The sequence below is a fragment of the Haliotis asinina genome, chromosome 9, assembly GCF_037392515.1.
Source record: "Haliotis asinina isolate JCU_RB_2024 chromosome 9, JCU_Hal_asi_v2, whole genome shotgun sequence".
NCBI lineage: Eukaryota > Metazoa > Mollusca > Gastropoda > Lepetellida > Haliotidae > Haliotis > Haliotis asinina.
Window position 1 is genome coordinate 44,607,290 of NC_090288.1, and position 72,089 is coordinate 44,679,378.

Below are 72,089 nucleotides of genomic sequence, written 5' to 3' on the forward strand. Positions count from 1 at the left end.
CTGTTATAGTGTCTACTTCAGGACAGCCATGTCCAAATATTTCTACAGACCAAGAACTCTGCAATCTTGATCTTTATCGCTACCGCAGAGTACATTGTTTTGTCAGCTGCCTTGTTCCTCTTTGTCATTTCCTTTAATTACTGTATATGACATTTATTGGTTATCACCCTTGGCTGTGTGTGTCATCACATCAACTGTAGAAGGAAGTGCTGTTGTTTCTCTATCTGTCCATTGTTGAATCTTTGCCTGTCTATTGTTAAAAACTATATATATGTATGCCCACATCTATACTGTACGTGAGATGGGAGTGTGGAGACCGGCATTCCGACTGTCTTTGTAGAGCAGGATTACGCCGCTCGCAGGAAAGGCCCAGGGGTTGAGCTGGAAGTCCGTTCACCTCATTCATGTATACTTGTTTGTCATGTCTTGTGAAACCAACTAAAGAGGTTTGAACAACTAAACTATGCCTTCGTCTTCGTCAACGTAACGTTCATCAAAATCACGAGCTAATTCTACAGTCACCCTATGAGCAAATCCCCATCGACGTTATCCATGCGTTGACAGAACTATCAATGTGGTATGAAACTTTTACGGTCAGGAGTTACATGGTTATATCGCACACACCTATAAATAATGTCTAGACCAGACAAACAAGTGAAATAAAGCGTGAAGGTACAATGAACTAATAACCAGGTTTATCAATGCATAATCACCCAGTCCTCATTAATCGCTGGCATTAGAATTTTGTTTTGATTAGTCCAGTGTTCATGCGGAAACTATTTCACTACCTAAATTTGCGGTAACTGTGCATGGCATGGGGTGAAAGATCAGAAGCCGGAAACGCCTTCTCTTACATTGGAAGGGAAATATTTCTGTCAAGGGTGTGCTCTTCGTAATAAGAAATACAGAGATTCTCCGTCATAAGTATGGTGAAAGAACACTGAGCCAAAAATTAATCCTGTTTTATATTGCTTCTTACGTTTACATTTCCTGTCAGTTTTATTCACTTTATGTACAGAATAAATTTGCAGTATACTTCTCTGGTACACCTCCGATGAAGGGCAAGAAGTATATTGCAGCTGTCGTTTCAACACAGATGAAGATACGGCCAATGATTCCACACAACATGAACATCAATTCAGACATTCCTTACTCATCAAGATTATTATTAGTGCTAATTATTCATAGTGAATAACATTCTTTCGCCTATGAAATATAGCATACAAAATTGTTGAAAACGCCTTAAGTGAGTCTTCATTAGGCACACCGAGTATCAGTATATTGACTAGTATTTTATGTTTAACCTAACATATCTGAGCATGTCTCATATTGATAATATACTATGACACGTGTCTTCATTGCAAAGCTTAAAAGTAAAGGAGGTTAGATGGACGTGGATGTTGTATTCATGTCTGAATTACCTCACACAAACTGAACTACCTTGAATTGGTATATTATCAGTCGAGATTGGAAACTATGACCTCGTACATCCTATTGTAAAGACTACGCATATAAGTAAATTATCGTGAGAAGTAAAACATCCTAGTACGATATATGGAGAATGTACGGGTGTCCACTAACTAGTATGTATACGCTTATGCTAACTAAACCACTTTGACGGATATAGTATATGCCTACCCTGATAATCAACAGCCAGAGAAATAACGCCACGCATCGATGTTTTCCCCTTGTCTTCATCTTCAGTTGTGGTATCCCTTACACCCGTGCAGGAGGTATTGGATGAAGACCGGTATGCAAACACAGTATGCAACCCACTGGTTGTCCGGTGGTCGTAGTTGTCTTTTTAATCCACTGACACACAGTGAATTTAACGGTTTCGGCTTTTTATTCTAATTTTCTGTGTTGGGGAAATGCGTAGAAAATGAAAGTTGGAGCTGTATTCACCGCCTCTCCAGAGTCATGGATAGGGAAGTAGGGTATTTTTGTGTGTGGCGTCATGATCGAGATATGCTGTGCGAAAAAGTCGGAAATATTATGCTTTGCAATATACCTCGAAGAATATACGGCAATTTCTGATAATGAAGGTATAAGATATTTGAGGGGCAATCACCCAAACGTACTTTGTTGTTAACAGACTAAACGCTAAAAGACACGTTATGAAACGCATGTAACAGTATGGTGTATTCAGTTCTTGGAACGTGCTGACCGAGTGTTGCCATTGGAATGTTGCAGGTATGGACACATTGTTGTCCAAATGCAGCATGTTCCTCAATTTGTCATCCGCAAATTCTGGATACGATAGTCATAATGGCGATCTGAACGCACAAGGGCAACAACTACAATCGAACACATATTAGACAGAACGATGGCAATAACAAATCTGCTGCAAACTGCTACTCATATCAGGGACCGGTTGCAACAGTCAAATGGTGTAGGGCCGATTGCAATAGGCACACAGTGTAGGGCCGATTGCCACAGACAGATGGTGTAGGACTGGCGGCAACAGGTAAATTGTATAACGGTACATCCCCAGACGTGGTGAAATCGTCTGCAGAGAATAGCTTGCGTGCATGATACCCACATATAGTAACACTTCAAGCGGTATGCTTCTCCCGAGAGTAATGCGGTCTGATGTACGCTTCTTTGTAGCAGTGTCACCCGAGCCGGTAGTCTGATGTACGCTTCTTTGTAACAGTGTCACCCGAGCCGGTAAGTGAGGGAAACCACTGCTACAGAGAGGCGTACATCAGACCGTATTACCCGAGGAAGAAGCATACAACGTATTTAGCTTATCGCCATGTTAAATATCAATTGTTTTATTTTGAAAATCGCTAGCCACTCATATGGCATGTTGTGGAAGCACTTTTGTGTAGACAACTTGCACGTTTTATACTATGTAAGTTGTATGCTTCTCTCGAGGGTAATGTGGTGTGATGTATGCCTCTTTGTACCTGTGTTACCCGAGCCGGATGTCAAAACACAGGAAAGGGAGAAGTTTACAACGCATTTATCTCATCGCCATGTTATTTTATTTTGAAGATCGATAATCTCGCTACTAACCATGTACCATGTAAACAAAATGGCGTCTGCCTCTCGACGACAGTTTTAAAGTCCATGAAACATGCTAGTATTCTAAAAAGCTTAAAATTGCAAAAAAAATGGTTAATGATGTTTAAGATGAGTGTGCAGGCGATCCAATGTGTGAAATAGTTTAAATAAAGCAATGAAAGTCGGTGAAATAAATTTCTAGAGAACTGAAAAACAGTTAATCGAACGGTTTTCGAATTCCTGGCACTGTATGCGTCATATGACGTCATGCGATTGTTAGTGATACAGCTTCTCGGGTGTTCAGCGTGTTCAGCTTTAACCAGTGGGCCACCTCAAATGTTGCAACTATTCACAATAAACCTGGTATTTAAGGGAGGTCTGAAATAAAAACACAACAATTATCGATGTAAAATTCTAGTAAATTGTAATATAGAAGATAGAACTTTTCGTACAACATTGAATTTCAGTGACTTTGACAAACAGTATCCTTCCTTGATTGTTTGTGGTCAAACTCCAACCAGAGTGTGACGTCTTTGTTACCTTAAATGTGTGATGGTCTCATCAGTTAGCAGCTTGGAAAATCCTCTCTCAAAACATTTAAGTTTGTCACATATTCGACACATTCGTTCTTTAGCTTGTTTTCCATGACAGCATTTACGCTAAGACTCTTTCCTGTTTCTTGTAAGTGTTATTTTTAGATTATTCTAAAAAACTGTAATTCTGATTTATGTTTGATTTATCGACTACTCCTTCTCAGTGGTCGCTCATGAATACAGCGTGTCCCATACCTAATCGTTTTCAAAACGTTGACAAATGAAGTGATCAAAGTCTTGCAAATAACTTTACTGTGAACAAAAATAATCATTTGTTTATAGCTGATACGATATGTACATAAATAAACCTATTTACAGTTGGCATCGATATTCATGCAGATTCGTAAACATAAAAGAACACTAAATCGTAAATTGAAATGTCCGCTGACATGTCGCATTCGATCCGATAGACGAGAGGCTTCTCAAAATCATGAAGTGTCCATTTCATTTCGTAGCTGCTTTTTGTTGACATCATCGTCTTGTGCAACTGAAAGTCTATCTTTTCACAACCACAAGATGAACGTAGGGGTTTTCCGCTGAGATGTCCTCAACGTTATTGTCATCAACGACAGTGCCCTCTGTATCCTCTTCCTCACAACGATCGAACGGTTCATAGTTCCTGGTCAGATGATGTACAGAGGCATGTGGGAGCACGTCAAGAGGCAGGTCTGTATGTGACGTGACATGACGGCGAGCTTGGAGGTCCCATTGACGTGTGTTGTCATCCAGAAGCTCGTTGGCACCCTGTAGTCTTCCACTGTCAAGGGTCATATCTACAGATGCTCCGTTGATGTGTGATACGTCATAAAAATGAGTGTCAGGTGGTTCTGCGTCATCATGACGCGCGTTGTGATCCAGGGACACGCTGTCACCCTGACTACGCGCTGGCGGAAAGGTCATAGCTCCAGTACCAACATGGATGTGTGCTGCGTCATCACAGTGTGTTTCAGGTGGTGCCGCATCATCTTCGTCTTGGATGGAGAGACACCTGCTGCTGTCTGGAGGTACACTTACATCTTGGACATTTCCGGGTCTGTTATGGTTCCTGTTGCATGGCACAACCGCCACAACTGTCATGAGTCGATTTTCACTCTTGCCTCTTGAAATGCAAATTTTAAAGTATATCAGTTCTTCACGTGAATGCTCAAAACCCATTCTAATGTATTGCAACAAGCCAGTTAGTTATCAAGTTTTATTTATGTATAAGAAATGTTGATGGTTACATGAGTCACATATGTCCACAAGTAAGTGTCAATGGTTAGGGATAAAAATTACAAGCCCTTATTCTAAACAGTGAAAGTTCAGATGGTTGGGTCCTGATATGTGTCGACAGTACTAAGTCCGATTGCAGTAATAAGGCTCATACGAACGCTATGTCCTTCAGTCTTGCTGTTATTCTTTAACACCTATCTTCGTACAGTGAAGAATGACAATCAGCACGTTTGTCAGGAATACTTACGATCTTCTTTTCCGGATACAGAAAGCCACCAGAAGCAGCACAGTCATCAGGACAAGTCCTACAGGAGGTAGAATGGCCGACACATACTGGCTCGTATTCCAATCATTGTGTGGATTCTGAAACACACTCATATTGACCTGTTGTTATCTGAAAGACGACTTTTCAGGGGTATAAACTCTGTTACGTGAATGAGTGAGTTACAGTGTAACGTCACATCGGCAATATTGCAGCCATGTAGTGTCAGGAAGAGTTGTAGATGCACAATAAATACAAACAATTAAAGAACCAGTCATCGATGGACTGTGAACTAACTTGAGTATCACAGAAAGAGTTAAAACTACGTAGCATGTATGAAAGCAGAAAACTATTTATTCAGTGCCATGTAAAAATGGGCTACTGAACGCCAACGCCCGAAGGTTGACCACCACACTAAGGGCCATGGGAACTTATTGTGCTTCTGCTACCTGCATTTACCTTAGCTGGATTTACATCATCCCTTCAGCTGCTGGTGATTGTAGACAAATTTAACCAAAAATAAAATGACAATTTACAACGACTAAGGAAGTGGAAAATTAAATTTTACTTCAGATGTTTTGAGTTCAGTTATATATGTGACGATTCTGGAAATGGTTCTCCCAAGTAACCTTTACTAAATCACTGGATTGTGTCACCCAGAGCTGACATTTGCAGATCGCCATCTTATACTTGGAATATTCCCGAATGAACACAAATAATCAAATCGAATGTTTTCACATCTGGCACCAAAGTATACAGGTCAAATAGCTCAAGGGATGCAAGAAAGTGTAACTTATTTATTCTTTTGTGTTCAATAATTAAATGAAGGGTTACATAAACAGTTAATAAGACATTGGTAACAGTATGGGTGTCGTCACCTCCATGTTTTCCTTCTCTTCATCTTGGGGAGGGTACAACGTGAGAGGGAGATAGTCACTGATGACTTCAGCACTGTTGGATTCGAAGATCCTCTCTACTGAAACACTGTCTAGAAAGGACCCGTTGTCCAAAGCAAAATATAGTTGTATGTCCGTTGTTGTATAACTGAAAAGCAAAGGAAAGCCACACTTGGTAACGATTTGCACCTTAACTGCAGGATGGACACTTAAATATTTAAGTCACTGAAGAGTCCCATTTTATCGTGTTGGTATGCATCATTGTGCTTGTCACTTACATGCGTCCTTTCTGTATGTTTGTTGTTAACTTGACATCCACCCTTCCTGGAATTCCTCCGAGTTCGGTGATGAGTCTGTTCAAGCCATCAGCTAGGTCGCCTCTATTTGTATGATCAATCTCACCCAGGAGTGTTATGTTGATAATATCTGTGTACCAAAACATGAAACGTTAAGAATACATTCATAACAACTAAAAAGTGAAAACTAAACGTACGGATAAAATAACCATTTGCTGTGAAGTTACATGCCAGTTTGGCACATGAAATATGTTCATTAATGTTAATTAATCAATTAATATTATCATTATATTAATTAATCACTTCCATTCCAAGAATATGAAATACTCATCCATTGTTTTTTGTACGTGGCCTTCAGTAAGCAAACACCATGCTTAAATACATGTGCGATGAAGCAAGGTGTTGGTCATGTTAGCTCCGTTAGTGAAGACGGTCTTATTTGAAAATGAAATGATGACTTCAGCAATTACGGACTGATGTATTTACATTTATGCTTTCATATATGCTTCACATATTGTGCTGCCGAGAGAAAAGTTAAACCTCACCGTACGTCATTCAAAATATTTTGTTGAATGTTCAGTGATCTTTTGTGGCTACTAAGTGATTTCGAAATTTAGTTCTGTACTTACATATGCTAAGGTTTGAAAGATAATACAGATAGGTATATAGAAGATATACATGAATATGGGGAGAACATGATGCTATTCATTCTACTTACCAACACTTTGGCTGCACCTATCTCCTACCCAGGAAAACTCACAGTTGCACTTGAACCGAGTCGCTATCAAGAGGTCAGGTGTACAGTTCCCTTTATCACAGGGGGCGTTGTCGCAGAAATTAACCTTCTCTGCGCATGTCTTTCCAGTCCTCTCCACTGGGCACTCACACTCGTAATCTGTTTCGTTTCCGTTACACGTCCCTCCGTTCAAACATGGCTCCATCACACATTGGTTGGTAACAATTTCACACTGCGTTCCTGAACAATGTTTAATAATTACATGCCAAGTGGAAAAAGACCCATAATGAACATATATATTAAATTTTGTACACGATGTACTAGATACAGAGTTCTTTTCAGACGCCCCCCCCCACCCCCCACCCCAACCCCCTCTCATTACTGATATATACTGAAATAATTCGGGGAAATTAGGGTGCGTGTCATTGGGGTATCTTTTGCGACATTTAGTTAAAGGTGTTTTACACGCATATCCTTCCCCAGTCTATTTGCTGATGGAATTTCATGTGTGGCAGACATGATAATGCACAATATATTATGGCATATGGCCTGTCCTTTATTGTGAATGCGTCGGTGCAGTGACAACAGATACTGTCTACTTACCTTTGATCCCCTCCACACATGTGCACTCAAAACTTCCTCGTGTATTTGTGCAGGTGCCTCCATGTTCACACTTTTGGTCAGTTTCTGTGCATTCATCGATGTCCTGGGTGCAGTTGTCTCCCTTCCAACCTGCAGTTTTATCATTGTATTTTATAGAAATTCATGCAGTAAGTACCATTGTCTTATCTATTTTTCAAAGACAGACAATGTTCCTCATACGACATGCTGGTGCAAAATTAACTGGAAGATTCTACTTTCTGAGGTTTGCAAACCTAACAGGTTGGTACAATTATAGGTGAAGATGCACCAGGACTTGATTGTGTTCATTTCTGTCACTATCTGCAACATGTCTGCAATATTGCCGATGTGGCGTTCAATTTTAATTCACTCACTCACTCCTTTTTGTCACACAGCATTTCTGTGATAATGTCCATACAATAGGAGAACTTTTGAGAACATTTTCTTTTAAAAGGACAAGGTATGATAGAGGCCCTTATTGGCCCACAACATGTCATGATTATCAAAATTTTACAACACGATAATTTTAGCATAAACGGAGCTAAACTAATTGTTGAAGTTACCTCCAGTAGCATTTTTATGTTTTTAGTGTTGTTAGTTTTCCTCTTTTGAAGACCTCGAAGTTGACATATTTTACAATATCTTCTAGAAACCTACATTTTCTGATTTTCAGAGTGATAGAAAAGTGTGAGCAAAAGCGTGACCCATCTCAATTTTTTCACCATATATGAAGCGAGTAAAATAGAATGTACACCTAACAAATTGTGGTGGGTCACGCTTTTGCTCACATCAAAATCTTTAAAAAAGTACATTTTTTCAGTATATGAAATTGCCCCATACAACATCTCAAAAAATAAACATTGACATAAACTAACATCATTAAAAACAATCCATCACATTTACACATATGTGCCATGATACATTATATTTTGAACGGTTTTGTGCTCTAAAATACACATATCAAACATCGTTATTAAAATTTTCAATATCATAAGGCACTCGCAAGGCAGATTTATGAGAGGTAAACATTGGTGTTTGGTTGTTGGTCTCTGCTAGAAAAGTAAGAAGATGTCTGACGATTTTCAAAATATGATCAAGCAGTACTGTAAAGGTGAAAATCTTTGTTGTTATGTAAGAATTTGATCTGATTTTTCTATAATCTGTGTATCTAACACCTTATGTCACCTGTCACTGTCAAAATAACACTGTCATTCAACAGGATTGCCATGTATAAACATTTGCATTTTCCAAGAACTTATGTACCCTGATGTTTCCAATGACATATTAGATTTCATTTAACCACAATGATTACACTTAACTGTATGAGAAGGATGTTTTAGCTAGAATAAGAACATTGTATCAAGGTCTAGCAGGTGATGAACACAAGCAGACTCAAGTCATACATAGTTGTAAAGTGTAATATATAAGATTAAATTCACACAGGGAGGCAAAGGAATATGTAGCCTAATGGTTGCAATAGTGGACTGTAGGTTTCTCTTGTTATAGGACATGTAGGTTCAAATCCATGTAACTTTATTTCTTTTTTTCAATGTTTGTTTATCAAGCCTACAATGTTTAATTAAACTGTTTCACGTCAAATCTAAATATTGTAATTGTTTTCTTACGTTTGGTAATCTATGTTACAACACTGGTGAAACAAGCTTTAATTAACATCATGCAAATCTTTTCTTAAGACACTGACCATTCACCCTTTCAAGTCGGTCTAGTTGCCTTTGTTCCCAATATTTTAAATTCGTATTTTATACATTTTGATCTACTTTAGGTTTATACACTTTTGAATACTGCAGTTCTTGAGAGTGAATCAGATACTGAGATTGATGACTGTGTGAATGAAGAGTAATAATGGATGTTTTATATCTTTAAAGTGGATAAGTTGTGAATAATTACTCTGTGAAGTCTTTTCAATACTGACTTTAACATGTGCATGGTGTTAATATGAACCTGCACTGACAATGAAATTTCACCCGAAATGGGCCCCTTTGAGGTCAAAACCTGTGATTTTTAGTGCAACATGGTTGGCTATTGTAATAACATACGATGATTGAGATGTTAACTGTATATTTGCTAAAACTGGTTGTAAATGCTGACTTGTACCACTTACTAGTTAGAATGAAGCTGTGCCCAAAATGAAGCTTCACCCAAAACAGGCCCCTGTGATTCTTAGTGCAACATGATTGTTATCATGCTTACATGTTGTACAATGGACCCATGGATTACATTTGCAAAGATTGCTGTGAATAATGACTGAGTTTGGGGGACATAATTGGCAAGTAATTGAATTAACAATGTTTTGCAAACCTAATTGGGCCCCTTGAAGTTAAACCATTATGACTGACATTGACATGATTTTCAGCATGACTACCTGTCGTAAAACTGCTGTAATATGTATGTAAATAAAATAACAGTTGTAAATAAGCCATTATGACACACTGATATTGCAGACTTCTAGTTATTTTTCATGGGAACTGATAAAACCCATTTTGGGCCCCTCTGCAGAAAAATTACACCTCAGAACATATAAAATATAGCGTTTTTATGCAAAGCTAACTTGTCTCTAAACAAATAACATGTTTTCAGCCAATCCTGTTAGTGGGCCAAAAACCACCCTTATCATACCTTGTCCTTTAGCCTCTTTAAAAGGAATTAAATCATATGACAAAATATAGTGAGTTAGTAAAGTTCGACATAAAATATAGAAATACAACATAATTAAAGCTTAAAATTAAAATTCAATGAGTGAGTGAGTTAATGTTTAAGGTCACATCGGTTATATTTCAGCGATACCGTGACGACATTTAACACTGAAATAAAACATATGTCTACTATAAAAACCCGTCGACGAAGGACAGTAAAACAACTAGAGCATCACAATTATCATTAAAACTAGAGTAGAAAGTTAAACCTAATGTCACTATTTGGACAATACCAAATAAAAACAGCCCGAAGGTAGATCATCACACTAGGGACCATGGGGATAGTACCTTTGCTACCTGCATGGACCCTAGATGAATTTACACCATCCCCTCAGCCGCTGGCGAGTGTAAGAAATGCTAGCCAAAATTAAAACAACAAGAATACTCGGTAGAGTTAAATTTACATCGAATGTTTTTGGACATACGTGCCCTCCCAGGAAGACAATATTTTCACAACATTTCAACCCCCTTCGAGGGTACGGCCACTAATAATTCTAGTTACAAATCTAAATTACCAATCATTAAAATACATCTACTTACTCAAAACTAAAAGGTGAAATCAATTTCCGAAAACTAAAATTGAATTGGAATTTAGATAAACCAGACTTTGTAGTTTCTTTTCACTTTCACACGACAAATTCGAAACGGATGAAAAGTAAGTCTGAATTGGTTAATGAAACGGTTTGAAAACTATACTTCGCCACCAAAATTGCTCATGCGTTTCTCACTCACTCACTCACTAGGTACAATTACACATTACGTGTAATGTTGTTTACTTTCTCAATGTCATTTTAGCATATATAACAGTTAACACTAAAGTTAACACAAGCTACTTTGTATTAGTAAAATCACCAGACCATGACTGTTATCACTCTGTAGTCAAAATATCGTCATGCGAGAGACAAATGACTGACACAAATGCATTTAACATGACATAGCGGATGTAATGATTTGCCATAAAGTTTAACATTATCCATTATTATCTCACAAAAATACCAACATGTTCAGACTACGTAAACATACCATAACAAAAAAAATATTATCAATGCATATTTTAATAATCTAGTATGACTTTCTAAATATTCTTTTGATAAATACAGTTGTTCACGTCAGTATCGAAATGAACCACCACAACATACCTTCCAAGCACATCTTAGCTCCTGTATGATAGTGACACGTGTAGTGACTGTAGCCAGGAGTGGTGTTGCAATATCTCTCACAAGCAGAACCGTACCAGTCAGGGGCACAATAGGCTCGGACAGCAATCTTTAACCTGGAAAATATTCCACAGTTTACAGTTTGAGAACCATGAGTAAGTACGTATGACACGCAAAGCCGTAATAGTCCAGGTCGCAATAGGCAAGGTACAGACCGCGATCTTTAACCTGTACCTGCATTTACTCGGTACATTTTTAGTGTAAGCACCATAAACAAAATGTTTAAGTATTACGTGTTAATATTTGGTGCTGTTTAAATGATGGAAATACATGAGTCAAAGTAACATTATTTTGGCTCAGTACTATCGATCATTCAAAATTTGAACAGTTCATGTAGCAACCTTGTCATTTTGAAGTATTTATGAATTCCTGTAAACCAAAAGTCACTGTGTTTTGTAAACTGATTGGTTGAAAAATATGATCAAATGGTATTTGATTCCCGGAAAGTGCAAGACTATTCGCTGAGTACTGATACATAGAAACATCGCAAACAATTGTTTTGTTGTGTCATCAAGAGTGGTGACATCATTCAAATCATATTGTGACGTAATGTCAGAATGACGTCACAAATGAGCAACTCCAGATGCTACCATGGGAACCAGTTGAAACGGCCAGCTGATGACACTTCACTCCTGTACCAGTACTCGACGTAAACGAGTGCAGACAGTAAAACCCTATGGTTTACTTTTTTGTTTAAAATGTTTCTCATCTGATTCATGTGTTGGCCAATTTCTGGGTGTGATTGAGTATTTGAAACGCGGGAATACAGTTGGGACCGTTTATCTCCTAAACAACATGGCAGATTATTCTGTTCAAAGCCTTCTAAATCAACTCTCTGATATTATCACTGACTCACTCTGTCCTGGTCGCCAATATGTATGGGCGGTATATAGCTGTGTCTTTTGTAGAAGCGGCCCGGATGTTCATCACCCCAAAGAGGGTGTCCATGTGGTCATCAGAGGCGCCATCGTAGTCATACACTTGCACCGTAATTTCTATCGTGGACTGGATACAAGAAAATGTATATCCTCTGTTGAGTGTAGCGTACATGAGTCGATAACATAATACATATCGATTTATTTCGTATATATTGCATAATAGGTTTATCAGAACTTGCTCTTAATGAGTTGTAAATAATCGGGAGTGGAAGCAGAGGGTTCCGCCGGCATAATGAGTCAAAGTTATTCGTGAACACACGATCTGCCATTGTATTGTATGGTGACATTCGCTAGTTTGTCTGGTACAGATTCGATTTGCGTCACAATCAACATCTTTTAGAACTGATTCCTTATGGATGGAAAACGGCTTTGATCACTTCTGCTTATCTAAGTGACATGATATCGCGAGAATTGCTTCTGATGGTTTCTTTAAGGAGGTTGGATACAAAATATCAAAACGTCAAGAAACTGCTAAATTTGGTATCAGTTTTAGAAAAGATGTGTCCCAAATTTAATTATATAATAAAAGTATCAAGTCTCCACGACATTTGTTTGCTAAGTGGTGACCCTTTGTGTCACCGTCTGTAAGAAATAATATATTAATAAAGGTTCTCTCAAAAACACATCCTTTACTTGCATTATTGAATATATGTTTTTTTATGTATAAAGGTATTTCAGGACTGATGTGAAATAAAGCAGGAAAATATATTTTGAAGGCAGTATATAGGATCTGATACATTATTTAACCTCCATACCTCAAGATATTATATCAAAATATTGATTCATCAATGAAACAAAAAACCCGATTTCTACAATAACAAGATTTTTTACAAAATCAATTTTATATAATAAATGCACAATAGATTAATGTTCCAAAATAAATAAAATATCTTACCTGAGGGTATCAACGTTATCTCCAATTAAAACAGCATACACAAATTAAATTTGAAAAGCGGGGATAAATCTTGACTAGGTTTACCTCAGGATAAATGCTTGTGTGGTCGAACTGTCATAAAGTATGATTAGAAGGAATACAAAGGGAAATAACTGCGTAATATAAAAAAACCCTAAGGCTCCCGTTGCCACATTCTGTCGCATACGGTATGTGCACAAACAAAGGTATCCTACCTCTTTAATAGGACAGTGATGTGAAATAGAGATTGATGTAACACACGTACCGGCATTGCTTCGGGCACGTCTATGATGAAAGGATTCGGTGTTCCTTGAATGTTGCTTCCAAATTGGACTGTGTTATGGTTGTCTATGTAGTTTGTAGCTCTCTTGTAAAGAGAGCACTGCTTGCTTCCGTTGATTCTGGAATTACATAACCATACTACAGGTAATAAAACACTACATCGAAAACACAGAATTTTGTCACTTTGGACAGAACTACTTTAAAGTTGAGTAGGCTATAAATGCAATTGTGAAGGTTTTCTTTAATGCATATCTCGAAACGATTAAAATGACCCTTGTATGACTATAGTCCTTGTATGACTTACTTGCTCTGAGGTTTTACTAGCAATGGCCCAGGTCCTAATACATTTGTCTACAAATAGAAAACTGTCACAACTCAATATATTTGATTCGTGTGTTTTCCCAATAATAATTGTAAATGTACCTACCGATCGATGCACAAGGTAAATTTCGGATCACACCAATCAGGGCACCACGTCCAACCCCCACCGTCACAGCAGTACCCATTGCTACCCTTGCCATCTGAGCCGTATCTGATGAATCGAATCTCCAGTTTTCCGCTAGTCTTCACCTGTTGTAAATCATGACGATAGATGTGAACAAATAGTAAATGTATTAATATGATGTAACCATGAGTACATGTTGATGTGTCGACTTTCTATCAGCATAAATTGTAGGATGAGGACTATTTTATCGATATACAACTTCGTCATTCTGTATAGGCGACGTTTCGATATAGAATCTAAGGTCGTTGTCATCGCTTACTTTACAACGACATAAGAACCAGTGTCGAAATCTACACAGAATAAATGTGCATCCATAAAACAGTGGTCATGCTTCATCCACCCAACTTCTAGAATGCCACTGAAAGACGTATAAATTGTGACCAGAGCACTTTACAGTTACACATGATTCTGTCTATTCCAAGTAAATCAGAATCCCGTATCAATCCATGGTAATTGGTAAGTCTGTATGCATGGCATTGCATTTATCACTACTAACGCTAAGGTTTGGGTATTTGCACAAGTAGCTACAGATATTGGACGTTTGCAATACAAAGAAAGCTTTCGATAGCATATGATGTAATTTAGATAACAGGTTTTTTAGTACAGACTTTAGTTTATTTGTTGGGTTGAGTCCCATCTGATATAGGAAACATATGTGACATTTGAGCATTTTCTAAATATCAGTGAGTATCCACAGCTTTCGGATGGGATTCAACCCAACAAAAGTACTAAAGTCTGGAATTTCCTAAGAAAGTGTAAAACCAAATATAACATAGGTTACTTTTGACTTCGCTTTAAATGACATGATGTATCCATAGTTTTCTACGTAAATACGGGATCGTAAAGTGAGTGAGTTTCTATTTATCGGCAATATTGCAGCCATATCGTGACGAGAACATACGTGACATTAAAAACCCAAACATATGTGCATATCATGAGGAACCTGTCGACGAAGGACAGTAAAATCCTTAGATTATCACAGTTAGTATTTAAAACTAGCGTGGAAACTTAAAAAATAATATTATCACTATTTGGACAGTACAACATAAAAACAGGCCATAGATCGCCAAAAACTGAAGGTTGATCACCATACTAGGGACCATGGGGACTTACAGTACCTTTGCTACCTGCATGGTCCCTAGCTGGTTTTACACCATCCCCTCGGCTAATGGCGACTGCATGCAAAATTAGCCAAAATTTAAAATGACACATATTCTACGACTAAAAATGTGGAAGATTAAATCTGACTTCAACTGTTTTGGGACTTACGTACCCTCTCAAGAGGACGATAGTTTTACGGTACTTCAACCCCCTTCGAGGATACAGCCACTAACAAGCACTGTTACGAATTTAAACTTCCAATAATAAAATATTTATCTATTTACAATTCAGTTAATAAATCTAATTCTTTTAAAAATGCAATGATTAAATGAGAACGTGTGTTATTAAAAAGGTCCTTCACAATTTGTGAATTAAAATACTGATCCCTTGTGATGGACTACTCAACACAGTCAAGCAGGATATGCTTGACTGTGATTCTTTCATCACAAGGGATACAAAACGGAGGATCCTCACCTTTATGCAAATATTTATGTGTGTATCTTGTGTGCCCAATACGACATCGTCTCTGATGACCTCTTCAAATCTGGACTGACAACCCAAGTAGGTGTAACCAATATACGGTTATATTTCATGTAATTTATTGATACCTACTTGAGTGTCCCACCTCTTCTGCATCAGATCACTGATGTAAGACCTAATGATAGCTTTATAATCAGTGTAGGGAATAAGAAGTGGTGTCACAGATTTGTTGAGTGCTGCTTTAGCAGCAGGGTGATCCAGTGTGTTCCCAGAAATGCCTACGTGGCTGGGTAACCAACAAAAGATGATGTCGTATTGGCCAGTAGCATGATCATTATACAATTCAATAATTTCTATTAAAAGTGGATGTTTGCAAGAAACACCCCTAATAGCCTGGAGGCAAGAAAGAGAATCGGAATAGATTATATATTGTTTACGTTTAGGGTGTCTTTGAATATATTTAAGAGCTGTTAATATAGCGTTTGCTTCTGCAGTAAAATTAGAGCTGTTATCAGGAATTCTAGAAGATATTGTTCTCGATCCAATGACAGTGGCACAAGCTACTGCACCACCGACCTTGGATACATCTGTAAATAAGGGTTTGTAATTGCTATATGTACTTTTTAATTGATTATATTCTTGTTTATATTGTAATTCATTAGTTTCGGATTTTTTTTAATGTAGTTAATGTTAGATCGACTTGTGGTCTAACCAACTGCCAAGGAGGAGAAAAAAGAAGACGGGAAGGAGATATGTTTTCCAGCTCAATGCCGGCCGAAGAAAGAAACGGTTTAATCCTGTGCCCTAGAGGTGGAACAAGAGAAGACTTCTTGTCGTACAAATCCACATAAAGTGGATTGAACACACAGTTATACGCAGGGTTAGATTCATTAGAGTAAATTTAGTAATGTACTGTACTGTTGTGTAAGAGATGGTTCATCAGCCTCAACGTAGAGACTGTCAACAGGTGAGGTTCTGAAGGACCCAAGACAAAGTCTTAGACCTTGGTGGTGGACAGAATCTAATAGTTTAAGGTTGCTTTTACAGGCTCCACCATAGACGATGGAACCATAGTCAAGTTTTGATCGGACAAGTGATCTATATAAGTGGAGGAGGGTAGCTTCATCCCCTCCCCACTTTGAATTAGAAACGACTTTTAATAAATCCAGCATTTTGTGATGCACTTACTGTGCTGTTGATCTCTAATACTGTTTTCATATTCAACCTTTTGGGGGGTTAGTGCTACAACTCCTTAAGTAAAACATCTGTCAAATTTAGTTGATCAAGTCTTTGAAGGGCATTTAGAAGTGAAATACATAAGAATGAAGATTTTTATGGATATCAACTTCTTTATATGAGAACACAACGTTTCGGAGTTAATGCTTACTCCTTCATTAGGTGAATGAGAATGGGGTACAGAGCTATATTTATATGTACAGGTAAAACAATGACAAAGTAACAAGTGGAATGAATTAACGAAAGCCGGAAGGCAGTATAAACAAGCACTGATAGGAAGCCGACAGTTATGATAACAATGATGGAAGCCAATGGTAATACATTACAGATGATAGGATATCTTTACATGACACAGATAGGGGATAAGGACGATGTACATGATTGGGGATAAGGATGGAAGCCAATGGTGATACATTACGCATGATTGGATGATGTTTACATAACACATGATTGGGGATTAAGGATGAAGTACATGATTACATGAGGGTTGATGAGCATGATTACATGAGGGTTGATGAACATGATTACATGAGGGTTGATGATGTACAAACACAAGTTGATAAGGATATCGATGTACACGGGTAGATTGGCTATACATGAATTACCTAGATAGAATGTACACAAATAGATGAGATTAATTTATCAATAAGTCCCAGGCACTTGGTAGGTACACTCCTTGGTCACGGTTGATTGCTGGTTTCAGTCTCCGGATCTCGATGGCCTCTTGTAGTTTCCTTTGGCACCAGTTGCTGTTGTTGGTAGATAGTATCCTAGTGTCCTCCCATCGAATTGAATGTCCCGGGTTCTTGAGAATGTGTTCAGAGATGGCCGATTTCTGGTCGAGTTTGCTGACGGAGGTCTGGTGTTCCTTCATTTTGGTGTTGATTGGTCTCAGCGTTTCTCCAATGTATAGGTCGCCACAGTTGCAAGGGATCTGGTAGATGCATCCTCTCGGGTTAGGGTGTTCACAGCTGGGTCATATCAGTGCTTGTTTATACTGGCTTCCAGCTTTCATTAATTCATTCCACTTCTTACTTTGTCATTGTTTTACCTGTACATATAAATATAGCTCTGTACCCCATTCTCAATCACCTGATGAAGGAGTAAGCATTAACTCCGAAACGTTGTGTTCTCATATAAAGAAGTTGATATCCATAAAAATCTTCATTCTCAAATTTAGATGATGTTTGATGTTGTGATAACGGTGTTGTTTTGAGGGATTAAGACAGTGGTTTGCTACAAGATGCAACATTTGTCCACTCAGGAAACGAAATGTGACATTTGTACCATCGAGTTGACGTGTGAACCAGCGGGTTTAGTGAGTTTAGTTCACTCAATTCATTAATTGTGAGTTATTCATTTTCTTGCAAAAACTGAAGTTGCATGCATTACAAATGTTGAAATTGACAGTTTTCATCACTTACATAACGACAAGTACACAATAGGTTTCTTCCTCTTTACCGTGGTGGAAGATACATATGAATTGTTACAAGGTCGTTGTGAACAAGAAGAAAAGACTGCATATCAGTCTCAACAGTGAACAATATAATTTCCCAAATACTTGGATACCCCAACCATGGACCTTACACAAGAAAGTCAAGCTGAATCTTTTCGACTTTACCAAAAATACTGACGGTTAACATGTAAACAACATCGAGTTTTGGCATTGTCGTCTCAAGAAGGTTGTGGGTAAACAACATCTCATCTTTTCGAGATGGTAGATGAACAAATACTGAACTAGGCAAAGATGCTTCAGTGCAATGCTGGCCAAAGACGGACCCCAAAAAGAAGTACACATATTTGGAAGAACGACTAGATACCTTGAAGTTAAGGCGCAAAATGACCACTTCGCATTGTTATTGTGAACAAGAAGAAATGGTGAGAATGGATCTAGTGGAAATGCATTCGAAAAGACTGCATATCACTCTCAACAGTGAACGACATAATGTTCCAAATACTTGGATACCACAACCATGGACCTGTGCACAAGAAAGTCAAGGTGAATCTTTTCGACTGTACCAAAACTGCTGGCAGTCCACGCATAAAGAACTTCGAGGTTTGGCATGGTCGTCTGAAGAAGGTTGTGGGAAAACAACATCTCAAACATTTCGAGCTGGCAGATGAACAAAGGCTGAACGAGGCAAAGAGGCTTTAGTACAATGGCGGCCAAAGACTGACCCCACAAAAAGTAGACACATTTGGAAGAACTAGACTAGACACCTTCAAGTGCAGGCTTGCAAATGACCACTCGGCATTGATGGAGTATCTAGACAATGCCTACTCTTGTGTGAAGTTGTTTAGCTCGTGATTCTTGGTTCTGGTATTTATGTGTTGCCTGTATATATTCTGCCTTCACTTTATATGATCTGACTTAGAAGCAGAACAGATTTTAATTAGAAATGTACAAACTCTATTTTACAGGGCCGATATGAGTACTCACTATTGGGATTTAACTGAACAATCCCTTTGTAAAGCCGTTGGCCTTAACAGCAAAACAATTATAGTAGGTGATTTTACCTCCAATGTGTATAATATATGAAATGACAAAATTGATAACCTGAAACTATTGTGCAGTTTGAAACAGGTTATAACTGAACCTCAAAGACGTACTGATACAACTTGTTCACTGATTGATCTTAAATTTGTCTGACTGTCATTGTCATCGTCGGACTAGTTCCTCTGGAATTTAGCACCGGGAAGTGGCCATTGTCCTGTGTATATTAAACTTAAATACGAAAAAACACGAAAAGCGGCATGTAAACGGACTACTTACGATTATAATAGGGATTATGTCAATGCATTTCTGCCAATGATTGGATAGATATGTTAAAAAAAACCCCGACTACCTGGATATTATCAAAGAAGAATTTACCACATGTCTACATAATGTGATACATAAATATGTACACATAAAATATCTGTTCGACCAAACGATTGTATTTGGGTGAATGGGTACTTGCGGAAACGTATGCGAAAACGCACTCGACTGCACAAGATTGCTACAATTCGGAACCATCCTGACGATTGGAAGGAATTTAGAATAGCCAGAAACAGGGTGATCTCAGAAGGAGGAAAACAAAAGGAGCATACAATGATAGTTAGACCATAATGTAATTATGGAGATCGGCTCTACATCATGGTGGCGTCTAGTCAAAAAGTATATAAACCCAAACAGTCCTAATAATCAGTTTCCTACTGATTACAAGATGCCATTTAGAAAGTGGTCAAATGCAACATATGTCATATTTGGGATAACACTTCCTTAGTAAAGTACAAATTCTAGTACTTTTGGAGTTGAGTCCTATCCAGAATTCGAACCCGCACCCTCAGAGTCAGGCACCTAATCGCCAACACACAAAGTCAGCCGCCTAGCCTGCTCAGCCACCGCCACTTCAACAGAAATGAAAGTCGGACGACTGGTAGTCTAGACTGCGTACCTTGTGTACCCCTCTGATAAGTGTAAGTTGGCACGGCTCCCACGGCTGAAAGCTATGATTACACGATGCCATTTAGAAAGTGGTCAAATGCAACATATGTCATATTTGGGATAACACTTTCTTAGTAAAGTACAAATTCTAGTACGTTTTGGGGTATCAGAGGGGTACACAGGGTACGCAGTCTAGACTACCAGTTGTCCGACTGTTTATATTTTATACAATGGTCAACGGTCTGGCTCCACAATACTTATCCCTCTGTGTTCCTCAAAGCATTTCAGAACTGACTACTTATGAATTACGTAACTCTACTACCATGCGAACATAATGGGGGGATTCACATCTTACAATACTGCCTTTCTACCTTCTGTTATCCAAATTTGGAACTCCGTCGCTAGTGTTACGCGGGACACACCCACATTTGTGCAGTTCAAACGTATCATTACAAACGATATACCTCTGAGTCCACATTTCAAAATGTATGCTAACTTCGGATCGCGCCATTGTCAAGAAATACTGCACAAACACCATCTTGGTTGTAGCGACTTGAACTCACATCTCGTTGATAACTGAAAACCCCTCCTGTCCTTGTGGCCATATGCATTCCACAGAGGATCCATTACATTATTTTCTGGTGTCCTCGATGTAATCACTTGAGACAAAGCAAATACGTATATGCCAAACTACTCTGTGGAGAGATAGCCGATTTAATGACATGGGGTAATAATCTAGCAACATCAGTCTATAATTATATGTTTAAGAAACAAATCGATTCACTAAATTAAAATCTAACACCAATATTTAACAACCCCATTAAGACTGTACCATTATTATTAGTCAAAGTCCAAGAAACTTCACTTGGTACCCATCATCATCAGTCTCGATGTGTTCCCTTTTCCTTAATCAGCGTGTAAACATAAACCAAACCTAATGTGGGGTATTCCTGGATACCCTGGATACCACAAGCACAATCTGATACACAATGGCATATACAGTATGACGCAAATGATGGGTGAGTCAATGTAACGCCGGGTGATGCGACTGAGGACAGTCAAACCCAGTTTGTATCAAGACAGCGTGATGTGCCTCTTGATTTACAAAGGAAAATAAATACGACATCCAGGTATGGCACACAATACAGAGTGATTCACCTGCAGACGTACTAGTACAATGTGATGACCCTATGGACATAAAAGTAGAGAGCGGTGCACCTATAGGCAAAATATCACTGCCCAATGCGCCCACAGACAGACTGATGCGCCTATTAACATACGGGCACTGAGTGATGCACCTATAGACATACCAGAACAGAGCGTTAAGCCTGTAGACATACCAGTCCAGACTGATGCGGCCACATACTCATTAGTAAAGTGTTATGGGCCGCAGGAACATCATCTCTGAGGCATCGTGACAGTGACTGAGGAGTAGTGAATAAGGACTAGGAAAGGACCGCTCCCTGACAACGACCAAGCATCATCATTAGGTGAAGAATACAACCAGATACAACCACACTCGACTCATCAGGCTCAGAGATGTTCTCCAGCTCAGAATCTTCAAATGAACATTTGATCAAAAAGCAAAACTAGTTAAAATTGAAGGCAAGGAAACCAAATGACACAGTCTAGATACTTCCAAGACTCAAAATGTGTCAGCTGCGTCAAACAATCTTCAGACCAATAACTATTCAGCTCAAATACACCAGATTCAGGAAAGAAGATTGTTTCAGCATCCTCAGTCTGGTGCCTCGCTTAGTGACTCTTAGGAAGTATGACTGCCAAACAAATTTGTGATCACTTAGAAGAAAGGATGGATAAATAAACTGATTTTGTCCTATCAAGAAGGAGAGTAATCTAGTAAAATGACAGGAATATTTACTGGAAGAAGAAACGTTACATGATGTTGGCTACTTCTCCAGCAGAGTTGGAGCCTTCCTCCCGCTGTCAATGGCAAATTGCTCAGGCCAATATGTTCGAATGTTTTGCGGCAAAGCATCTATCCCTCAAACGGACATTACGCCAACAACCCAAGGAACTGAGAATAAACAAATTATCTTGGCATTTGTATCGATCACATGATTTCACGACCAATGAGTCATATATGGCTCATACAGTATGTGACCAGCTGCATCAAAAAATTGCATCACTGATTTCACTCCGGTGGAGAGCTGTGTCTCTCAATCCTCTGATCGCGCTCTCGATCAATGCGGTCTGGTGGTTTGGTCGCTCCTCCAAGTCCTATCTGTCGTCTAGTCCGTCTGTCTGCTTTCTCGATTTTCTTGAGCTCCTTGATGAATTGGTCAATGTTTGGATGTGAGCGGGGCATACGTTTGAGGGATAGATGCTTTGCTGCAACACATTCGAACACATTGGCCTGAGCAATTTGCCACTGACAGCGGGAGGAAGGCTGCAACTCTGCTGGAGAAGTAGCCAACAGTCCACTGTGGAATCCCTCAAGGTGTTTGTTTGAACGTGGACCCGTGTTCTCATGCTGGTTCCAGATGTTGGCAGGGAATCTGGCGTCATCTTCAACCCAGGTGCTGGTAATGTAGTCTTTGAGATATTCGGGACATCCAGTGCCTGCTCCATTACTTCTACCCAAGCATCCTGGACCAAAGAAAGTTTCATCCATGAAAAGAACATCAGCATTGGTCAGGTATTCCAGCATCTCGGTTGTAGCAAATACCAGCAGTCTGTTGTCTTCGCCGTCGTTTACACAGAGGACTTCTTTGCCATCATCTGTCTGGGTCCAAGTTCCATCTAAGTTGACTTCAGCTCTAGTATTCGGCTATTGCTTAGTACTGCAACGTCCATTGCATCCATTGACAACACACTTCCAGTGGGTAGCAACTTGACGTTTAACGTTCAGTCTGTATCGGTAGCCTGCATACAAAACCTGCTAACCGCCTCTCTGTGACGTCACAAACTCGACTCTATGAAGATTTGACATTTTGATACGCAAAGTATGAGACACACGTGCTTTTATACTTCAAGGTAATTGTTTTGAGAATATCCAAACCATTTTGAGAATATCCTATCCCTATTTGTGATCTTAATCGTATTTATCTTATCAGTAAACATGTTATGGATTTCCATTGAAGTCTTTACTCGAGACACATTGAGATAACTCTAAAACAACACGAAGCAGGAATATAATCTCCAACATTTGTTAAACAAACACATTTGAATAATCTCTCTTCTCGAAATGTGAGCAATATCATTCTCCTAATAGGGGTGATAGCATATAACATCATGTTTGTTGTAGGCGAGATAAGGTGTAGGCGAAGTGAGGACAGGCCGGGCTACAATGACATGATGGTGATCTGAAATAAGATGAGTGGGACAATAGCTGAAATTACGTTAATCCCCCAAGCCAAGTTGTTTGAGGAATTAATTAGTGGGAAGCCAGTGGTGAGGAAAGTGAGTTAGGGAGGTTGATGAGAAGCCAAAGTGGGTAGAGAGGATAATTATTTGTGGATAAGATGGTTGTAAGCAGAGAGACTGTCATAGCCTTGATCTCTATTCATAGAGCGATCGAATAAAACGGCGTATTTGTAACGCCTCGACCTCTGAGTGTAATCATGTTCGTTGTTTGTAAGTGTTTTGACAGTTTCCCAGTTAATTCTATGTTGAGAAATTTGGTGATGTGTTCCGAAATGGCTGACTTGGTGTCTGCTTTTTCGTAGACGTCTTATGTTCTTTGATGCGTATGTTGAGTGGTGTGGTGTGAGTGATAGAGGAGAGGTTGCGAGCTCGGGGGCGTAAGAGTGGACATGATGCTGGTTTTAGATCTGAGAGGGTGGTTAGTCAAAGTGGATGTACTGGTAGGTATGTAGGGGTTTGCGGTAGACAGGGGTTTGGATGGTGTTGTCAGTTGTACGAGCGACTAGGACATCGAGGAAGGGAAATTGTGAGTTAGTGTCACTATCAGTGGTGAACTGGATACTCCAACCCGAAAAGTACCCATGACATTTAACATCCAAAGGGTTGAGAAATTCATTAATACGATTTCGGTTAGGACAATCAAAGTGAATTTAATTAATGAAGGAAAACGGGTACAGATATATAAAAAATGCCCTTCACGTAAATTACTTATTGAAAACGAAATGTATTTTTTTTATATATTTCTGTCAATCTAACATAGATTTACGGAGACAATATATTCCTGAAAGTTACCTCTCCAACTCACCTACTCTAGCATTTAAACAAATCCTGTCTACTTGTGATAACTGTATTTACTTGAAACTATCACAATACATTAACAATGCAATGTCTAAACGTGATATTCTGTTAACATAATCTGTGTATTAAAGCTGCATTTGATCGTATTATGCATGTAACTATAATGTATATAGGTCGGAGGCCTGAAATACAATGCCATGAGTGACCTGCACAACAGGTAAGAAGACCAGTCCACTGCGCATGCCAAATAGCCGCTTCACCGTTGGGTTGTTCTTGTTGACTAGGTCAATAAAAGACATCATTGGATGGACACATGGGCACCAAACACAGCTCTTAGTGCATTCATTGGACCTATTTCAAAATCCATGATCACTTTCGTGGGATCTTCACTACACCTAAATTCCTCTTACTTGGAACAACTGTTCACACATGTTCTGTTTCTTGTTGGAGAGGAGGGCTTAGACAAACGTGGCAGGTGCGTCGGACACTTCAGCTCATATGTCGTATATCTGGTGGTAAAACCTTTGGCCATACGGAGAAGCAACCATCCATTTACATGCTGATGATGGAGGAAGAGCTCTTAGTGTTTCTACTATGGTGAAAACAGTGACTCTCGCACCGGATCGGTTCTGTAGCGACCGACCACGAGCTAAGGTCATGCATGAGTTAATCCAGTTTCGCATAGTCCTAGGCTCTTCCGTTTGTATTTCCTGCCAGTTTTATTCACGTTAAGTACAACATAAACTTGCAGAACGCGTGTCCTATGAAGTGCAAGAAGTATGTTGTGGTTTTCGTTTAAATACAAATGGAGATGCGGTAAATGATTTCGCACAATATGTGTATCAATTCAAGCACTCCTCGCGCATTAAGATGTGTGCTAGGTATTAGACCGCTGAGAGAATGACCCGCCCACCATATTTCCCAGGATGTCATACATTCACAGAGAATCGCACTGAGTATTCATAGTTTCGCCGATATGCTAGAGTATCACTATAATCTTAATATTAAATGCTGAATATAAGTTCACGTTAACTTATTAACATAACTGAATATCTGAGGTTTTGATAACGTAGACTGACATGCGTTTATTTGTTTCCATTGCTAACCATAAAATCTTAGGCAGCTCCATGTATGTAAATAATTTGTACATTACACTGGCGTCTGAATAAACACAAACTCAACTACATTGCTTTGGCATATATTGGGTAGAGAGATTGGATTAACAAAAGGAACATATGACCTCATACACATTATTGTACAGACTACGTATATAGGTAGATCTGTCTTGAGAAGTAAAACTTCTAGTAGGATATATGGGGAATATACTTGTGTCCTCTAACTAGCATATATACTAGCATGCTAACTAAACGGTTTCAGGAGAATAAATATATACCTGCCTTGATAATCAACAGCCAGAGAAGTAAAGCCACGTGTATTCCTATTGTCTTCATCTCAAATGCAGGTATCCCTTACACGTGCGCTGCGTGAAATGGATGCAGCCCGAATCTCAAACTCATATTCAACCCACTGGCCTATTCGATGGTCGATGGTCGTTAGAGCCTCCACTGATACACAGCGAATTTAACGGGTTTCAATTTCCGTTTCTAATTTGCTGAGTTGCGGAAATACAGGGTACCTAAGTCTTATGTGGAAGAACACTCTCACCCACTGCAACGTTGTGACAGTCACGTAATCTCGGACTGCATCGGGCACTCATTGGGTTGCTATCAGACTAAACACTAACGGACTTAATGAGACGCGTGTAATCAGTAAGAAAGTAACAGTATTGTGCATTTGGAAATTGTTGAACATGTGTTGCAGGTATGGGTGTTTTGTTGCTGCATGTTTTTAATCTGCCATCAGCAGATTGTAAGCCCGCTAACAACATACACATAATAACGTCATTGTCACCGATCTGAACGCCCAAGATGAATAACCCCAGACAAGCACACACGAGTCAGAACGTTGGCACCTCCAATTCAATTGCAAGCTGCAACTCATATAAGGGACCTGTTGCAACAGGGAAATGGTTTAAGAGTAAGTGCCCAGGAATGAAAGATGTCCTTTACGTGCATGATGTACACGTGCCGTAGCAGAACCTATTGCACGATATTTGAAACAGAGGTGTCAGTGCATTCCGCATTGCCAATTTCGGTGTCACTGGTGAAGAGAATAGACAAAGCCCTTGCCCCGCTCATGGAGACACTTGAACAATATTCCATCGCCTGAGACGTCTCTGAAGTCTACGTCAAAATCCACATTGTCACTCTCAATGAATTTGGTGCTCCTATCACTGATAATCAACATGACTGTATGCAGTGGTACGCAACAATATTTTTATATGACCACTGACACTCGGGTGAAACTAAAGTGTGCACCCCCTTTCTCAGAAAGCTGTATCCGCCCCTACAACGCCTGCTAATTGTAAGCACCATTGTCTACTCCATTGTTCTTACATGTACGTAAACATGTTCTCTGCCTCATACCATTCATTTACGTGATGAAGTAGTAAGTAAAGATATACTCCGTAACGTTGTGCTCCTCATAATATGGAAGTTGACATCCTTAAAATCTCAATTCCTTAATAGACCAACCTTTTACATGAATGTTCGGTAAAACCAAAAACGCTGGTGCATTGCTTTCGTGTGTTTGTTCGGTTATATACAATTAAACCCTGCATTATTTAAGTGTAGACAAAACCTACTCACATTCGATCCCTTCTATATAAATGCACTTAAACTTCCGTGTTTATCATGCATATAAACTCTTCCATTTGACCACACGTTTCTATTTTCTGTGCAAACATCATTTTACAGATTTCTTCTCGACCATGCAGTATTAAACTATCATTTAATAATCATAAAATATATCCACACGATCGATTTTAGTTTGATAAGACTTCGCATCAGGCCAGGTTTAAATGTTCTTTGGCAAACATTTAAAGCGGAAGGGTTGTGTTGGCCTTTTGTTGTTTTGAAATGAAGGGAATAAAACACTATATCAAAATCACTAAAACATTTTTATCAGTCTTGGCCAAAATATCCAGCATGCCAGGAAAAATGGATTCATATCCACTGAAAGATGGCGAACACAAGATTTACCACAACATTTAACACCAATTTTGACAATAAACACAGTTTTAGAAACTGCTTTTAATTTTAAGCTGTTTCCATTTAAAGCGCACGCAGCTGTTAGCTTTAACATTCGCATGACCTGCCTGCGCCGACCTTATAAGCACACTGTCACTCATGTGTGTGGGTAGCACGTGTCGTGACTGTGATCATTTTCGGGCTTGCAATCATTTCATGCGATGACACGTACTGATCATAACTGCAGTAGGCATGGACTGCAATCTTTAAAAAAAACCTTCCAAGAACACCCGATTTGTGGCGTGAACAGTTATCGTAAATGACAGCAAATAATTAAAGCTTAATGTTTATTTACAATATTGAAATTGCTACTACTCTGCTATGTCAGAGAAAAACATGCACAGGTTACTGGAATACGTACACTGTGTAATCATGCAAATTTACAAACCGGTCTTCATGTCCATCTCTATCAGTGACACAAATTATGCATTTTTTTCTAGAGCTGGTTTGTTGTTTTTAATACACTCTGCGTTGGTTTCATCCTGTCAGATTCATATGTATTATTATCTCTCCAACAGACTGTTGTTAGGGCATTTTCCTTTCATTCCACTTATCAATTAACAAATACATCGTCCGAGACAACTACAAGCCTATCTTTTCGTAAGTGTCTTTCTGTGAGATGTCCTCAACATCGTCGTCATCCAAAGACTCTAGCGTTTCATAAGGGTCTTCCAGTGAGAGGTCCTCCACATCCTTGTCATGTATGACAGTGTACTCGGCATCCTCTTTCTCAGTATCAAGGCTAATATCTCCAGGGACTGGTTGGATGTATGATGCAACACGACGGCGTGTATCCAGATGTGGTTTGTAATTTTTATATCCGCCTGGTTCCTGCAGACACACTGAGCTAAGAGACCTAGCTTCAGCTGTGGCGAGGGCGTTAGATGTCCCATCATAGTTTGTGTCGGACGTTGCTACTTCGTCACCAGGACCTGCGTTGTCATGTGGGGAAGCTCTTGCACCTCGTAGAATATCTGGGTCAAGGGTGAGATCATTAGTGACTTCTTGAGTTGTTGCCACGTCACCATGACTAGCCTTGTCATTTGGAGAAACGTCCAAGCCGTGTAGAATCAACTGGTTATGAGTCATATCCTCACTTGATAGGTGGAGCTTTGTTGTGTCGTCGCAGTTTGTGTCAAATAATGCTGCATCCCCAAGATGCACGTTGTCATTTGGAGAAACACGGAAACAATGTGCAATCACATCATCAAGGGTTACATCTTCAGTTTTTATGTGAATGTTTGATATGTCGTCAGTGGCACATGCTGCTGCTTTCCCAAGACGTGTGTCGTCATTTGGATAAAAGCCGAAACCTGGTTGATCCTCTGGGTCAAGGGTACTATCTTCAGCCGCTAAGCTGATATTTGAAGTGTCATCACAGTGTATATCGGGTGATTCTTCATCTTCCCTAGGAAAGCGAAGACTTGTGTAACCATCTGGAGATACGCTTGCCTCCTGGAGATTTCCTGTTATTGCACCTGGCAGTCGTGGGTTGAACGCTACGTCCATCACAAGTGAACTGATCTGACTGTGATCTCTGCATTGTTGAGTGTTGTTCCTTGAAATATGAAACATAACAATATTGTCCACGTAAATGCCAAAAAGCCCGCAAATGCCTACTAGTAGTATACTGTAAGTGATTATTTAGATATCGTCAGTTGAATATCGGAGCTATAAGCAATCCACGGAAACGTATATATACAAAATGACTAAACGCAACCACATCTTATGTAATCATGCACAAGTACAATGACGGATACATGCACTTAGAATGATGGTTACACTCGGTGTGTCTTTAGTTATCGCTTGTTTTGATGACGGGGCCTGGGATTTTTTTTTCAGTTTGCTGTAGTCGACTTTTATTTCCCTAAACTGGACTATGCACAGTGGCAGGTATTTTTTCAACTGGCTAAATATATGGCTTTATGACCATTATTAAGTCCCATTGTTGGATTATGGGAAAGCTATGTTCTTCGGTCTGGCTGTCTCCCTCTCCTGAATGTGCCATATACCACTTACGATCTTCTTCTTCGAATACAGGAAGCCACCAGAAGCAGTACAGTCAGAAGCAGTACAGTCATCAGGACAAGTCCTACAGGATTTAGAATGGCCGACACATACTGGCTTGTATTCCAATCATTGTGTGGATTCTGAAACACACTCATATTGACCTGCTGTTATCTGAAAGACGACTTTTCAGGGGTATTAGCTCTGTTACGTGAATGAGTGAGTTACAATGTAACGTCACATCGGCAATATTGCAGCCATGTAGTGTCAAGAAGTGTTGTAGATGCACAATAAATACACACAGTTAAAGAACCAGTCATCGACGGACTGTGGACTAACTTGAGTATCACAGAAAGAGTTTAAAACTACTTAGCATGTATTTTGAAAGGAGAAAACTATTTTATTCAATGCCATGTAAAAATGGGCTACTGAACGCCCGAAGGTTGATCACCACACTAAGACCTTGGTAACAGTATGGGTGTCGTCACCTCCATGTTTTCCTTCTCTTCATCTTGGGGAGGGTACAACGTGAGAGGGAGATAGTCACTGATGACTTCAGCACTGTTGGATTCGAAGATCCTCTCTACTGAAACACTGTCTAGAAAGGATCCGTTGTCCAAAGCAAAATATAGTTGTATGTCCGTTGTTGTATAACTGAAAAGCAAAGGAAAGCCACACTTGGTAACAATTTGCACCTTAACTGCAGGATGGACACTTACATATTTAAGTCACTGAAGAGTCCCATTTTATCGTGTTGGTCTGCATCATTGTGCTTGTCACTTACATGCGTCCTTTCTGTATGTTTGTTGTTAACTTGACATCCACCCTTCCTGGAATTCCTCCGAGTTCGGTGATGAGTCTGTTCAAGCCATCAGCTAGGTCGCCTCTATTTGTATGATCAATCTCACCCAGGAGTGTTATGTTGATAATATCTGTGTACCAAAACATGAAACTTTAAGAATACATTCATAACAACTAAAAAGTGAAAACTAAACGTACGGATAAAATAACCATTTGCTGTGAAGTTACATGCCAGTTTGGCACATGAAATATGTTCATTAATGTTAATTAATCAATTAATATTATCATTATATTAATTAATCACTTCCATTCCAAGAATATGAAATACTCATCCATTGTTTTTTGCACGTGGCCTTCAGTAAGCAAACACCATGCTTAAATACATGTGCGATGAAGCAAGGTGTTGGTCATGTTAGCTCCGTTAGTGAAGACGGTCAGATTTGAAAATGAAATGATGACGTCAGCAATTACGGACTGATGTATTTACATTTATGCTTTCATATATGCTTCACATATTGTGCTGCCGAGAGAAAAGTTAAACCTCACCGTACGTCATTCAAAATATTTTGATGATTGTTCAGTGATTTTTTGTGGCTACTAAGTGATTTCGAAATTTAGTTCTGTACTTACATATGCTAAGGTTTGAAAGATAATACAGATAGGTATATAGAAGATATACATGAATATGGGGAGAACATGATGCTATTCATTCTACTTACCAACACTTTGGCTGCACCTATCTCCTACCCAGGAAAACTCACAGTTGCACTTGAACCGAGTCGCTATCAAGAGGTCAGGTGTACAGTTCCCTTTATCACAGGGGGCGTTGTCGCAGAAATTAACCTTCTCTGCGCATGTCTTTCCAGTCCACTCCACTGGGCACTCACACTCGTAATCTGTTTCGTTTCCGTTACACGTCCCTCCGTTCAAACATGGCTCCATCACACATTGGTTGGTAACAATTTCACACTGCGTTCCTGAACAATGTTTAATAATTACATGCCAAGTGGAAAAAGACCCATAATGAACAAATACATTAAATTTTGTACACGATGTACTAGATACAGAGTTCTTTTCAGACGCCCCCCCCCACCCCCCACCCCAACCCCCTCTCATCTGATTTTCAGCATGACTACCTGTCGTAAAACTGCTGTAATATGTATGTAAATAAAATAACAGTTGTAAATAAGCCATTATGACACACTGATATTGCAGACTTCTAGTTATTTTTCATGGGAACTGATAAAACCCATTTTGGGCCCCTCTGCAGAAAAATTACACCTCAGAACATATAAAATATAGCGTTTTTATGCAAAGCTAACTTGTCTCTAAACAAATAACATGTTTTCAGCCAATCCTGTTAGTGGGCCAAAAACCACCCTTATCATACCTTGTCCTTTAGCCTCTTTAAAAGGAATTAAATCATATGACAAAATATAGTGAGTTAGTAAAGTTCGACATAAAATATAGAAATACAACATAATTAAAGCTTAAAATTAAAATTCAATGAGTGAGTGAGTTAATGTTTAAGGTCACATCGGTTATATTTCAGCGATACCGTGACGACATTTAACACTGAAATAAAACATATGTCTACTATAAAAACCCGTCGACGAAGGACAGTAAAACAACTAGAGCATCACAATTATCATTAAAACTAGAGTAGAAAGTTAAACCTAATGTCACTATTTGGACAATACCAAATAAAAACAGCCCGAAGGTAGATCATCACACTAGGGACCATGGGGATAGTACCTTTGCTACCTGCATGGACCCTAGATGAATTTACACCATCCCCTCAGCCGCTGGCGAGTGTAAGAAATGCTAGCCAAAATTAAAACAACAAGAATACTCGGTAGAGTTAAATTTACATTGAATGTTTTTGGACATGCGTACCCTCCCAGGAAGACAATATTTTCACAACATTTCAACCCCCTTTGAGGGTACGGCCACTAATAATTCTAGTTACAAATCTAAATTACCAATCATTAAAATACATCTACTTACTCAAAACTGAAAGGTGAAATCAATTTCCGAAAACTAAAATTGAATTGGAATTTAGATAAACCAGACTTTGTAGTTTCTTTTCACTTTCACACGACAAATTCGAAACGGATGAAAAGTAAGTCTCAAGTGGTTAATGAAACGGTTTGAAAACTATACTTCGCCACCAAAATTGCTCATGCGTTTCTCACTCACTCACTCACTCACTAGGTACAATTACACATTACGTGTAATGTTGTTTACTTTCTCAATGTCATTTTAGCATATATAACAGTTAACACTAAAGTTAACACAAGCTACTTAGTATTAGTAAAATCACCAGACCATGACTGTTATCACTCTGTAGTCAAAATATCGTCATGCGAGAGACAAATGACTGACACAAATACATTTAACATGACATAGCGGATGTAATGATTTGCCATCAAATTTAACATTATCCATTATTATCTCACAAAAATACCAACATGTTCAGACTACGTAAACATACCATAACAAAAAAATATCAATGCATATTTTAATAATCTAGTATGGCTTTCTAAATATTCTTTTGATAAATACAGTTGTTCACGGCAGTATCGAAATGGACCATCAGAACATACCTTCAAAGCACATCTTAGCTCCTGTATGATAGTGACACGTGTAGTGACTGTAGCCAGGAGTGGTGCTGCAATATCTCTCACAAGCAGAACCGTACCAGTCAGGTGCACAATAGGCTCGGACAGCAATCTTTAACCTGGAAAATATTCCACAGTTTACAGTTTGAGAACCATGAGTAAGTACGTATGACACGCAAAGCCGTAATAGTCCAGGTCGCTATAGGCACGGCACGGACCGAGATCTTTAACCTGTAACTGCATTTACTCGGTATATTTTTAGTTTAAGCACCATAAACAAAATGTTTAAGTATTTCGTGTTAATATTTGGTGCTGTTCAAATGATGGAAATACATGAGTCAAATTAACATTATTTTGGCTCAGTACTATCGATCATTCAAAATTTGAACAGTTCATGTAGCAACCTTGTCATTTTGAAGTATTTATGAATTCCTGTAAACCAAAAGTCACTGTGTTTTGTAAACTGATTGGTTGAAAAATATGATCAAATGGTATTTGATTCCCGGAAAGTGCAAGACTATTCGCTGAGTACTGATACATGGAAACATCGCAAACAATTGTTTTGTTGTGTCATCAAGAGTGGTGACATCATTCAAATCATATTGTGACGTAAAGTCAGAATGACGTCACAAATGAGCAACTCCAGATGCTACCATGGGAACCAGTTGAAACGGCCAGCTGATGACACTTCATTCTTGTACCAGTACTCGATGTAAACGAGTGCAGACAGTAAAACCATAAGGTTTACCTTTTTGTTGAAATGTTTCTTATCTGATTCATGTGTTGACCAATTTCTGGGTGTGATTGAGTATTTGAAGCACGGGAATACAGTTGGGACCGTTTATCTCCTAAACAACATGGCAGATTATTCTGTTCAAAACCTTCTAAATCAACTCTCTGATTTTATCACTGACTCACTCTGTCCTGGACGCCAGTATGTATGGGCGGTATATAGCTGTGTCTTTTGTAGAAGCGGCCCGGATGTTCATCATCCCAAAGAGGGTGTCCATGTGGTCATCAGAGGCGTCATCGTAGTCATACACTTGCACCGTAATTTCTATCGTGGACTGGATACAAGAAAATGTATATCCTCTGTTGAGTGTAGCGTACATGAGTCGATAACATAATACATATCGATTTATTTCGTATATATTGCATAATATATATAATATATACATAATAAAAGGTTTATCAGAACTAGCTCTTAATGAGTTGTAAATAATCGGGAGTGGAAGCAGAGGGTTCCGCCGGCATAACGTGAGTCAAAGTTATTCGTGAACACACGATCTGCCATTGTATTGTATGGTGACATTCGCTAGTTTGTCTGGTCCAGATTCGATTTGCTTCGCAATCAACATCTTTCAGAACTGATTCCTTATGGATGGAAAATGGCTTTGATCACTTCTGTTTATCTAAGTGACATGATATCGCGAGAATTGCTTCTGATGGTTTCTTTTAAGGAGGTTGGATACAAAATATCAAAATGTCAAGAAACTGCTAAATTTGGTATCATTTTTAGAAAAGATGTGTCCCAAATTGAATTATATAATAAAAATATCCAGTCTCCACGGCATTTGTTTGCTAAGTGGTGACCCTTTGTGTCACCGTCTGTAAGAAATAATATGTCGTTAAAGTCCTCAAAAACACATCTTTTACTTGTATTATTGAATATGTGTTCTTTTTATATAAAGCTATTTCAGGATTGATGTGAAATAAAGCAGGGAAATATATTTTGAAGGCAGTATATAGGATCTGATACATTATTTAACCTCCAAACCTCAAGATTCTATAACAAAATATTGATTCATAAATAAAAAAAACCCGATTTCTACAATTGCAAGAATTTTTACAAAATTTTATATAGTAAATGCACAATAGATTAATGTTACAAAATAAATAAAATATGTTAAGTGAGGGTATCAATGTTATCTCCAATTACAACAGCATACCCAAATTAAATTTGATAAGCGGAGATAAATCTTGACTAGGGTTACCTCAGGCTAAATGCACGTGTGGTCAAAATATCATAAAGTATGATTAGAAGGAAGATAAAGGGAAATAACTGCGAAATATAAAAACTATGGCTCCCGCTGTCACATTCCGTCGCATACGGTATGTGCACAAACAAAGGTATCCTACCTCTTTAATAGGACAGTGATGTGAAATAGGGATTGATGTAACACACGTACCGGCATTGCTTCGGGCACGTCTAGGATGAAAGGATTCGGTGTTCCTTGAATGTTCCTTCCAAATTGGACGGTGTTATGGTTGTGTATGTAGTTTGTAGTTCTCTTGTAAAGAGAGCACTGCTTGCTTCCGTTAATTCTGGAATTACATAACCTTACTACAGGTAATAAAACACTACATCGAAAACACAGAGTTTTGTCACTTTGCACAGAACTACTTTAAAGTTGAGTAGGCTATAAATGCAAATGTGAAGGTGTTCTTTAATAGCATTTAGTACTCAAGACTAGATGCTTTATGACATGGATGCGAAGCCTTAATTATATTTTCGACCTCCGCATCGTCCTCCGCGTACGCTGACATGCTACATCATGCCCCAACGTCATCAGTTTCGCGTACAACGTCATATGACGTCACATGCCGTTAGTCTTCCCCCCTTCGAGAGATGCGACATGCCATCCAAGCGTAAGGCCGTTCTAAATCACCGCCTGGTTCCAGGAACAGGGAAGGTTGTGAGGCTGGGAAAATAACAGGTAGGAAAAGGGCTAAATCGAACAGGTTCACGGATCAGTCTAAGACCCCATCGCCAGATATGCATATTGTATCTAATGCAATGATTGAGAATCGGTCTTTCGGTCTTTGAATGCTGACGTAGTAACAGGTCGAACGGTGCTACCGGGAAGTCATGCGAGTGCGAGCAATGCCGAACCGAGCGAGTTTAGGATGGAGGGCATTTCCCAGCAGTTGGGGAGCATACTTGCTCTCCTCAACAGGTCACTTTCACGGGATCAGCTGGATGGCGAATCAGCATCAACAATACACGAGGTAAAGGATAATTCTACCATGACTTCAGTAAATACTGGATTGTGATTGGTTGATCAAAGTCATTCAGAGGTATATAATCACGTTATATACCTCTGATTTTCCAACACGTTAAGTATTTGTTTAAACTCTGAATAACACTGTAATGGTAGAATGGAGAGAAACGTATTGTGTTGGAAAATCGGAGGTATATAACAAAATTATAATAGCTCTAAATTTTGTATTTAAAACCTCACGCTACGCGTTCGGTTGTAAATCAAATTTAGAGCTATTATAATTTCGTTTTCCACCTCTGATTTTCCAACACAGTATGTTTATCTCCTAATTCACTTCCAACCTATATCCCATGTATTGACGTAAGTCAACCTCTCGACAAGGTCACCGGCGAGGTATTCCCCCGTGACGACATAGGCTCGTTGATCACTCACGGTGGCGGGGATTCCCTCAACTTCGATACGGAGGCTATCAGTGCTCACGTCAAGCAAACACCTCGGGAAAGGATTTGGAAAGGTGAATTCGTAGAATTATCATCACTTTTGCCAAATGTTCATTCAAATAATGAATCGCAATTTTCATTGGAGCTAGATCCTTCAGACCAGGTGAAGCTGAGGCCATCATCCAGGGTAAGTAATAAGCAGTTGAGCATTGGTGCTTGGACATCTGCCTTCCACATCTACATGAGTACATACATGGTAACTCATGCTTCTCAGTCTACCATTCAGATTTTTTTGGCGTACATGAAAGCTATCAGAAACGCAGCGGCGAGGTTTGGAGGCGATGGCTGGACACTCTACGATGAACAGTTCCGTCAACGCATGGCAAGGGACCCATCGAGATCGTGGACAAGGATCGACGGTGAACTTTGGCTCAAGTACATGACTACACAACCCAAGTCGGTATCAACCAGCGGACAGGAGCGGTCGAGCCAGAGTACCATACCTTGGGGGACTCGTGACAATGCACGCTGGCACTTCAACAGGTCACGTTGTACCAGGTCAGAATGTAAGTTCCAACATAAGTGCTCTAAATGTTCCCAGCTCCACCCTGCATATTCATTCACACCCCACCCCCAACATCACCACCGCCTACCCGCCTACCCCTACCCGCCCTAGCACCAACCCAAGTGGATCTCGTTAAGATTTCCCCCCACTTGCAAGCCTACATGACTGCTAACTTCTCGCAGTTTATCATTTGCAAGGCTTTCAGTTTGGTTTTCACTTAGGGTTCAGTGGGCAAATCTCTTCACTCTGAGATGGATCCTAAATGGCAGGATATTGAGGACAGTAAGTTACACTCAGAGTTAAAGCTGGCACGGATTGCTGGCACGGATTGCTGGCTCATGAAATAGCTCGCAGGTGGTGACTTGCCCTAGGTCGTTTGACCCTAAGCGAATGAACCATGTTCGCTGCTTCATCACAGCTGGCTGTTTCGTGAGATTGAGCCGTCAATGATCCGGATCCGCTTGCTGCTCCCCAAGGCCATAATCATCTGGTCGGATATGCTGCCTCGAAGATACTGGCATGTGGCCAGGTGCCCCACCCAGCTAGAGAGGGCAAGAGCTAAACTTAACAGGGGGGTTGGCAGCATAGTGCGAGGTGCTGGAGGTATACAGGTCCCCCATCCCCAGTTCAACGCCAGCGACAGGGACCTGTATGCCTTCGACGGTGTACACCTGTCACGGAGAGGCATGGCTGTTTTTGCTAACAACATTGGTAAAAGCCAGGACCTGATCCTTAAACGAGCAGAATCACCAAACTGAATGTTTAAACGTTTTCACCTTTTCCTTATGTTTATTTTCTTGACGAGAAGGTGGTGGGTTTATCTACTGCATGGCCTGGGTGTGGGTTAGCACTTTCGTGCCTGTGGCGGGGTGCTCGTGGGGTGCTGTTTGGCTGCTCGTCTACATTTTGCACGGTTAGGGTCTTCAATAATACTTGTAAATGTACCTACCGATCGATGCACAAGGTAAATTTCGGATCACACTTAGGAGGGCACCACTTCCAACCCTCACCGTCACAGCAGTACCCACTGCTATCCTTGCCATCTGAGTCGTATCTGATGAATCGAATCTCCAGTTTTCCGCTAGTCTTCACCTGCTGTAAATCATGACGATAGATGCGAACAAATAGTAAATGTATTAATATGATGTAAGCATGAGTACATGTTGATGTGTCGACTTTCTATCAGCATAAATTGTAGGATGAGGACTATTTTATCCATATACAACTTCGTTATTCTGAATAGGCGACGTTTCGATATAGATTCTAAGGTCGTTGTCATCACTTACTTTACAACGACATAAGAACCAGTGTCGAAATCTACACAGAATAAATGTGTATCCATAAAATAGTCGTCATCCTTCATCCACCCAATTTCTAGAATGCCACTGAAAGAAGTATAAATTGTGACCAGATCACTTTACTGATTCTGTCCATTCCAAGTAAATCAGAATCCCGTATCAATCCATAGTAATTGGTAAGTCTGTATACATGGCATTGCATTTATCACTACTAACGCTAAGGTTTGGGTATTTGCACAAGTAGCTACAGATGTCGGACGTTTGCCATAGAAAGAAAGCTTTCGATAGCCTATGATGTAATTTAGATAATAGTTTTTCTAAGTACAGACCCGATTATAAAGTGAGTTTATTTGTTGGGTTGAGTCCCATCTGATATAGGAAACATATGTGACATTTGACAATTTTCTAAATATCAGTGAGTATCCACAGCTTTTGGATGGGATTCAACCCAACAAAAATACTTGAATCTGTAATTTCCTAAGAAAGTGTAAAACCAAATATAACATAGGTTACCTTTGACTTCTGTTTAAATGGCATGGTGTATCCATAGCTTTCTACGTAAATACGGGGTCCTAAAGTTTGGAATTCAGCAATACAAACCAGATATACAGTTCACACATTGTAGTACAAAAGTCTTCAATTTAAATAGAGCGTGAATGACATATTTATGTCCTGAGAAACAATATATAACTGAAATAATATTCGAAATGCCGTTAACCTAACACATTCCATCATCTAGCGAACAGGTAGTGTTGTTGCATGATAAAGTGTACTAATACTTTGACTTGTTTCGTGCTATGCTCAGTTGTCCGTCTGTATCACAATAACATGCGAACTTATAACCAGGGCTATCATTTATAATCATCTTAGTCCTCATTATTCGAGGACATTAGAACCTAGCCCAGAGAAATATAGTAGGAACCAGTTATTTTACCCTCAAATAGATCAAGTACTAGTTCGAAAGTAACATACTGACGCATAATGATGCATACTTGAGTATACATACGAGTACAGCAGATATGAGCTCGTCATTGCCGGCTTAGTTTTGCCGGCATGTTCCTTCAGTTTTGGAAATAGGTGAGAGTCGCTTGGGCCAGGTCAGGTGAATATGGAGGATGAGGAAGTCACGTTGATATACTGCACACTTTGCCAATAGAGAGGTGTGAGACGAAGCAGTGCCATGTAAAATCAGACCTCCAGCCCTCAGCATCTCTCACGTTGTACTCGTATGTATTCCCCAGTATGCTTCAAGGACATGTTGCTTTCGAGGCAACAAATAGTTAATCTGTTTGAGTAAAATAACTGGAAATGATGATGAAGAACACAATCCGACAGTTGTCTCCAGTCAAGAAGTTATGTAGGCCTAGAAACTTTACGACCAGGCCTCGTATTCCACGTTTGCTTTTAACGAAGCGGTAATCGTGTGTAAAACTTTTGTTTCATTGGTATGATCACGGGTGTCATTTTGAGGAAGTGAATGCCCATTATATAAAGAAACGAACCCTGTTATCTCGTAATAATAAGGTATCACGAAACATGTCCTGAAGCTTTCGAAACTCTAAACGCTAATGCTGTTATGTACTCCTGGCTAACATTAGTGGCGTGGAACCATAATGCGTTGGTTAAACTGCATGCTTTCCTGCAAGATCAAGTCTTGACTACAAGGAAACACGAACATCCAATTCCCTGCAACATTTTGATAATGGATATAACACCATTCACAAATCATCTGTTTTAGCTCAAAAGCTAAACCTTGTTCATAATCTGAAGCCAGAATGAGTTCAGGTGTGTAAAGTGATGAGACAAAAATATTTGTAGCCATCCAACGTTGTACAATCAGTACCTCGTGAACCTCTCACGTATTTCGATAATTGCCTTTATTATACCATCGGTCACTTGTCCGGCACTGAGGAAACTGTAGCCATTTTTTGTGAAAAATGTCTTCCAAACCAAGGGGTGGTACAAGTGTTAAAGGTGGTACATCCGCCGTCCGATAAAGTCCTAAATGTGCTTTTAGGGTTCTGGTCAGGACTCGGTAGGCGAGTCACTGCTTTCTATTTTTAGTGAAAGTTATCACTGCACGAGAACGTTGTGGCCTGGCGATCCGTAAACGTCCGGGATAGAAAAGGCCTTCAGCAACCCATGCTTGTCATAAAAGGCGACTATGGGTGTCTTAAGAGGCGACTAACGGGATTGGATGGCCAGGCTCGTTGACTTGAGTAGATCGATGCCCGTGCTGGTGATCACTGGATTGTGTGGTCCAGACTCGATTACTTACTGACGTACAGCTGGAATATTGTTGAGTGCGGCGTAAACCTAAACTCACTGAAACATCAGCTGAATATCGTTCTGTTGGACATCAACGTATTTAGGGGTGCTTAACTCTTTCCGGCTATATATGGTACACTAAGTCCGTTATATTATAATACCTTATTAGATCGGGTGGTCAGACTCGCTGACTTGGTTGACATACGTCATCGGTTCCCAAATGCGCAGATCGATGCTCATGTTGTTGATCATTGATTGTCTGGTTCAGATTCGATTATTTTTGCAGACCGCCGCCATATAGCGACGTAAAACTAAGCTCACTCATTCACCTTACTGGATTAGTGTGAAGAGCTAATGTTTTCGATGAAACTCCTTTCCTTCAGCCAAGATCGTTCATAATGTTTGGCGTGGGATACAAGTATTTCCACCTACGGAAGCCCTGAAGGGACTTGAAGAAATAAAATGTATTTGGGGCGCACGAATTGGTGTGTTGGGAGAATAAGTTAGAATCTTGAGCGCACAAGTTAGTATCTTGAGCGCTCAACTTCGTATTTAGTGTCTAGTGGCATTACTGGAACGTGTGGTTAACTGCTGGCTTACATGTACAAACTTATATAATTTTTTGAAGATTTCAAACGATGGAAAATCTAATCGAATTAACTGGTTGCTTATGATGAGACCATGGAAACGTATGGAAATTGATTACAAAAATCGAAAAGGTTTATGTAAATGTTGATCGTCTTTATGCTTGTCGGTACTACTCTTTGTAACTGATTTTAGCACTGTTTTGCTTTATTTGATAAAGCAGGTCATACTATTTGTAATGTCATACTAAGATTTAAACATAAACATGACTATGAGCTTATTGCGGGCACAGCCATCTGGCGGTTTAACTCTCTATAATACCACTTAAAACCTTCCTGATTTATTTGATCCATTAGTATGTGGACTTATAGCACACGTACTGGCTTTGTTTTCTCACTAAAATACCACGTTCAACACCGTTCCGGCCAAACACTGTCAGCAACGATCGAACGGTATCCTGTCTCACGATTAAACCGCATGGGATACATCTTTTATGCATCCAACGGTAACCATGTTGTCCGCACTAAAGAATGAGGGCAAATGTGGTATCTGGGGCGGAAGAGGGACATGCACTTCAGAATACGTTTCAAGTGGCGTACTAACAATAATGTATCATGATTTTTTGACAAGAAGATGTGTTATATCTTTGTGTTGGAACCCAGGACTGAAATAAGCATGCATCAACTCGCGTCCCCGCTCCTCCATTGCTTGGACATGAAATGCTTACAGAGCAGTTCATGTGAAGATACTGAGTTGAGTGCTCAATAGGTTAACTTGTGCACTCAAGGTTACTAACTTGTGCGCTCAAGATATTAACTGAAGTAGTCCACGACGTCGTGCAGAAATACACAATAATGATCTACGACAAAAAAAACCCAAAAACAAATTCGACGCCGTCCATGACGTCGAGGGCTATGTCGTGTTTTGAATTTGTTAGACTGGAAAACCGCGGAATAACATTTTGTGATGCACTTACTGTGCTATTGATCTCTAATACTGTTTTCATATTCAACCTTGCTACGTATGTAAGTAAACTATTTGGGGGTTAGTGCTACAACTCCTTAAGTACATACATAAGAATGAAGATTTTTATGGATATCAACTTCTTTATATGAGAACACAACGTTTCGGAGTTAATGCTTACTCCTTCATCAGGTGATTGAGACTGGGGTACAGAGCTATATTTATATGTACAGGTAAAACAATGACAAAGGAACAAGTGGAATGAATTAACGAAAGCTGGAAGCCAGTATAAACAAGTACTGATAGGCAAAATGACCACTTGGCATTGATTGAGTATCTAGACAATGTCTACTCTTGTGTGAAGTTGTTTAGCTCGCGATTCTTGGTTCTGGTATTTATGCGTTGCCTGTATATTTTTTGCCTTCACTATATATGATCTGACTTAGAAGCAGTGCAGATTTTAATTAGAAACGTACAAACACTTTTTTACAGGGCCGATATGAGTACTCACTATTGGGATTTAATTGAAGGCCGTTGCCCTTAACAGCAAAACAATTATAGTAGGTGATTTTACCTCCAACGTGTACAATATATGAAATGACAAAATTGATACCCTGAAACTATTGTGCAATTTGAAGCAGGTTGTAACTGAACCTACAAGAATTAGTGATACAACTTGTTCACTGATTCATCTTATATTTACAAACTCTCATTGTCTGACTAGTTCCTCTGGAATTTAGCACCGGTTTGCAGTGACCATTGTCCTGTGTATATTAAGCTTAAATACGAAAAAACACGAAAATCGGCATGTAAACGAACTATTTACGATTATAACAGGGCAGACTATGATGGATTATGTCAATGCATTCTGCCAATAATTGGCTAGATATGTTAAAAAACCGACTACCTGGATACTATAAAAGAAGAATTTACCAAATGTCTACATAATGTGAAACATAAATATGTACCACATAAAATAACTGTTCGACCAAACGATTGTATTTGGGTGTACGGATAAATGCGGAAACGTGTGCGAAAACGCACTTAACTGCACAAGATTGCTACAACCGTCTTGACGATTGGGAGGAATTTAGAATAGCTAGAAACAGGGTGATCTCAGAAGTGAGGAAAGCAAAAGGAGCACACTATGACAATTTAGACCATAATGTAATTATGGAGATCGGCTCTAAATCAAGGTGGCGTCTAGTCAGAGAGTATATAAACCCAAACAATCCTAATAATTAGTTTCCTACTGTTTACAAGATGCCATTTAGAAAGTGGTCAAATGCAACATGTCATATTTGGGATAACACTTTCTCAGTAAAGTGCAAATTCTAGATCTTTTGGTGTTGAGTCCCATCCAGGAATCGAACCCGCACCCTCAGAATCAGGCATCTAATCGCCAGCACACAAAGTCAGCCACGGAAATGAAAGTCGGACGACTGGCAGTCTAGACTGCGTACCTTGTGTACCCCTCTGAGTTGGCACGCGTACGGCTCCCACGGCCGAAAGCTATGATTACACGATGCCATTTAGAAAGTGGTCAAATGCAACACATGTCATATTTGGGATAACACTTTCTTAGTAAAGTACAAATTCTAGTACTTTTTGGGTTGAGGGGTATCAGAGGGGTACACAAGGTACGCAGTCTAGACTCCCAGTTGTCCAACTGTATATATATCATACAGTGGTCAATGGTCTGGCTCCACAATACTTATCTCTCTGTGTTCCTCCGAACATTTCAGAACTGACTACTTATGAATTACGTAACTCTAGTACCATACGAACATGGTGGTGGTGGGGCGGGGTGGGGGGGGGATTCACCCATCTTACTTTCTACCTTGTTATTCAAATTTGGAACTCCGTCGCTAATGTTATCTGAGACAATACACCCATTTTTGTGCAGTTCAAACGTATCATTACAAACGATACGCCACATTTCAAAAAGTATGCTAACTTCGGATCACGCCATTGTCAAGAAATACTGCACAAACACCATCCTGGTTGTAGCGACTTGTACTCACATCTCGTTGATAGGCATTTAGCTGAAAACCCCTCCTGTCCTTGTGGCCATTCCACAAAGGATCCATTACAATTTTTTCTGGTGTGTCCTCGATTTAATCACTTGAGACAAAGCAAATACTTTTACGCCAAACTATTCTGTACAGAGATAGCCGATTTAATGACATGGGGTAATAATCTAGCAACATCAGTCTATTATTAGATTTAAGAAACAAATCGACTCACTAAATGTAAATTTAATCTAACATCGATATTTAACAACCCCATGTTTAACAACCCCATTAAGACTGTACCATTATTATTAGTCAAAGTCCAAGAAACTTCACTTGGTACCCATCATCATCAATCTGGATGTGTTCCCTTTTCCTTAATCAACGTGTAAACATAAACCAAACCTAATGTGGGGTATTCCTGAATACCCTGGATACCACAAGCACAATCTGATACACAATCGCATATACAGTATGACGCAAATGATGGGTGAGTCAATGTAACGCCGGGCGATACGACTGAGGACAGTCAAACCCAGTTTGTATCAAGACAGCGTGATGTGCCTCTTGATTTACAAAGGAAAATAAATACGACATCCAGGTATGGCACACAATACAGAGTGATTCACCTGCAGACGTACTAGTACAAAGTAATGACCCTATGGACATAATAGTAGAGAGCGGTGCACCTATAGGCTAAATATCACTGCCCAATGCGCCCACAGACAGACGGATGCGCCTATTAACATACCGGCACTATATGCACCTATAGACATACCAGAACAGAGTGATAAGTCTGTAGACATACCAGTCCAGACTGATACGGGCACATACTCATTAGTAAAGTGTTATGGGCCGCAGGAACATCATCTCTGAGGCATTGTGACAGTGACTGAGGAGTAGTGAATAAGGACTAGGAAAGGACCGCTCCCTGACAACGACCAAGCATCATCATTAGGTGAAGAATACAACCAGAAACAACCACACTCGACTCATCAGGCTCAGAGATGTTCTCCAGCTCAGAATCTTCACATGAACATTTGATCAAAAGGCAAAACTAGTTAAAACTGAAGGCAAGGAAACCAAATGGCACAGCAAGGCTAGATACTTCCAAGACTCAAAATGTGTCAGCTGCGTCAAACAATCTTCAGACCAATAACTATTCAGCTCAAATACACCAGATTCAGGAAAGAAGATTGTTTCAGCATCCTCAGTCTGGTGCCTCGCTTAGTGACTCTTAGGAAGTATGACTACCAAACAAATTTGTGATCACTTAGAAGAAAGGATGGATAAATAAACTGATTTTGTCCTATCAAGAAGGAGAGTAATCTAGTAAAATGACAGGAATATTTACTGGAAGAAGAAACGTTACATGATGTTGGCTACTTCTCCAGCAGAGTTGCAGCCTTCCTCCCGCTGTCAATGGCAAATTGCTCAGGCCAATATGTTCGAATGTTTTGCGGCAAAGCATCTATCCATCAAACGGACATTACGCCAACAACCCAAGGAACTGAGAATAAACAAATTATCTTGGCATTTGTATCGATCACATGATTTCACGACCAATGAGTCATATATGACTCATACAGTATGTGACCAGCTGCATCAAGAAATTGCATCACTGATTTCACTCCGGTGGAGAGCTGTGTCTCTCAATCCTCTGATCGCGCTCTCGATCAATGCGGTCTGGTGGTTTGGTCGCTCCTCCAAGTCCTATCTGTCGTCTAGTCCGTCTGTCTGCTTTCTCGGTTTTCTTGAGCTCCTTGATGAATTGGTCTATGTTTGGATGTGAGCGGGGCATAAGTTTGAAGGATAGATGCTTTGCTGCAACAGATTCGAACACATTGGCCTGAGCAATTTGCCACTGACAGCGGGAGGAAGTCTGCAACTCTGCTGGAGAAGTAGCCAACAGTCCACTGTGGAATCCCTCAAGGTGTTTGTTTGAACGTGGACCCGTGTTCTCATGCTGGTTCCAGATGTTGGCAGGGAATTTGGCGTCATCTTCAACCCAGGTGCTGGTAGTGTAGTCTTTGAGATATTCGGGACATCCAGTGCCTGCTCCATTACTTCTACCCAAGCATCCTGGACCAAAGAAACAAAGAAAGTTTCATCCATGAAAAGAACATCAGCATTGGTCAGGTATTCCAGCATCTCGGTTGTAGCAAATACCAGCAGTCTGTTGTCTTCGCCGTCGTTTACACAGAGGACTTCTTTGCCATCATCTGTCTGGGTCCAAGTTCCATCTAAGTTGACTTCAGCTCTAGTATTCGGCTATTGCTTAGTACTGCAACGTCCATTGCATCCATTGACAACACACTTCCAGTGGGTAGCAACTTGACGTTTAACGTTCAGTCTGTATCGGTAGCCTGCATACAAAACCTGCTAACCGCCTCTCTGTGACGTCACAAACTCGACTCTATGAAGATTTGACATTTTGATACGCAAAGTATGAGACACACGTGCTTTTATACTTCAAGGTAATTGTTTTGAGAATATCCAAACCATTTTGAGAATATCCTATCCCTATTTGTGATCTTAATCGTATTTATCTTATCAGTAAACATGTTATGGATTTCCATTGAAGTCTTTACTCGAGACACATTGAGATAACTCTAAAACAACACGAAGCAGGAATATAATCTCCAACATTTGTTAAACAAACACATTTGAATAATCTCTCTTCTCGAAATGTGAGCAATATCATTCTCCTAATAGGGGTGATAGCATATAACATCATGTTTGTTGTAGGCGAGATAAGGTGTAGGCGAAGTGAGGACAGGCCGGGCTACAATGACATGATGGTGATCTGAAATAAGATGAGTGGGACAATAGCTGAAATTACGTTAATCCCCCAAGCCAAGTTGTTTGAGGAATTAATTAGTGGGAAGCCAGTGGTGAGGAAAGTGAGTTAGGGAGGTTGATGAGAAGCCAAAGTGGGTAGAGAGGATAATTATTTGTGGATAAGATGGTTGTAAGCAGAGAGACTGTCATAGCCTTGATCTCTATTCATAGAGCGATCGAATAAAACGGCGTATTTGTAACGCCTCGACCTCTGAGTGTAATCATGTTCGTTGTTTGTAAGTGTTTTGACAGTTTCCCAGTTAATTCTATGTTGAGAAATTTGGTGATGTGTTCCGAAATGGCTGACTTGGTGTCTGCTTTTTCGTAGATGTCTTATGTTCTTTGATGCGTATGTTGAGTGGTGTGGTGTGAGTGATAGAGGAGAGGTTGAGAGGTAAGAGTGGACATGATGCTGGTTTTAGATCTGCGAGGGTGGTTAGTCAAAGTGGACGTACTGGTAGGTATGTAGGGGGTTGCGGTAGACAGGGGTTTGGATGGTGTTGTCAATTGTACGAGCGACTAGGACATCGAGGAAGGGAAATTGTGAGTTAGTGTCACTATCAGTGGTGAACTGGATACTCCAACCCGAAAAGTAAACATGACATTTAACATCCAAAGGGTTGAGAAATTCATCAATACGATTTCGGTTAGGACAATCAAATTGAATTTAATTAATGAAGGAAAACGGGTACAGATATATAAAAAATGCCCTTCACGTAAATTATTTATTGAAAACGAAATTTATTTTTTTATATATTTCTGTCAATCTAACATAGATTTACGGAGACAATATATTCCTGAAAGTTACCTCTCCAACTCACCTACTCTAGCATTTAAACAAATCCTGTCTACTTGTGATAACTGTATTTACTTGAAACTATCACAATACATTAACAATGCAATGTCTAAACGTGATATTCTGTTAACATAATCTGTGTATTAAAGCTGCATTTGATCGTATTATGCATGTAACTATAATGTATATGGGTCGGAGGCCTGAAATACAATGCCATGAGTGACCTGCACAACAGGTAAGAAGACCAGTTCACTGCGCATACCAAATAGCCGCTTCACTGTTGGGTTGTTCTTGTTGACTAGGTCAATAAAAGACATCATTGGATGGACACATGGGCACCAAACACAGCTCTTAGTGCATTCATTGGACCTATTTCAAAATCCATGATCACTTTCGTGGGATCTTCACTACACCTAAATTCCTCGTACTTGGAACAACTGTTCACACATGTTCTGTTTCTTGTTGGAGAGGAGGGCTTAGACAAATGTGGCAGGTGCGTCGGACACTTCAGCTCATATGCCGTATATCTGGTTGTAAAACCTTTGGCCATACGGAGAAGCAACCATCCATTTACATGCTGATGATGGAGGAAGAGCTCTTAGTGTTTCTACTATGGTGAAAACAGTGACTCTCGCACCGGATCGGTTCTGTAGCGACCGACCACGAGCTAAGGTCATGCATGAGTTAATCCAGTTTCGCATAGTCCTAGGCTCTTCCGTTTGTATTTCCTGCCAGTTTTATTCACGTTAAGTACAACATAAACTTGCAGAACGCGTGTCCTATGAAGTGCAAGAAGTATGTTGTGGTTTTCGTTTAAATACAAATGGAGATGCGGTAAATGATTTCGCACAATATGTGTATCAATTCAAGCACTCCTCGCGCATTAAGATGTGTGCTAGGTATTAGACCGCTGAGAGAATGACCCGCCCACCATATTTCCCAGGATGTCATACATTCACAGAGAATCGCACTGAGTATTCATAGTTTCGCCGATATGCTAGAGTATCTCTATAATCTTAATATTAAATGCTGAATATAAGTTCACGTTAACTTATTAACATAACTGAATATCTGAGGTTTTGATAACGTAGACTGACATGCGTTTATTTGTTTCCATTGCTAACCATAAAATCGTAGGCAGCTCCATGTATGTAAATAATTTGTACATTACACTGGCGTCTGAATAAACACAAACTCAACTACATTGCTTTGGTATATATTCGGTAGACAGATTGGATTAACAAAAGGAACATATGACCTCATACACATTATTGTACAGACTACGTATATAGGTAGATCTGTCTTGAGAAGTAAAACTTCTAGTAGGATATATGGGGAATATACTTGTGTCCTCTAACTAGCATATATACTAGCATGCTAACTAGACGGTTTCAGGAGAATAAAATTTTAATATATACCTGCCTTGATAATCAACAGCCAGAGAAGTAAAGCCACGTGTATTCCTATTGTCTTCATCTCAAATGCAGGTATCCCTTACACGTGCGCTGCGTGAAATGGATGCAGCCCGAATCTCAAACTCATATTCAAAACACTGGCCTATTCGATGGTCGATGGTCGTTAGAGCCTCCACTGATACACAGCGAATTTAACGGGATTCAATTTCCGTTTCTAATTTGCTGTGTTGCGGAAATACGGAGTAACTAAGTCTTATGTGGAAGAACACTCTCACCCACTGCAACGTTGTGACAGTCACGTAATCTCGGACTGCATCGGGCACTCATTGGGTTCTTATCAGACTAAACACTAACGGACTTAATGAGACGCGTGTAATCAGTAAGAAAGTAACAGTATTGTGCATTTGGAAATTGTTGAACATGTGTTGCAGGTATGGGTGTTTTGTTGCTGCATGTTTTTAATCTGCCATCAGCAGATTGTAAGCCCGCTAACAACATACACATAATAACGTCATTGTCACCGATCTGAACGCCCAAGATGAATAACCCCAGACAAGCACACACGAGTCAGAACGTTGGCACCTCCAATTCAATTGCAAGTTGCAACTCATATAAGGGACCTGTTGCAACAGGGAAATGGTTTAAGAGTAAGTGCCCAGGAATGAAAGATGTCCTTTACGTGCATGATGTACACGTGCCGTAGCAGAACCTATTGCACGATATTTGAAACAGAGGTGTCAGTGCATTCCGCATTGCCAATTTCGGTGTCACTGGTGAAGAGAATAGACAAAGCCCTTGCCCCGCTCATGGAGACACTTGAACAATATTCTCTCGCCTGAGACGTCTCTGAAGTCTACGTCAAAATCCACATTGTCACTCTAAATGAATTCGGTGCTCCTATCACTGATAATCAACATGACTTTATGCAGTGGTACGCAACAATATTTTTATATGACCACTGACACTCGGGTGAAACTAAAGTGTGCACCCCCTTTCTCAGAAAGCTGTATCCGCCCCTACAACGCCTGCTAACTGTAAGCACCATTGTCTACTCCATTGTTCTTACATGTACGTAAACATGTTCTCTGCCTCATACCATTCATTTACGTGATGAAGTAGTAAGTAAAGATATACTCCGTAACGTTGTGCTCCTCATAATATGGAAGTTGACATCCTTAAAATCTCAATTCCTTAATAGACCAACCTTTTACATGAATGTTCGGTCAAACCAAAAACGCTGGTGCATTGCTTTCGTGTGTTTGTTCGGTTATATACAATTAAACCCTGCATTATTTAAGTGTAGACAAAACCTACTCACATTCGATCCCTTCTATATAAATGCACTTAAACTTCCGTGTTTATCATGCATATAAACTCTTCCATTTGACCACACGTTTCTATTTTCTGTGCAAACATCATTTTACAGATTTCTTTTCGACCATGCAGTATTAAACTATCATTTAATAATCATAAAATATATCCACACGATCGATTTCAGTTTGATAAGACTTCGCATCAGGCCAGGTTTCAATGTTCTTTGGCAAACATTTAAAGCGGAAGGGTTGTGTTGGCCTTTTGTTGTTTTGAAATGAAGGGAACAAAACACTATATCAAAATCGATAAAACATTTTTATCAGTCTTGGCCAAAATATCCAGCATGCCAGGAAAAATGGATTCATATCCACTGAAAGATGGCGAACACAAGATTTACCACAACATTTAACACCTATTTTGACAATAAACACAGTTTTAGAAACTGCTTTTAATTTTAAGCTGTTTCCATTTAAAGCACACGCAGCTGTTAGCTTTAACATTCGCATGACCTGCCTGCGCCGACCTTATAAGCACACTGTCACTCATGTGTGTGGGTAGCACGTGTCGTGACTGTGATCATTTTCGGACTTGCAATAATTTCATGCGATGACACGTACTGATCAAAACTGCAGTAGGCATGGACTGCAATCTTTAAAAAAAACCTTCCCAGAACACCCGATTTGTGGCGTGAACAGTTATCGTAAATGACAGCAAATAATTAAAGCTTAATGTTTATTTACAATATTGAAATTGCTACTACTCTGCTATGTCAGAGAAAAACATGCACAGGTTACTGGAATACGTACACTGTGTAATCATGCAAATTTACAAACCGGTCTTCATGTCCATCTCTATCAGTGACACAAACTATGCATTTTTTTCTAGAGCTGGTTTGTTGGTTTTAATACACTCTGCGTTGGTTTCATCCTGTCAGATTCATATGTATTATTATCTCTCCAACAGACTGTTGTTAGGGCATTTTCCTTTCATTCCACTTATCAATTAACAAATACATCGCCCGAGACAACTACAAGCCTATCTTTTCGTAAGTGTCTTTCTGTGAGATGTCCTCAACATCGTCGTCATCCAAAGACTCTATCGTTTCATAAGGGTCTTCCAGTGAGAGGTCCTCCACATCCTTGTCATGTATGACAGTGTACCCGGCATCCTCTTTCTCAGTCTCAAGGCTAATATCTCCAGGGACTGGTTGGATGTATGATGTAACACGACGGCGTGTATCCAGATGTGGTTTGTAATTTTTATATCCGCCTGGTTCCTGCAGACACACTGAGCTAAGAGACCTAGCTTCAGCTGTGGCGAGGGCGTTAGATGTCCCATCATAGTTTGTGTCGGACGTTGCTACTTCGTCACCAGGACCTGCGTTGTCATGTGGGGAAGCTCTTGCACCTCGTAGAATAACTGGGTCAAGGATGGGGTCATTAGTGACTTCTTGAGTTGTTGCCACGTCACCATGACTAGCCTTGTCATTTGGAGAAACGTCCAAGCCGTGTAGAATCAACTGGTTATGAGTCATATCCTCACTTGATAGGTGGAGCTTTGTTGTGTCGTCACAGTTTGTGTCAAATGATGCTGCATCCCCAAGATATATCACTGACTCACTCTGTCCTGGTCGCCAATATGTATGGGCGGTATATAGCTGTGTCTTTTGTAGAAGCGGCCCGGATGTTCATCATCCCAAAGAGGGTGTCCATGTGGTCATCAGAGGCGTCATCGTAGTCATACACTTGCACCGTAATTTCTATCGTGGACTGGATACAAGAAAATGTATATCCTCTGTTGAGTGTAGCGTACATGAGTCGATAACATAACACATATCGATTTATTTCGTATATATTGCATGATAGGTTTACCAGAACTTGCTCTTAATGAGTTGTAAATAGTCGGGAGTGGAAGCAGTGGGTTCCGCCGGCATAACGTGAGTCAAAGTTATTCGTGAACACACAATCTGCCATTGTATTGCATGGTGACATTCGCTAGTTTGTCTGGTCCAGATTCGATTTGCTTCGTAATCAACATCTTTTAGAATTGATTCCTTATGGATGGAAAACGGCTTTGATCGCTTCTGCTTATCTAAGTGACATGATATCGCGAGAATTGTTTCTGATGGTTTCTTTTAAGGAGGTTGGATACAAAATATCAAAATGTCAGGAAACTGCTAAATTTGGTATCAGTTTTAGAAAAGATGTGTCCCAAATTGAATTATATAATAAAAATATCCAGTCTCCACGGCATTTGTTTGCTAAGTGGTGACCTTTTGTGTCACCGTCTGTAAGAAATAATATGTCAATAAAGTCCTCAAAAACACATCTTTTACTTGTATTATTGAATATGTGTTCCTTTTATATAAAGCTATTTCAGGATTGATGTGAAATAAAGCAGGGAAATATATTTTGAAGGCAGTATATAGGATCTGATACATTATTTAACCTCCAAACCTCAAGATTCTATAACAAAATATTGATTCATAAATAAAAAAACCCGATTTCTACAATTACAAGAATTTTTACAAAATTTTATATAGTAAATGCACAATAGATTAATGTTCCAAAATAAATAAAATATGTTAAGTGAGGGTATCAACGTTATCTCCAATTAAAACAGCATACCCAAATTAAATTTGATAAGCGGAGATAAATCTTGACTAGGTTTACCTCAGGCTAAATGCACGTGTGGTCAAAATACCATAAAGCATGATTAGAAGGAAGATAAAGGGAAATAACTGCGAAATATAAAAACTATGGCTCCCGCTGTCACATTCCGTCGCATACGGTATGTGCACAAACGAAGGTATCCTACCTCTATAATAGGACCGTGATGTGAAATAGAGATTGATGTAACACACGTACCGGCATTGCTTTGGGCACGTGTATGATGAAAGGATTCGGTGTTCCTTGAATGTTGCTTCCAAATTGGACTGTGTTATGGTTGTGTATGTAGTTTGTAGTTCTCTTGTAAAGAGAGCACTGCTTGCTTCCGTTAATTCTGGAATTACATAACCTTACTACAGGTAATAAAACACTACATCGAAAACACAGAGTTTTGTCACTTTGCACAGAACTACTTTAAAGTTGAGTAGGCTATAAATGCAAATGTGAAGGTTTTCTTTAATAGCATTTAGTACTCAAGACTAGATGCCTTTATGACATGGATGCGAAGCCTTAATTATATTTTCGACCTCCGCTTCGTCCTCCGCGTACGCTGACATGCTACATCATGCCCCAACGTCATCAGTTTCGCGTACAACGTCATATGACGTCATATGCAGTTAGTCTTCCCCCCTTCGAGAGATGCGACATGCCATCCAAGCGTAAGGCCGTTCTAAATCACCGCCTGGTTCCAGGAACAGGGAAGGTTGTGAGGCTGGGAAAATAACAGGTAGGAAAAGGGCTAAATGGAACAGGTTCACGGATCAGTCTAAGACCCCATAGCTCTCCTCAACAGGTCACTTTCACGGGATCAGCTGGATGGCGAATCAGCATCTTGACTTCAGTAAATACTGGATTGTGATTGGTTAATCAAAGCCATTCAGAGATATATAATCACGTTTTATACCTCTGATTTTCCAACACGTTAAGTATTTGTTTAAACTGAATAACACTGTAATGGTAGAATGGAGAGAAACGTATTGTGTTGGAAAATCGGAGGTATATAACAAAATTATAATAGCTCTAAAATTTGTATTTAAAACCTCACGCTACGCGTTCGGTTGTAAATCAAATTTAGAGCTATTATAATTTCGTTATCCACCTCTGATTTTCCAACACATTATGTTTATCTCCTAATTCGTAAGTCAACCTCTCGACAAGGTCACCGGCGAGGGATTCCCCCGTGACGACATAGGCTCGTCGATCACTCACGGTGGCGGGGTTTCCCTCAACTTCGACACGGAGGCTATCAGTGCTCACGTCAAGCAAACACCTCGGGAAAGGATTTGGAAAGGTGAATTCGTAGAATTATCATCACTTTTGCCAAATGTTCATTCAAATAATGAATCGCAATTTTAATTGGAGCTAGATCCTTCAGGCCAGGTGAAGCTGAGGCCATCATCCAGGGTAAGTAATAAGCAGTTGAGCATTGGTGCTTGGACATCTGCCTTCCACATCTACATGAGTACATACCTGGTAACTCATGCTTCTCAGTCTACCATTCAGATTATGTTGGCGTACATGAAAGCTATCAAAAACGCAGCGGCGAGGTTTGGAGGCGATGGCTGGACACTCTACGATGAGCAGTTCCGTCAACGCATGGCAAGGGACCCATCGAGATCGTGGACAAGGATCGACGGTGAACTTTGGCTCAAGTACATGACTACACAACCCAAGTCGGTATCAACCAGCGGATAGGAGCGGTCGAGCCACAGTACCATACCTTGGAGGACTCGTGACAATGCACGCTGGCACTTCAACAGGTCACGTTGTACCAGGTCAGAATGTAAGTTCCAACATAAGTGCTCTAGATGTTCCCAGCTCCACCCTGCATATTCATTCACTGGGTGTGGGTTAGCACTTTCGTGCCTGTGGCGGGGTGATCGTGGGCTGCTGTTATATTTGGCTGCTCGTCTACATTTTGCACGGTTAGGGTCTTCTGCTTTACAGCAAGGATCAGGTATATCCACTCTGCTTTACAGCAGGTGACTAGGGTCTGCTTTACAGCAAACAGATGGCTTGGCAACGGCAGTTGCCCTAGCTCAACATTCTTTTACATTCGGTGCCTGGCAGCGGTAGCGCCATGGCAAGAGTTTCCTAGTAACAGTAGTTACTAGGGCATTAGTAACAGTAGTTACTAGGGCAGCGGTAGCTGCAGGTGCATTTTCATTACTAATCCAGCAGCCTTCGAGCACCCCCACACTCTAGGCCATTTAACTCACGTACGTCCGTGTCATTTCCGTTGTGTGTGTAGCATCTCCTGTTTTAATGCATATCTCGAAACGATTAAAATGACCCTTGTATGACTATAGCCCTTGTATGACTTACTTGTTCTGAGGTTTACTAGCAATGGCCGATGTCATAATACATTTGTCTACAAATAGAAAACTGTCACCAACTGAATATATTTGGTTCGCGTGTTTTCCCAATAATACTTGTAAATGTACCTACCGATCGATGCACAAGATAAATATCGGATCACACTTATTAGGGCACCATGTCCGACCCTCACTGTCACAGCAGTACCCATTGCTACCCTTGCCATCTGAGTCGTATCTGATGAATCGAATCTCCAGTTTTCCGCTAGTCTTCACCTGCTGTAAATCATGATGATAGATGTGAACAAATAGTAAATGTATTAATATGATGTAACCATGAGTACATGTTGATGTGTCGACTTTCTGTCAGCATAAATTGTAGGATGAGGCCTATTTTATCGATATACAACTTCGTTATTCTGAATAGGCGACGTTTCGATATAGATTCTAAGGTCGTTGTCATCACTTACTTTACAATGACATAAGAACCAGTGTCGAAATCTATTCAGAATAAATGTGTATCCATAAAACAGTCGTCATCCTTCATCCACCCAACTTCTAGAATGCCACTGAAAGAAGTATAAATTGTGACCAGATCACTTTACTGATTCTGTCCATTCCAAGTAAATCAGAATCCCGTATCAATCCTTGGTAACTGGTAATTCTGTATACATGGCATTGCATTTATCACTACTAACGCTAAGGTTTTGGTATTTGCACATGTAGCTACAGATGTCGGACGTTTGCCATGCAAAGAAAGCTTTCGATAGCATATGATGTCATTTAGATAACAGTTTTTTCAGTACAGACTATAGTGTATTTGTTGGGTTGAGTCCCATCTGATATAGGAAACATATGTGACATTTGACCATTTTCTAAACATCAGTGAGTATCCACAGCTTTTGGATGGGATTCAACACAACAAAAGTACTTGAATCTGTAATTTCCTAAGAAAGTGTAAAACCAAATATAACATAGGCTACCTTTGACTTCTCTTTAAATGGCACGGTGTATCCATAGCTTTCTACGTAAATACGGGACCATAAAGTTTGGAATTCATCAATACAAACCAGATATATAGTTCACACATTGTAGTACAAAATTCTTCAATTTATATAGAGCGTGAATGAAATATTTATGTCCTGAGAAACAATATATAACTGAAATAATATTCGAAATGTAGTTAACCTAACACATTCCATCATCTAGCGAACAGGTAGTGTTGTTGCATGGTAAAGTGTACTAATACTTTGACTTGTTTCGTGCTATGCTCAGGTGTCCGTCTGTATAACAATGACATAGGAACACATAACCAGGGTTATCATTTATAATCATCTTAGTCCTCATTATGCGAGGACATTAGAACCTAGTCCAGAGAAATATAGTCGGAACCAGTTATTTTACCCTCAAATAGATCAAGTAGTTCGAAACTAACATACTGATGTATTATGATGCATACTTGGGTATACATACGAGTACAGCAGATATGAGCTCGTCATTGCCGGCATAGTTTTGCCGGCATGTTCCTTCAGTTTTGGAAATAGGTGAATGTCGCTTGGGCCAGGTCAGGTGAATATGGAGGATGAGGAAGATCACAGAAGTCACGTTGATATACTGCAGACTTTGCCAATAGAGAGGTGTGAGACGAGGCAGTGTCATGTAAAGTCAGAACTCCAGCCCTCAACATCTCTCACGTTGTACTCGTATGTATTCCCCAGTATGCTTCAAGGACCTGTTGCTTTCGAGGCAACAACTAGTTAATCTGTTTGAGTAAAATAACTGGAAATGATGATGAAGAACACAATCCGACAGTTGTCTCCAGTCAACAAGTTATGTAGGCCTAGAAACTTTATGACCAGACCTCGTATTCCACTTTTGCTTTTAACGAAGCGGTAATCGTGGGTAACACTTTTGTTTCAGTGGTGTGATCACGGGTGTCATTTTGAGGAAGTGAATGCCCATTATATAAAGAAACGAACGCTGTTATCTCGTAATAATAAGGTATCACGAAACATGTCCTGAAGCTTTCGAAACTCTAAACGCTAATGCTGTTATGTACTCCTGGCTAACATTAGTAGCGTGGAACCATAATGCGTTGGTTAAACTGCATGCTCTCCTGCAAGATCAAGTCTTGACTACAAGGAAACACGAACATCCCATTCCCTGCTGTAATTTGATAATGAATATAACACCATTCACAAATCATCTGTTTTAGCTCAAAAGCTAAAACTTGTTCATAATCTGAAGCCAGAATGAGATCAGGTGTGTAAAGTGATGAGACAAAAAATATTTGTAGCCATCGAACGTTGTACAATCAGTACCTTGGGAACTTCTCACGTATTTCGATAATTGCCCTTACTCAACCATTGGTCACTTGTCGACTCCGGCACTGAGGAAACTGTAGCCATTTTTTTGTGAAAAGCGTCTTCCAAACCAAGGAGAGTTTGAACAGGTGGCACAGGCGCCGGTGGTACAAGTGTTACAGGTGGTACATCCGTCGTCAGATAACGTCTTAAATGTGCTTTTAGGGTTCAGGTCAGGACTCGGTAGGCGAGTCACTGCTTTATACTTTTAGTGAAAGTTATCACTGCACGAGAACGTTGTGGCCTAGTAGGAAGAGGATGACTGTCAATGTCACGTGTTCTGGTCTTGAGATGTCAAAAGGACAATAAATGATCAGACGGGCCGTGCAGAAATACACAATAATGATCTACGACAAAAGAAAAAAAAGGAAATTCGACGCTGCCCACGACGTCGAAGGCTATGTCGTGTTCTGAATTTGTTAGATTGGAAAATCGCAGAATAACCTTTTGTGATGTAGTTACTGTGCTCTTGATCTCTAATCACTGTTTTCATATTCAACCATTGTCATTGTCATTGTCGGACTGGTTCCTCTGGAATTTAGCACCGGGAAGTGGCCATTGTTCTGTGTATATTAAGCTTATATACGAAACAACACGAAAAGCGGCATGTAAACGGACTACTTACGATAATAATAGGGATTATGTCAATGCATTTCTGCCAATGATTGGCTAGATATGTTTAAAAAAAACCCGACTACCTGGATATTATCACAGAAGAATTTACCACATGTCTACATAATGTGATACATAAATATGTACCACATAAAATATCTGTTCGACCAAACGATTGTATTTGGGTGAACGGGTACTTGCGGAAACGTATGCGAAAACGCTCTCGACTGCACAAGATTGCTACAATTCGGAACCATCCTGACGATTGGAAGGAATTTAGAATAGCTAGAAACAGGGTGATCTCATAAGGAGGAAAACAAAAGGAGGATACAATGATATGTAGACCATAATGTAATTATGGAGATCGGCTCTAAATCATAGTGGCGTCTAGTCAATAAGAATATAAACCCAAACAGTCCTAATAATCAGTTTCCTACTGATTACAAGATGCCATTTAGAAAGTGGTCAAATGCAACATATGTCATATTTGGGATAACACTTTCTTAGTAAAGTACAAATTCTAGTACGTTTTGGGGTATCAAAGGGGTACACAGGGTACGCAGTCTAGACTACCAGTTGTCCGACTGTTTATATTTTATACAATGGTCAACGGTCTGGCTCCACAATACTTATCCCTCTGTGTTCCTCCGAACATTTCAGAACTGACTACTTATGAATTACGTAACTCTAGTACCATACGAACATAATGGGGGGGATTCACATCTTACAATACTGCCTTTCTACCTTCTGTTATCCAAATTTGGAACTCCGTCGCTAGTGTTACCCGAGACACACCCACATTTGTGCAGTTCAAACGTATCATTAGAAACGATACACCCCTGAGTCCACATTTCAAAATGTATGCTAACTTCGGATCACGCCATTGTCAAGAAATACTGCACAAACACCATTTTAGTTGTAGCGACTTGAACTCACATCTCGTTGATAGGCATTTAACTGAAAACCCCTCCTGTCCTTGTGGTCATTCCACAGAGGATCCATTACATTATTTTCTGGTGTCCTTGATTTAATCACTTGAGACAAGGCAAATACTTTTACGCCAAACTACTCTGTACAGAGATAGCCGATTTAATGACATGGGGTAATAATCTAGCAACATCAGTCTATAATTATATGTTTAAGAAACAAATCGATTCACTAAATTAAAATCTAACACCAATATTTAACAACCCCATATTTAACAACCCCATGTTTAACAAACCCATTAAGAGAGTACCATTATTATTAGTCAAAGTCCAAGAAACTTCACTTGGTACCCATCATCATCAATCTGGATGAGTTCCGTTTTCCTTAATCAACGTGTAAACATAAACCAAACCTAATGTGGGGTATTCCTGGATACCCTGGATACCACAAGCACAATCTGATACACAATCGCATATACAGTATGACGCAAATGATGGGTGAGTCAATGTAACGTCGGGTGATGCGACTGAGGATAGTCAAACCCAGTTTGTATCAAGACAGCGTGATGTGCCTCTTGATTTACAAAGGAAAATAAATACAACATCCAGGAATGGCCCACAATACAGAGTGATTCACCTGCAGACCAGTACAAAGTGATGACCCTATGGACATAATAGTAGAGAGCGGTGCACCTATAGGCAAAATATCACTGCCCAATGCGCCCACAGACAGACGGATGCGCCCATTAACATACGGGCACTGAGTGATGCACCTATGGACATACCAGAACAGAGTGATAAGCCTGTAGACATACCAGTCCAGACTGATACGGCCACATAATCATTAGTAAAGTGTTATGGGCCGCAGGAACATCATCTCTGAGGCATTGTGACAGTGACTGAGAAGTAGTGAATAAGGACTAGAAAAGGACCGCTCCCTGACAACGACCAAGCATCATCATTAGGTGAAGAATACAACCAGACACAACCACACTCGACTCATCAGGCTCAGAGATGTTCTCCAGCTCAGAATCTTCAAATGAACATTTGATCAAAAGGCAAAACTAGTTAAAATTGAAGGCAAGGAAACCTCAGTCTGCCGGAAATACTATACAACAAGTGCCTCGCTATGGTGACTCTCTCTGGTTCTTTACTGCGTCAGCGTTCCATGTATCAGGAAGTATGACTGCCACTCAACCTCGTGATCATTTAGAAGAAAGGATGGATGGATGAATAAACTGATTTTGTCCTATCAAGGAGGAGAGTAATCTAGTAAAATGACAGGAATATTTACTGGAAGAAGAGAAGCTGCATGATGCTGGCTACTTCTCCAACGGAGTTGCAGCCTTCCTCCCACTGTCAATGGCAAATTACTCTGGCCAATATGTTAGAATGTTTTGCAGCAAGCATCTATCCCTCATGCGAACATTACGCCAACAACCCAAGGAATTGAAAATAAACAACAAATTGTCTTGCCAGTTTTGTATCGATCACAGGGCTTCACGACCAATATGATTCATGTATGGCTCATGTAACGCCATCTACATCATCAACATACATAAGCTACGAAGCCTGCATTGATGTCTGCGTCAGCAACACCCCAAGCCAATCCATTCGCCAATTCTCACGATTCTTATGCAATTCCGATACAATAAAAATGGTTCGAGTGGATAAATATTTGTGGATAACGTGGTTGTAAGCCGAGGGACTGTCATAGCTTTGATCTCTATTCATAGTGTGATTGGTTAAAACGGCGTATTTGTAACGCCTCGGCCTCTGCGTGTAATCATGTTTGTTGTTTGTAAGTCTTTTGACTGTGTCAAAGTTAATTCTATGTTGAGAAATGTGGTGATGTGTTCCGAAATGGCTGTCTTGGTGTCTGCTTTTTTGTAGATGTCTTTAGTTATGTTCTTTGATGCGTATGTTGAGTGGTGTGGCGTGAGTGATAGAGGAGAGGTTGAGAGATCTCACTTTGAGAGTCAAAGTGGATGTACTGGTCAGTGTGCAAGGGTTTGCGGTAGACAGGGGTTTGGATGGTGTTGTCAGTTGTACGAGCGACTAGGACATCGAGGAAGGGAAATTGTGAGTTGGTTTCACTATCAGTGGTGAACTTTATACTCCAACCCGAAAAGTACCTGTGACATTTAACATCCAAAAGGTTGAGAAATTCATTAATACGATTTCTGTTAGGACAATCAAACTCAATGATTAATGAAGGAAAATGTTTACAGATATATAAAAATTGCCCTTTAAGTAAATTATTTATCGAAAACGAAATTTATTTTTTACATTTCTGTCAATCTAACATAGATTTACGGAAACAGTATATGCCTGAACGTTACCTCTCCAACTCACCTACTCTAGCATTTAAACAAATCCTGTCTACTTATGAAAACTGTATTATCTTGAAACTATCACAATACATTAACAATGCAATGTCTAAACGTGATATTCTGTTAACATAATCTGTGTATTAAAGCTGCATTTGATCGTATAACGCATGTAACTCCAATGTATATGGGTCGGAGGCTTGAAATACAATGCCATGAATCACCTACTGACCAGGTAAGACGACCAGTCCACTGTGCATTCCAAATAGCCGCTTCACTGTTGGGTTGTTCTTGTTGACTAGGTCAATAAAAAACATCATTGGATGGACACATGGGCACCAAACACAGCTCTTAGTGCATTCATTGGACCTATTTCAAAATCCATGATCACTTTCGTGGGATCTTCACTACATCTAAATTCCTCTTACTTGGAACAACTGTTCACACATGTTCTGTGTCTTGTTGGAGAGGAGGGCTTAGACAAATGTGGCAGGTGCGTCGGACACTTCAGCTCTTATGACGTATATCTGGCTGCAAAACCTTGGGCCATACGGAGAAGCAACCATCCATTTACTTGCTGATGATGGAGGAAGAGCTCTTAGTGTTTCTGGTATGGTGAAAACAGTGACTCTCGCGCCGGATTGGTTCTGTAGCGACCGACCACGAGCTAAGGTCATGCATGAGTTAATCCAGTTTCGGATACCCCTAGGCTCTTCCGTTTGTATTTTCTGCCAGTTTTATTCCCTTTAAGTACAACATAAACTTGCAGAACGCGTGTCCTATGAGTTGCAATAAGTATTTTGTGGTGGTCGTTTAAATAAGGACGGATGATGCGGTCAATGATTTCGCACAACTTGTGTATCAATTCAAACACTCCCCGCGCATTAAGATGTGTGCTAGGTATTAGACCGCTGAGAAAATGACCCGCCCACCATATTTCCCAGGATGTCATACATTCACAGAGAATCGCACCGAGTATTCATAGTTTCGCCGATATGCTAGAGTATCTCTATAATCTTAATATTAAATGCTGAAAATAAGTTCACGTTAACTTATTAACATAACTGAATATGTGAGGTTTTGATAACGTTGAGTGACATGTGTTTATTTGTTTCCATTGCTAACCATAAAATCTTAGGCAGCTCGATGTATGTAAATAATTTGTACATTACACTGGCGTCTGAATAAACAGAAAATCAACTTCATTGCTTTGGTATATATTGGGTAGAAAGATATGACCTCATACACATTATTGTGCAGACTACGCATATAGGTAGATCTGTCTTGAGAAGTAAACCTTCTAGTACGATATATGAGGAATATACTTATGTCCTCTAACTAGCATATATGCTAGCATGCTAACTAGACGGTTCCAGGAGAATAAATATATACCTACCTTGATAATCAACAGCCAGAGAAGTAAAGCCACGTGTATTCCTATTGTCTTCATCTCAAATCCAGGTATCACTTACACGCGCGCTGCATGAAATGGATGCAGCTTGAATCTCAAACTCATATTCAAACCACTGGTTTATTCGATGGTCGATGGTCGTAAGAGCCATTATACACACACAGCGAATTTAACGGGTTTCAATTTCCGTTTCTAATTTGCTGCGTTGCGGAAATACAGAGTAACTAAAGCATATGTGGAAGAACACTCTCACTCACTGCAACGTTGTGACAGTCCCGTAATCTCGGACTGCATCAGTCACTCATTGGGTTCTTATCAGACTAAACACTAACGGACTTTATGAGACGCATGTAATCAGTAAGAAAGTAACAGTATTGTGTATGCAGCAGTTGGAAATTGTTGAACATGTGTTGCAGGTATAGGTATTTTGTTGCTGCATGTTTCTAATCTGCCAACGTCATTGCCACCGATCTGAACACCCAAGATGAATAACTCCAGACTACCACACACGAGTCAGAACGTTGGCACCTCCAATTCGATTGCAAGTTGCGACTCATATAAGGGACCTGTTGCAACAGGGAAATGGTTTAAGAGTAAGTGACCAGGAATGCAAGATGTCCTTTACGTGAATGATGTACAGGTGCCGTAGCAGACCCTACTGCACGATACTTGAAACAATTTCGGTGTCACTGGTGAACAGAATAGACAAAACCCTTGCCCCGCTCGTGGAGACACTTGAACAATGTTCCCTCGTCTGAGACTTCTCTGAAGTCTACCTCAAAATCCACATTGACACTCTCAATGAATTCGGTGATCCTATCACTGATAATCAACATGACTGGAAGCAGGGGTACGCAACCCCACTTTTGTCCATAAATAGTTTTAAATGACCATTGACACTCGGGTGAAACTAAAGTATGCACCCCTTTTCTCAGAAAGCTGTATCCGTCCCTACACCGCCTGCTAACTGTAAGCACCATTGTCTAGTCCATTGTTCTTACATGTACATAAACATGTTCTCCGCCTCATACCATTCATTGACCTGATGAAGTAGTAAGTAAAGATATACTCCGTAACGTTTTGTTCCTCATAATATGGAAGTTGACATCCTTAAAATCTCAATTCCTTAATAGACCAACCTTTTACATGAATGTTCGGTGAAACCAAAACCGCTGGTGCATTGCTTTTGTGTGTTTGTTCGGTTATATACAATTAAACCCTACATTATTTAAGTGCAGACAAAACCTACTTACTTTCGATCCCTTCTATACAAATGCACTTCAAACTTGCGTGTTTATTATGCATATAAACTCCTCCATTTCATCACAAGTTTCTATTTTCTCTGCAACCATTATAGTACAGATATCTTTTCGACCATGCAGTATTAAACTATTGTTTAATAATCAGAAAATATATCCATACGATCGATTTCAGTTGGATAAGACTTCGCATCAGGCCAGGTTTCAATGTTCTTTGGTAAAACTTTAAAGGGGAAGTATTGTGTTGGCGTTTTGTTGTTTTGAAATGAAGCGAATAAAACACTATATCAAAATCGATAAAACATTTTTATCAGTCTTGGACAAATTATCCAGCATGCCAGGAAAAATGGATTCATATCCACTGAAAGATGGCGAACACAAGATTTACCACAACATTTAACACCTATTTTGACACTAAACACAGTTTAAGAAACTGCTTTTAATTTTAACCTGTCGGGCCTATGTAAATATCCATTTATAGCAAACGCAGCTGTTAGCTTTAACATTCGCATGACCTGCCTGCGCCGACCTTGTAAGCACACTGTTACTCATGTGTGTGGGTAGCACGCGTCGTGACTGTGATCATTTTCGGACTTGCAATAATTTCATACGATGACACGTACTGATCAAAACTGCAGTAGGCATGGACTGCAATCTTTAAAAAAACCTTCCCAGAACACCCGATTTGTGGCGTGAATAGTTATCGTAAATGACAGCGAATGATTAAAGCTTAATGTTTATTTACAATATTGAAATGGCTACTACTCTGCAGTGTCAGAGAAAAACATGCACAGGTTATTGAATACGTACACTGTGTAATCATGCAAATTTACAAACCGGTCTTCATGTCCATCTATATCAGTGACACAAATTATGCATATTTTCTAGATCTGGTTTGTTGTTTTTATTACACTCTGAGTTGGCTTCATCCTGTCAGATTCATATGTATTATTATCTCTCCAACGGACTGTAGTTAGGGCATTTTCCTTTCATTCCACTTATCAATTAACAAATATATCGTCCGAGACAACTACAAGCCTATCTTTTCATAAGTGTCTTTCTGTGAGATGTCCTCAACATCGTCGTCATCCAAAGACTCTATCGTTTCATAAGGGTCTTCCGGTGAGAGGTCCTCCACATCCTTGTCATGTATGACAGTGTACTCGGCATCCTCTTTCTCAGTCTCAAGGCTAATATCTCTAGGGACTGGTTGGATGTATGATGTAACACGGCGGCGTGTATCCAGATGTGGCTTGTAATTTTCATATCCGCCTGGTTCCTGCAGACACACTGAGCTAAGAGACCCATCTTCAGCTGTGGCGAGGGCGTTAGATGTCCCACCATAGTTTGTGTCGGACGTCGCTACTTCGTCACCAGGACCTGTGTTGTCATGTGGGGAAGCTCCTGCACCTCGTAGAATAACTGGGTCAAGGGTGAGATCATTAGTGACTTCTTGAGTTGTTGCCACGTCACCCTGACTAGCCTTGTCATTTGGAGAAACGTCCAAGCCGTGTAGAATCAACTGGTTATGAGTTATATCTTCATTTGATAGGTGGAGCTTTGCTGCGTTCTCACGGTTTGTGTCAAATGATGCTGCATCCCCAAGACGCACGTTGTCATTTGGAGAAACACGGAAACAATGTGCAATCACATCATCAAGGGTTACATCTTCAGTTCCTATGTGAATGTTTGATGTGTCGTCAGTGACACATGTTGCTGCTTTCCCAAGACCAAGACGTGTGTCGTCATTTGGATAAAAGCCGAAACCTGGTTGATCCTCTGGGTCAAGGGTACTATCTTCAGCCGCTAAGCTGATATTTGAAGTGTCATCACAGTGTATATCGGGTGATTCTTCATCTTCCCTAGGAAAGCGAAGACTTGTGTAACCATCTGGAGATACGCTTGCCTCCTGGAGATTTCCTGTTATTGCATCTGGCAGTTGTGGGTTGAACGCCACGTCCATCACAAGTGAAATGTGCTGATTGTGGTCTCTACATTGTTGAGTGTTGTTCCTTTAAATATGAAACATAACAGTATTGTTGACGTAAATGCCAAAAGGCCCATAAATGCCAAGTATACTGTAAGTGATTATTTAGATATCGTCAGTTGAATATCTGAGCTAAAACCAATCCACAATGGCAACCACATCTTATGTAATCATGTACAAGTACAGTGACGGATACATGCACTTAGAATGATGGTTACACTCGGTGTGTCTTTAGTTATCCCTTGTTTTGATGACGGGGCCTGGGAATTTTGTCAGTTTGCTGCAGTCGATTTTTATTTCCCTAAATTGGACAATGCACAAGTGAAAGATTAAAGTATATTTCCTAACCATTTCTCGAACAAACAGTGGCAAGTATTTTTTTTCAAGTAGGTAAATATATGGCTTTATGACCATTACTGGATTATGGGAAAGCTATGTTCTTCGGAGTGACTGTGTCCCTCTCCTGGTAGAAAACCGAATGTTATTCAATAAATGTGCCATATACCACTTACGATCTTCTCGGATACAGAAAGCCACCAGAAGCAGTACAGTCATCAGGACAAGTCCTACAGGAGGTAGAATAGCCGAGACGTATTGGTTTGTGCCCCAGTTGTCATGTGGACTCTGAAATACACCCATACTGACCAGTAGTAATCGTGTCAAAGAACGTTCTACCACATATACTCAAGACGCAGTTTGCATTGTGGTTCCAAAATATTACCTTTAGCAACACTTTCCCACTTTTTTGTTCTTGCATACATTCCTAACGATTCCGCATGATGCATGCACTATTTATTTGTTGGCAAAAGGGGAAGCGTAACTGGCCAGATTATCTGATACAGGCTCAACATTTACAGGCAGCTGTCATATAGTTGTAATACTTAAACTAACAATCAAGCGAACGTCCCAAGAGAACTTATCACAAATTAGGTAACGGATAACGGGACTCTCGGTTTCAGAAAAAAATATACGACATCAGTAACTACAACTATTACCATCATAAACATTACCTTCAAGGCTGCCTTCTCTTCGTCTCGGGGAGGGTACAGCGGAAGGGGCAGATAATCATTTATGACTTTGTCGGGATTGGATTCAATGTTCGGTGATGAGTCTGTTCAAGCCATCAGCCAGGTCACCTCTATTTGCATGATCGATCTTACCCAGGAGCGTGATATTGACAATATCTGACCACAAACATGTTTTAAGCAATAAATAAAAAGCAAATATTAATTTGACAACTGAAAGCATGATTAAATAACTCTTTATAGTGGAGTCACAATTTGTCCATTGAAATATGTTGAAATTTACGACCATGTAATTTATAATGACGAAATAAGTACATCTGTAAGCCAAAATGGGATCGCAATGAAATCATCCCTGTGCCCATTTCCATTTTGGATCAGACAGACGCATGACTAACACGAAATACTGTAACGTGTATCTGAATCGGTTAAGGGTATTCTCAGCAAGAACAATACAAGCAGGTCCTGGCTTAATACTCTGGCAGGATGTACTGTCCGACGCTTTTCCCGTCTGTCTGTACTTCAGCTCTGATAAAAGTAAGGTGCAAACTGATTGAGGCACTCGTATAATATTGACAGTGATAATGACCGTGATGTAACCGGGATGTGTATGGCTATATTGACGACCAGACACTGATTACGGGTTGCGAGGTCTATATCTTTATTGACAGACACCCCTGTGCGTGACACTGGGGTGTAGAAAAGCCACGTCTCCCAAAATGAATAGAAGGCCGCTTAGATCTGAGATGTTATTTGTCTGTTGCTCTGAGATGTTGTCGCATTGAAGTGAAGTGTAATGGCTGACATGCAAGTAGTATTTTTGTGTTTAAAAGAATCAATCGACACAAGGGTCAAACAAGTTAGAGGACACAACACAAGCGATGACACAATCTCTTGACACCCCTTATACCTGCAATGGACTAGGTAAGATCTAAAAATAATCATAGTCTAACACTTAAAAAGGATACTACTTGAGTTAAAACTGTAGACAATGACAACTTCAAATGAACCATGACTTCATACCTGCCACACACTTCCCCTGGCCAACAAATGATGTCCCCATCAGTATAATTCACCAGTGACAACACCCAGAATAGCCCCAGTTAGCTTCTCTGGCTGGTGAGGAAATATTGCCCCAGAGGCAAGAGAATTGAGTTTATCTGCTCTTACCAAGTCTGGTGTAGCTACCGCAGAGAGAACATAATCTCCACTCCGCACCCATCTCGGCTGAACTCGGGTTTGGCTGGCTGACCCTCTTCATCAGATATTTCATGCTGAAATCGCCACCTGCAGCTGATGTCTGATCTGGCTGACCAGTATCTTCAAACATCACTTCATCCCTCTCATCATGGACAGCACTAGCTTCGTCATTTCCTGCTCACACTGCCTGAACTTCATCTGGCATGTCCACTGCTGAGTCAGTGAACACTGGAGCATGACATGAATAGGAGTAAACATCTGAGTCATGTTCATCTGAAGAACTGTCTTCTTCCTGGTGCGGTTTCTCTGATGTGCCTTTCAGGGATGTTGCTGATCTTTTCCGTGGAGTAGGGATCACTCGTCTGGGTTTTGGGACTAATCGTCTTAGTGTTGGCACTACTCGTCTGGGCATTGGAACAGGTGGTTCAAAGTTAGTAATGTAGCCAACTGGCAAAAGAAGATTTCGGTGGAGTGTCCTCCTCCTTCCCTCATTGTTTTCTTGTACAACTGTGAAAACAGGAATGGATGGATTTGGCTGACTCACAACAACATACACATCATCTTCCCATTTGTTAGCCAGTTTGTGTCGTCCATCAGAGGTTACAGTTTTCACAAGGACTCTATCTTCGATCTCCAGTGTTGCAGCACGAGCCCTTTGGTCGTAGTTTGATTTCTGTTTTGACTGAGCCTTCCTTGCTGACGCAGATGTCGACTCATATGCTTGCTTCAAACGTTCTCTGAGGGACTTGGTGTATTCAGAAATAGACCTGGATTGTCCTAGCACTATGTCCAATCCAAAAGCCAAATCAACAGTTAATCTAGGGAATCTTCCTAACATCAGAAAAATGGAGATGTTGATGTTGTCTCATGTCGTGCACAATTTTAGGCACGTACCAAAGGACCTATATGGGCTTTCCAATTCCACGAAGTGACCGCCTTTTGTTGTCCATGGTCTAACTCCGTCAATATGGTCAGGTAGTTCAAGAGTGATTAATACTGGATTTTCATATGGGTTCTAAAGTAGCAAACGATCTATCTATATTGAATCTGTGCCAAATATTTTCACTTCTGTTTTTGTATGAACGAGAAACCTGTAATAAATATGTGAATATCTTTCATCTACAACAATTTTGTCGTCAACATGCACAATCTACAGTTGTCTTCAACATGTACAATCTACAGTTCAGGGAGAAAAAGCGTTACATATACATGTATAAACGCCAAGACAAAATTCAGCTAACCAACATGTAGGCTACATCGTTCCCCTACCCATCCAAAATCACAGTTACACTTGAACCCAGCAGCCGTCAAGAGGTCTGGTGCACAGTACCCTCTGTTACAGGGGGCGCCGTCACAGAAATTAACCTTCTCTTCGCATGTCTCGCCAGTCCACACCCCTGAGCATGCGCAGGTGAAATCGGTTACGTTTCCGTCACATGTCCCTCCGGTCACACATGGCTCTAGAACACACTGATCGAGGATACTTTCACATCTCCTTCCTCAACAAGGCTGAAGAAATATTTATGGCATGCAAGATTTAGCCGATATTCATTTCGATGCAATAAATGTCTTGATATTGTCTCATTCAAAGGCGTATAAATCCCCCTACTTCCTTATTGTAGTAGGTGGTGTTTCAACAGTAATATTGATATTTGAAACACCTCTGGGATGCGTGCGTGTATACGCGTGTTAGTTGAAATTTTATGCCATTGAAGAAACGATGTATACAACCAGGGAAAGTGCATTAATTTCCATGGTATCAGAGGACTGAAGAATATATTGCATGTGACTTGTTCTTTTTGTGAATCAAGTCAAGATAGATTGCGGGCATAGAATACCAACCTTTTATTCCTTCGATACAAATGCAGTCGAAACCTCCGACTGTATTTCTACAACTTCCCTCGTTTTGACATATGCCACAACTTTCTGTACATTCATCGATGTCCTGATCGCAGTTCTCTCCCTTCCAACCTGCAATATGTTAGTATCAGAAAGTTAAAGTTTGTGCAGAAAATGATTCAGATAGCTTTTACTGTAAGACCTGTTACTTCGGATACAGTCTGTTACACATTTCGATAGTTCAATAATTCGATTTCTTCAATATTCGCTGTCCGGATAGCTGCAGTCGACAAAACGAACCAAATGGACAAAACAGGACTTTCACTCTCTGGTCGAACTACCAAGCGAGATACAAATGACAACATAGACAGAATAGAATATACAGTGTTGAAACCAAAGTCAACCGGAAGAGTTTTGAGGGTTGTCAGTTTTGCAAACCGTGTTTTCAAGAAAGTGCAGTATTAGAAATACCAATATCATTGTCAAAAGATGCTTAGCTTGAAAACTGAATTCAATGTTTTTGGAAACATAGGAAAAAACCATGTTGATTTTGTTAAGTAGCCGCGGTCACAGACAAAAATCAGAGTCTGTTGTACTGACACCTATGTGTCAGCCTTCCTGTCTGCTGATGACAGTATGCAACACTCAGCTTCCATTATTGACAACATGCTATTTGAACCTATCAGGCTAAACAGTACACCTGAGTTCTGAGTTCCGCATTATGAAAATACACAGGCAGGCAGATGTGCTACGTGTACATATGACGTGTCATGATGTGGGTTGATTGCAAACAAACTGCATCCATTTTTCTTGGATGATCGGACTGGACGGAAACCGGTGCAAACTCCGTCTGTTTCAAATCATGCTTTGTATTTGGACGAACGATAGTTTCCAGCCACCCAGTAGTTCACCATCTTAGTACTTGTTGATTGGATCCAATGCAAATACAGGAAAAAATTAGCAAGTATTTACAAAACCCAACATTTCTAATGTTCACAAGCTTGAACGAGTCTGCAAATGAGAGTCTTGAGTGCATGGCCACCAGCCTTGACTGGGTTTGATCGGTATCCCGGCTGCGATGTATTGCATGTATTGATTTGCAATTTTACGCTTATATTGTTGTTTAATTTATATTTCCTAATGAGAATGTATATTATAGGTGATGAATAAATGAAGATTGCGTAGGGGGGTGCTGGCGGTTTTTTTCGTTGCATTTTGTTCGTTTGTATTTGTTTTTTGTTGGTGTTGGTGTTGATCAGGTTCAGGTTCTATGTAAATGGTTCATTATGGGAATTATATAAGCAGGTAACAACAGTCATACCGGTACTGCACTGGGCACATCTGTGATGAAATGATTCGGTGTTCCTTGAATGTTGCTTCCAAAGTGAACTATGTTTTGGTTGTCTATGTAGTCTGTGGTGTTCCAATAAAGAGAGCACTGGTCTCCTCCGACAGA

The 72,089-nt window shown here is 40.0% G+C and overlaps 2 protein-coding genes and 1 pseudogene across 2 annotated transcripts; 1 reads left to right on the forward strand and 2 right to left on the reverse strand.

Moving 5' to 3' along the window:
• Positions 1-3,421: 3,421 nt before the first annotated feature.
• LOC137295639 (uncharacterized) lies at positions 3,422-26,178 on the reverse strand. The gene is made up of 11 exons (XM_067827092.1): positions 26,021-26,178; positions 14,117-14,259; positions 13,673-13,808; positions 12,413-12,561; positions 11,479-11,612; positions 7,608-7,736; positions 6,987-7,244; positions 6,251-6,398; positions 5,955-6,120; positions 5,062-5,177; positions 3,422-4,701 (listed from the first exon to the last, which is right to left on the reverse strand). Exons 1-11 carry the CDS (start codon positions 26,072-26,074, stop codon positions 4,098-4,100), a joined length of 2,037 nt encoding a protein of 678 aa, XP_067683193.1. The 5' UTR covers positions 26,075-26,178; the 3' UTR covers positions 3,422-4,097.
• Positions 26,179-28,354: 2,176 nt separating this feature from the next.
• On the reverse strand, positions 28,355-34,313 carry LOC137297266 (uncharacterized). Its single transcript, XM_067829281.1, has 7 exons — positions 34,120-34,313; positions 33,187-33,320; positions 31,300-31,557; positions 30,564-30,711; positions 30,268-30,433; positions 29,792-29,922; positions 28,355-29,330 (listed from the first exon to the last, which is right to left on the reverse strand). The coding sequence occupies exons 1-7, from the start codon at positions 34,311-34,313 to the stop codon at positions 28,355-28,357; spliced, it is 2,007 nt and encodes a 668-aa protein (XP_067685382.1).
• A 19,145-nt stretch (positions 34,314-53,458) lies between these two features.
• LOC137297267 (uncharacterized) lies at positions 53,459-57,445 on the forward strand (annotated as a pseudogene).
• Positions 57,446-72,089: the final 14,644 nt, after the last annotated feature.

Excerpts from the sequence above, each read along its gene's own strand:
- LOC137297266 (XM_067829281.1), bottom strand. The coding sequence starts at position 34,313 with ATGTACGCTACACTCAACAGAGGATATACATTTTCTTGTATCCAGTCC. Across the intron at positions 31,558-33,186 it reads AGCTAAGATGTGCTTTGAAG|GAACGCAGTGTGAAATTGTT; the intron begins GTATGTTCTGAT and ends AACATTGTTCAG. Across the intron at positions 30,434-30,563 it reads AACATACAGAAAGGACGCAT|TTATACAACAACGGACATAC; the intron begins GTAAGTGACAAG and ends TTTGCTTTTCAG.
- LOC137295639 (XM_067827092.1), bottom strand. The coding sequence starts at position 26,074 with ATGAAGACAATAGGAATACACGTGGCTTTACTTCTCTGGCTGTTGATT. Across the intron at positions 13,809-14,116 it reads TTTACCTTGTGCATCGATCG|AATCAACGGAAGCAAGCAGT; the intron begins GTAGGTACATTT and ends ATGTAATTCCAG. Across the intron at positions 4,702-5,061 it reads TGTATCCGGAAAAGAAGATC|AGGCAAGAGTGAAAATCGAC; the intron begins GTAAGTATTCCT and ends TTGCATTTCAAG.